The sequence below is a fragment of the Photinus pyralis genome, unplaced genomic scaffold (genome assembly GCF_008802855.1).
Source record: "Photinus pyralis isolate 1611_PpyrPB1 unplaced genomic scaffold, Ppyr1.3 Ppyr1.4_LG4, whole genome shotgun sequence".
Lineage (NCBI taxonomy): Eukaryota > Metazoa > Arthropoda > Insecta > Coleoptera > Lampyridae > Photinus > Photinus pyralis.
In genome coordinates, this window is record NW_022170511.1 from 21,925,892 (window position 1) to 21,986,269 (window position 60,378).

General features: G+C 35.7%; 1 protein-coding gene and 1 long non-coding RNA gene across 2 annotated transcripts; one reads left to right on the forward strand and one right to left on the reverse strand.

Annotated features, from left to right (window-relative positions):
- Positions 1 to 6,343: 6,343 nt before the first annotated feature.
- On the reverse strand, positions 6,344 to 6,817 carry LOC116167887. Its single transcript, XR_004144664.1, has 2 exons — positions 6,680 to 6,817; positions 6,344 to 6,624 (listed from the first exon to the last, which is right to left on the reverse strand). It is a non-coding gene; the product is annotated as an uncharacterized LOC116167887 (long non-coding RNA).
- Positions 6,818 to 13,425: 6,608 nt separating this feature from the next.
- On the forward strand, positions 13,426 to 40,443 carry LOC116169006 (paired box protein Pax-6-like; the record flags this gene model as incomplete). The annotated part of the gene is made up of 4 exons (XM_031485038.1): positions 13,426 to 13,595; positions 13,646 to 13,826; positions 39,288 to 39,525; positions 40,403 to 40,443. Coding segments are annotated over 4 exons (630 nt in total), but the record flags the coding sequence as incomplete, so codon positions are not given.
- Between the last annotated feature and the right edge of the window lie 19,935 nt (positions 40,444 to 60,378).

Sequence of the window (60,378 nt, forward strand, 5' to 3'; positions counted from 1 at the left end):
AATTTAGTAGAATCCTTCTCCGTCAGGGGGCTAGTTTTGACACTATGATCCAAAATCCTAAAAAATCAAATGGAATGATATGACTTTTTCTTTATGAAAAAGTAGCCAAATAACACCCAAAGAGGCCAGTGAAAACCGTTTTTCAAAATCTCGTTCCTAACCTCAAATATTGGGAAAATGAGATTAATTAATTAATTAATAAAAATGCTTAAATTGTATCTTATTTGACGTATTTCCGGTATTTGTCGATGGCGCAAAAGATTGTTTGGAAAAGGACCCTACACTTTTTAGGTAGGCCTTGGAAAATTAAACAAATGAAACACGATGCATTATAAAATAATAACAGTCGTAATTTGTAAATTATTCTGCTGTGTTTACATTCAGAAAGTGCAGTTTTTTGAATTTGTAATCTTTTCTAAAATGCCGATTTCTAACCAAGAAGCATAAAATTATTTTGGGATTCTCATAATTCATTCGAAATTCTAAGTCTTTTTACAAGCTATAGTTCACGTTGTGACTCGCGTTATACCTATTGATTTTTATATAATTAGGTACATGGAATTAATTCAATACTTTTAAAGTGAGTATTTATTATCGCTCGGTATGATTGTATGTTTTGCACGGGGCTAAATCTCATCCGCCACGAGACGCTATGCGGAGTGCCGATCTTTTCAAAGCGCATTTGTATGGAAATGTCGTATTAAAATCGTCGATGTTTTTTTGAAATTGACCAATATACACGTTTATAGCTCGTAATTTCGTGCATTTTTTATCATATTAAAGAAATTCAAAAAAATCTCTAGCAGTTTTTAAGATAGCGAGGTGAAGCGGCGTAGGCAAATGATAGGTACCATAAATATTTAAATACGTCATGAAAATAAATCCGTGTACTTTTTACCATTCCGAGCAAAGCTAAACAGGTCATTAAGGAACGAAGCTGTTCTCGTTTTGAGCTTAAATATTCGAATGAAGGTTACATTGAATTATATATGAATTTTTAGGACAACTGTTGTATTCTAACTATAATTCTTTGATTGTCATTTAACTACGACTGTTCCCTTCCCTTTCAAGAAACTAGAGGATCAAGAGTTAGCCACAAACCCGGTTATTTGATAATTATCTAATTAAACATTCAGATTCAACTCAAGCACGATCACACGACACTATTTCTCAATCACAACAGAACTAGAATTCTAAGCAAAATAAACCCTCGAATAAACTATAGATTCTATCACGACAAATTCACTTTACAGGTTACCTGCACGTCTGCAGCTCCTGTCATTCAGATAATCACCTGCGTAGCAGTTCGTCGATCTTAAATACCATGTGCTGGCATTTCATCCAAAACAACGGCACTTCTAAATACGCGTTAGGTACACAAAAATATATGTACATGCATAAACCCAGTAATAAATAAGTTTCGGATTGCGATATACGTAAAAGAAAGATAGGTAATGAAATTAAAACATATGTCATAACCTAAAAAGAGCCGCGGTTAACCAAATAAGGAATCCGATTATAATAATAATAATAATACTTTATTAGTGTAGTTTATCACAAGATATTTACACAAGTCAAATTACAATAATAATGGACAGTTATAAGAATTTAATTTCGAAATATTCATCAATGGAATACAGAGGATTACTTATCAGTGTTCAAGAGTAAAAATAACTATACCTCGGAAAGATCCCAACAATGCCCGACTCACATAAATACGTTTAGATATACAATCTCATCAATTTTAGCTGGATGGCTTTGGATTTTCGACTTCAGATTTCAATATTGTTCGTTGGAAAATATTTTCCAGTTCTAAAAATGACCACCAGAGGGCGTAACTGCCATCTTAAATTTTAAAATTGCATTTTCTTTAAATTCACATTCTTTTTTCACATGTTTAAAGAGAACCAGTTTTCATTTTCGTAAAAACAAAAACTCAGCTATTTCAAAAACAAAGATGGCGTGGGGCGTTCAATTGTTTTTGCAATAACCCTAAGTTCTTAACCGTTTGACCGATTGTAACAAATTTGGTATCGTTGAAAAGAGCATTCCTTGGGCAACAAGAATCAACCAAAATATAGTTAATTTAGTTGAATCCTTCTTCGCCAGAGGGCTAGTTTTGACACTATGATCCAAAATCCTAAAAACAATCAAATGGAATGATTTGACTTTTTCTTTATGAAAAAGTAGCCAAATAACACCCAAAGACGCCAGTGAAAACCGATTTTCAAAATCTCGTTCCTAACCTCAAATATTGGGAAAATGAGATTAATTAATTAATAAAAATGCTTAAATTGTATCTTATTTGACGTATTTCCGGTAATTGTCGATGGCGCGAAAGATTGTTTGGAAAAGGACCCTACACTTTTAGGTAGGCCTTGGAAAATTAAACAAATGAAACACGATGCATTATAAAATAATAACAGTCGTAATTTGTAAATTATTCTGCTGTGTTTACATTCAGAAAGTGCAGTTTTTTGAATTTGTAATCTTTTCTAAAATGCCGATTTCTAACCAAGAAGCATAAAATTATTTTGGGATTCTCATAATTCATTCGAAATTCTAAGTCTTTTTACAAGCTATAGTTCACGTTGTGACTCGCGTTATACCTATTGATTTTTATATAATTAGGTACATGGAATTAATTCAATACTTTTAAAGTGAGTATTTATTATCGCTCGGTATGATTGTATGTTTTGCACGGGGCTAAATCTCATCCGCCACGAGACGCTATGCGGAGTGCCGATCTTTTCAAAGCGCATTTGTATGGAAATGTCGTATTAAAATCGTCGATGTTTTTTTGAAATTGACCAATATACACGTTTATAGCTCGTAATTTCGTGCATTTTTTATCATATTAAAGAAATTCAAAAAAATCTCTAGCAGTTTTTAAGATAGCGAGGTGAAGCGGCGTAGGCAAATGATAGGTACCATAAATATTTAAATACGTCATGAAAATAAATCCGTGTACTTTTTACCATTCCGAGCAAAGCTAAACAGGTCATTAAGGAACGAAGCTGTTCTCGTTTTGAGCTTAAATATTCGAATGAAGGTTACATTGAATTATATATGAATTTTTAGGACAACTGTTGTATTCTAACTATAATTCTTTGATTGTCATTTAACTACGACTGTTCCCTTCCCTTTCAAGAAACTAGAGGATCAAGAGTTAGCCACAAACCCGGTTATTTGATAATTATCTAATTAAACATTCAGATTCAACTCAAGCACGATCACACGACACTATTTCTCAATCACAACAGAACTAGAATTCTAAGCAAAATAAACCCTCGAATAAACTATAGATTCTATCACGACAAATTCACTTTACAGGTTACCTGCACGTCTGCAGCTCCTGTCATTCAGATAATCACCTGCGTAGCAGTTCGTCGATCTTAAATACCATGTGCTGGCATTTCATCCAAAACAACGGCACTTCTAAATACGCGTTAGGTACACAAAAATATATGTACATGCATAAACCCAGTAATAAATAAGTTTCGGATTGCGATATACGTAAAAGAAAGATAGGTAATGAAATTAAAACATATGTCATAACCTAAAAAGAGCCGCGGTTAACCAAATAAGGAATCCGATTATAATAATAATAATAATACTTTATTAGTGTAGTTTATCACAAGATATTTACACAAGTCAAATTACAATAATAATGGACAGTTATAAGAATTTAATTTCGAAATATTCATCAATGGAATACAGAGGATTACTTATCAGTGTTCAAGAGTAAAAATAACTATACCTCGGAAAGATCCCAACAATGCCCGACTCACATAAATACGTTTAGATATACAATCTCATCAATTTTAGCTGGATGGCTTTGGATTTTCGACTTCAGATTTCAATATTGTTCGTTGGAAAATATTTTCCAGTTCTAAAAATGACCACCAGAGGGCGTAACTGCCATCTTAAATTTTAAAATTGCATTTTCTTTAAATTCACATTCTTTTTTCACATGTTTAAAGAGAACCAGTTTTCATTTTCGTAAAAACAAAAACTCAGCTATTTCAAAAACAAAGATGGCGTGGGGCGTTCAATTGTTTTTGCAATAACCCTAAGTTCTTAACCGTTTGACCGATTGTAACAAATTTGGTATCGTTGAAAAGAGCATTCCTTGGGCAACAAGAATCAACCAAAATATAGTTAATTTAGTTGAATCCTTCTTCGCCAGAGGGCTAGTTTTGACACTATGATCCAAAATCCTAAAAACAATCAAATGGAATGATTTGACTTTTTCTTTATGAAAAAGTAGCCAAATAACACCCAAAGACGCCAGTGAAAACCGATTTTCAAAATCTCGTTCCTAACCTCAAATATTGGGAAAATGAGATTAATTAATTAATAAAAATGCTTAAATTGTATCTTATTTGACGTATTTCCCTACACTTTTAGGTAGGCCTTGGAAAATTAAACAAATAAAACACGATGAATTGTAAAATAATAACAGCCGTAATTTGTAAATTATTCTGCTGTGTTCGTGAGGGGGCCCCCCTTTTAGACAGCGAAATTTGATGGCCGTCTGGCACACCTTAAAGGTATAGGCTACCTCCTGCAAAAAATTCCAGGACTCTAGGACCATTCCCCTAGAAGTAGTTCAAGTAGTTTTTTTTTAATTCTTAAAAAATGCACTAAAAATTATTGCGGGTCTGACTATAAAACGCTAGAAAGAAACCCAATAAGCATTATATGAGTGTGAAGTGAGAGACACAACAAACTAAAAGCGCTGATGCCATGCATGCACTGACCTGAATAAATAGAGGTCAGTGCATGCATTGCGTCTTTTTTTGAGTAGGCTAGTATTCTCTAGTATCGTAAGACAGAACCATTGAATTTATAACAAATTCAATGACAGAACTTAGAACTGACGTGGAACCGTTTCCGATACGTCTTATAATTTCGTCGCTACTTTTCCGCTCTGTACGGAGCAGCCATTTTTAGTAGCGCTACATGTCAACGTGGTGATCGTGACATAAGGCCACAACCAAGGTGATTTATGACGTTATCTTGACCACAACTGTTTCTGATACTCGACGCGGTAGCGTATCGCTAACTGTTGCGTCTATGAACGCGGCCAATGTCACATATTGCTACCTGCCAATGTGAACATTGGTAAAGTTATGTCTCTCTCACACTCCTATAATTCTTGTCGGGTATCTTTCTAGCTTATTATAAGTCACACCTGCAATAATTCCATACCAGTATGTACAACTCTTCAGAAATCTATGTGAATTAGTTGCCCATATAAGCTCGTATTTGGACAAATGGACACCATGTAATATCACTACTTACCAGTGGCGGATCTAGACATATTTTTCGGGGGGGGGGGGGGGGCCGGTGCTTTTGTGGATTTTCAAAATTAAAAAATAAACGCTAAGTTAATTTTTTTATTTATAGAGAGTTCATGCGCGAAAATTGTACGCCGCTTTAGGGTAAAAGGTTGTCCATGCCAAACCTCCAATCGGGGAAAATGATGTAAATTTTTTATATGGATGGGGACTGGACGGGGGGGGTCACCGGTCCCCTGTGACCCCCCCTAGATCCGCGCCTGCTACTTACTTGTTATTGTGAACACAACTTAATTCTAACAATTTCATTCTAATGGCGTAATAAATCGCATTTGGGGCCTTATTATGAGTGAGTTTGTAAAGCAATATTTAGTTTACATTCAAATGATGAATTCCATTTCCATTTGTTGTTACAGCAATTTTTTTCGATTCCAATTACCTATCTCCCTTACATTGCTATTTTCGTAATTTTGTTTCATTTTATTTTGCTTTTCATTTTTTTTGCTTAGTTGAAAGTGAAAACCGTTAAAATCCCTCGTAGGTATAGGTATAGTATCTAGAAATAAGTGGGGCACTTATAACCAATAACAAAATATGGACTTCTTTAAAAAGTAACTAACTTATATTTTCGTATTTGCTACAGAAGCTTTCGTTTAGTGTACCTACTGACTTTGCTTTTATCTCATCGCAGTTATCACTCATTCATCCAGAATGTTCGATTGTAGTGCGTAGAATGATTAACGTCGATATTGCTGCGCCCGTTTTCCCGTTACAATACGCACATAGATAGGTAATCCATAACAAAATCTGGTAAAAAAGCTTTGGCAATAGTATAAAGCTGGTCTCAAAAGCGCAAAACACTGAAAAAATCATTTGAAAATCGACATTTTATTTCCAGCGAGCATCAAGACCTTTGAAACGTAGAAAATTAATCTAGAACAGATTCGTAAACCCATATGCACTAAAAAAAATAGGCCAGGATCATCTTCAGCATCTTCAGCTCCTGTTTGGTGTACAAGTTTAGTTCACAAAAACAAAAGTTTCATAAATTGCAATTTATTGTAGAATGTTCGTCTCAAAAATCCATTCAGCAGCACTGTTAGAAAATACAATTTGGAAGCATTTAGGTAAATGAATCGTGAAATGTAAATAAAAAACTAAACATGCGTGGATTATTTGTTACAAGATGGCCAGGGTCCCGATGTCCATTACTTTCCTCCTAATCCCAACCCGCAGCAAGTCTGTCCAGATGGGCAGATTCCGGGACCGGCACCGAATACGCAAAGGTTCACACATGAATATGGTGCTTCGCAAAATTGCGCTGCAAAGTGAAATAAAATAAGATGCGACCCAAAATGTAACAAGTTAATATTTACCAGCTACTGGAGACCAGAAGACTGCAGCTAAGGCGACAATAACAAATACTACGAACTTCATTTTGATTGAGTGTAGGTTAACCTCTAAGAACAAATAGCAGCTACGCCCTTTATATTGTCCAACATATTCGGAAATTGCCTTGAAATTACCATAATATTGCTGATTATCTATAAATAATCACAGTCCTTATGATAAGAAATCATTTGTGGTTCACCAATTTTAGGCAAATTAGAATTAAACGGAAATTGGTACTTACATAATTAATTGATTTTAGAAAAAAAATCGACTGTTGTTATCGCAATTGATAAAAAATAGTTTATTAAGTTGTGCATTACTCATCCCATGCTATTGCTAATGAGAGCAAAAATGTCTTAGGGGTCTATTCTGTATAGGTATCATCGTTAACAAACGATATCGTAATGGTAACGATTTGATCTTGAATGCCAGCTTTATTCAGTATCACTGTTATATGTTGTATGTCATACGGAATAGAGAAAGTCGTTACCGAACGATAACCGCTGTGTAACGACATCGTTACGCTTTAGAGAATAGGCCCCTTAGTTGCCAGTTTATAATGTGTTAGTTACAAAGTGTTAAAAATGGATCATACAAAAGATATGTCTTTTATTACTAATTTATGTAGTGGCTCACACACAACTTACTTTGTCTTGAACTATATCTCATAATGTAAAATATTTATACTCGTGTCCGACATTTTTTAAATTGAGGAATTGATTTAAATATATCATACGTTACACTCAACACTCATGTTCTATTAGTATCTATTAATATATTAGTATAATAGAATGGAAATACATTGCGCCATCCAGATAAATTGGTAAACTAGTCCAAGCATTACAATTAAATGTCATATTTATTTTTAATGGAACAGTTAACAGACTCTATTAGTATGACGTCAGATTTGACCGGGAAATTCAAATCGCAGGACTTGACTGTTTTACTTTCGAAGATATTGACCCCTATCGCTCCATGCATTAAAGTATCACTTTTAAATAGGTCCTCTTTACGGTCTTATACCCTGGCTTATACTGACCTTATGCGAATTAAATAAGCATATCGACCCTCTTATATCGAAACACTGATTACTTAACTTTAAAACAGAGCAAAAATCGTTAGATAAAATCAATTAATTGTGTTATAATTCAAAATTAAAAATATGTCTATAAGTACCATATCGGTTGGAAGTAAGGAATGATCATAACCTATATCTTATTCCGTGTTCATTGTGTTTACATTTTCCAATGTTAACATATAATTTAAAAAACACCTAGGACTATAGAAAACTACATAAAACAAATCCAAACAATTATAAATGGTGCACAACTCTTGTGCAGATAAAGCGCATTTTTTGAAACAGAAATAGCGTTTGACTTGACATCACCAATGGATATATTTCTTGCAGACGTCTCAATCGCCCTTTGTGAGTAGCCTCTTCTGACAGTCCGTTCTTGAGGTATAAGGGAAACATACCCGACCACGATAAGAGGTCGAGGAGGAGGGCTGCGGTTGGTAGAAATTAATTCCTTTCGTTGAGACCTTTTACCTATCGGTTGTCGTATGTAAAAGTTATGCACGTTTTACTTTCAAAAACAGCATCTCAGGAAATAATTCGTGGGGGGCTCTACTTCAAAAAATTCCAGGACCATTGCTCTAGAAGTAGTTCGAAACGGCAGCAGTGGATCCGGCCGGACGGACCGACGGACGGAAAAAACCCAAACAATAGCACATTTTTTAATTCTTAAAAAATGCGCTAAAAAAGGACAGAAACTCATACCTTGCAGCTGCGTTATAACACGTTCACAATTCCGCGGCAGAAAACCAGCAAGTATATGGGAAGTTTTGCTTTGAAATAATAAATTGATATACTGAACTGTAACCCAAACCAATTCAAGAAATGCTTTTTGGAAATTGTAAAACTCCCACAATCTTAGGGTGACTTTTATTTCTTAAATAATTTGTTATTTTCATACTTAGTTTGTAGAAATATTATTATCCTCATATATTTGTCAATACTGTAACGCAATGATTAGTAATTATTTATGTTAATTTTATTAGCTTGTGTTACACCTTTTAGTTATGATTTGATTGGGAAGGGTGGTAGATCGCCTAACCTGGCGAACCCTTGTCCATTTGTAAGATTTCTTGCTTACAATAAACGTTATTATTATTATTTATTATTATTAAAGAGCCTGCATTCAGACTAGGAATTCATCAAGCACCATTTTTGAACCATAATAAAATGATCATATTGGGATCTGGGATATATAATTTTTGACCAATTTTGATGGAAACAAGAGCTTCTCCGTACTCCGTATCGTCATCCATCACCGTATGGTCATGGATGGTTATAATTTGATCCTAAGAACATATTAATATGAAAATTTTTTTACAAAAATATAGAACTGAAAAAATTAAAATTGATTCAAAAAGATTTTTAAAAAATCAAAAATTCAAAAATCTGATTTTGAGTTTTTTTTAAAAATCAATTGAACCTTTTTTTAAATTTTGTCAAGTATTTTTGTAAACTTTTTGAAATTTCTTAATCATTTTTTTAATATTATCCCTGGTTTGTTATATTTATGAAAAGATGAGAATTCAATATGCTATCTTTTTAATTTAAATGTATAGGGCGTTTTAAAAAATGAGGTTAGGTTTCATAAAAGAGCACTTTTTTGATTGAGGACTAACAATTATAGAGATACCCGATATAAGTGTCGAAAACGGGACACCCTGTATACTGCGAACTATTCCTTCGTATTTTTGTCAAAATCAGATACAGACAATTGGTATCCAAATCTTGCATTCCATACACTCTCCAGATCGAGTGGAATTGCATGGTGACTGTTATTATTGAAATTTTGATTGTGTTGAATGGGAAAAATGGTGCAGTCTTGTGTGTTGGTGTTGCATAAAATTCCGTTTCGAGAGGTAATAGTAGACACCTAAGTCTTTGACCTAAGTGGAGTTTGCTCCTTCCGCACAGAAAGAATTGCATTGCAAAGGTTTCAAATCGACGTCGGCTAATTTGAAATATCAAATATGTAGCCACGGCGGTATGGGATGAACAACTCTATAAGTGCGCCTATATATTACATATTTCCACTCCATAGCACTCAATATCTGTCAAATTACTGTTGTAGCCACTAGACACTTGACCTTTGTTTGAGAACAGCGATATTATTTCCACAAAATAAACCCCACACTATCAAAAATGTTGACAACCTTTTGTACAGATCGGGAACACCATATTCTCACAAAAATACTTTTTGGCGCATTTTCCAACGAAGTTGGGTGCTCTATTTCAGCCACTTTCTCTATCCGTCCGTCTGTCCGAGACTTATAAGGCCTTATATAGTAATAGCAAAGAGTACCCTTTGGTAATAGCATAGTATAAATACAGAGGTAATAGTTACTCCTACAGTTTTCACTACATAATATCAATTTTCTTAGTTATTGACATAAATTACGTCAAATTGCATAATTGACAATGAATTGTACCGGGTGACCCAATAAGACTGTTCCTCGGCCTCGGCCAGTTAGGGGTAAAAAAATTGTTGGGTAAATCGATTATGAAGAATCGCTGGAAAATATTTTCAAGTTCTAAAAATGACCACCAGAGGGCGTAACTGCCATCTTAAATTTTAAAATTGCAATTTCTTTCAATTTCGCATAATAAACTAAACATTTTTTTTCCATTTTTAAAGAGAACCAGTTTATCTATCTTTTTCATAAAAACAAAAACTCTCAGTTATTTCAAAAACAAAGATGGTGTGGGGCGTTCAATTGTTTTTGCAATAACCTGCTTTAACTTCTTAACCGTTTGACCGATTGTACCAAATTTGGTATCTTTGAAAAGAGCATTCCTTGGGCAATGAGAATCAACCATATAATCAACAATATAGTTAATTTAGTTGAATCCTTCTCCTCCAGGGGGCTAGTTTTGACACTATGATCGAAAATCCTAAAAAATCAAAAAAATCAAATGGAAATTATGTGACTTTTTCTTTATGAAAAAGTAGCCAAATAACATCCAAAGAGGCCAGTGAAAACCGTTTTGCAAAATCTCGTTCCTAACCTCAAATATTGGGGAAATGAGATTAATTAATAAAAATGGTTAAATTGTATCTTAAATTTACTTTTGACGTATTTCCGGTATTTGTCGATGGCGCGAAAGATTGTTTGGAAAAGCACCTTCTACGTTTAGGTAGGCCTTGGAAAATTAAATAAATGAAACACGTTGCATTATAAAATAATAACAGGCGTAATTGGTAAATTATTCTGCTGTGTTTACATTCAGAAAGTGCAGTTTTTTGAATTTGTAATCTTTTCTAAAATGCCGATTTCAAACCAAGAAGCATTTAATATGCTGGCGATATATTTTGAGTATTTTCAAAATGCGACCATCGCTGCCCGCATATTCTATTTGCGTTATCCGAATCAACCACGAACCATCGCCGCCAGCATATTAAATGCTTCTTGGTTTAAATCGGCGAAGTTTTCTGTGTAAATAAATCGGTCCGAAATTTGGCAGGTGTGTGAGGCGGCGGAGCTGACGAAACCGAGCCTATATCTCATCCAAAAACATAAGATTTCCCAATAGGAGGTGCGAATTTCGCTGGGTATTGTTATATTGACGAAAGCATGAAGAAAGGAGGTTCTTCTTTCTCACTGAAATTCGGATGACTTAGCTTTTTACGATCAAAGCGTGATTTCATGCTGACTTTGCACTTGTAACCAAATACCTGCAATTAACACAACTGAATGTGAGCTAAATTCTCGCTACCGCGTCGCTCTGTAATCCGGATTCTATAAAAAACAATACTCTCTTGAACTGAAATGCGCAGTGTGACGGCTTAAATTTTCTATTTAAATCATAAACAAAAGTTTTTTCTATGTTACATTTATAAGGGTCGAAGACCTCACTTGCATAAAATAAAATTGAACCTCTACGACACTGGGAAAAATGTTGGTATGACAATTAGATTTATTTTATCCAAAGGTAGCTCAGTAATAAAAATGCTGTTAACACCCCTCTCTTATCTCCTCTCCAAATCTGAAATTCAAAATCTAATGCTAGGGTGTGATTGAACTCATTTTCCATTTTCCTTTACACGTTCCTGCATGTAAAATATTAGTTTAATTCATAAAAAGAAATACAAAAACAAATGCGATGCCTGTCTTGTGATAACGTGGCAATATTAAATTCATCTGTACGCGCAATCAACTACTGGTACATTAAAACACCTCTGAATGCTAAACAAATCTTTAATCCAACCAAAGGAATTGTACCACTGAAATTAAACGAAAAATTCCCAATAAATGTAACAAAATAACAAAATTCCTTTGTTTGAATCGAATTCTTAACACTAAATATAAACCAAAATCGTTTCATGCAGGTAATTTAATTTGGTCGATTCTTTTAGGAATATTAAAATTACTTCTAACAAAATTTCTTGTGAAAACCGATTACTACTTTATACAAATCAAAAAATTTAAAATAACTTACAGTTATTGACGTGGGGAATATTATTCTCTTCTGGTAACTGTCTTCGTAATTAATGCAAGTGGAAGAAAGGTGCGTACTCGGGTGCGTATGAATCGTGAATCCAATCAAACCGGCTTTAATTTCGCGAAATTGATGCTCTAGTTCGTGATTATGCACAGGAATAAATAAGACAATGTGCCACTGTGTTGATATTAATTTTGCTCAATTCATTGATTAGGTGGTACTGCAGATAAAATGTGCCGATTAATTGTCTTTAAATTTCCTGCCGTATGCCGTTGTAGACAAAATTCTTATTTATCGCACAATGCGTTGTCTAATGATGTCTGTGAGGAATTTGCTTTTATCCAACCGTTACATTTGGCGATCCAATGAAAACACTTCTTTGTTTATGACGAGTTTATGTAATCCCGTTTCTATTTGAAGAGAGCTTTGGCGGGCAAGCTCTTTTTAAAGTCTAACCCCCGTCTACCGAAACACCCCCTTACAATCCGGTACCTCCCTTCGCTTATCTCGAAAATGCATACCTTTCTCTAAAATGTACGCGTTCTTATCGCTTTTTATTCCCAGACACGCGTTGGTTCATGTCCGCTATGAAGCGGTATATGTTTAAGTTTTCCTGTGCTCAATAAAAAAAAGACTTTTTTTAAATTCTAAAGCGGCAACCTGTTACACCAGCAACGACAAACTTCATTTCCAACACGGTTTGAAAAATCTTATTATGTTCCACTACACGTAAAGATCGACCCCCTAAATTTCGACAACCTGTATACGTTTTGTATGATATGCAATGCTCAAATTGCTCTACTCTACAACATTTCTAACTCCAGAACTAATTGAGAGCTACCGTTACACTGTACATGACAACGTTTGGGATGATGTGCATTATGTGTACAATTTTTTTTCTTTTTCCAGGTAAAACCAAGATAGGCCAAGAAAGAAATTCTCTTGGTGGAGGAACGTAGGCAAGTGAATCAAATGATTGTCTAAAAACGAGATCCCTTTCGGTAAACGCCGCAGAATCACTACTGACGTGTCGTGATTTAGTTTTAAATCACGCCACATTCTGTGAATAGGTTTACCGATCGTGATCCCGTTACTGGCAAAGATTGTCGGTTGACGATCAGTCTTTAGCTACCTTCACACCGTTTGATTAAGCGCAGTATATATATTGCAATTACTCTCAGAGTACCCATTTTAATTGCTGTGGTATGACTGTGCCTAGGTCATAGCGGTGTGAACCAGCTAGGGGGTGTTTTTGTCGGCGGACGTCCATTGCCAGATTCCACTCGGCAGAAGATTGTGGAGTTAGCACATTCCGGAGCTCGACCTTGTGACATCTCAAGAATTCTGCAGGTCTCCAACGGTTGCGTCTCCAAAATTCTTGGAAGGTTAGTGAGTCTCCACTAAATCTCGATGTACGAACGATGCGTTATTATAGGTATTATGAAACCGGGTCTATTCGACCACGAGCAATCGGAGGCTCGAAACCACGAGTTGCCACCGCAGAAGTGGTGGCGAAAATATCCGCTTTCAAGCGGGAATGTCCTTCCATATTTGCCTGGGAAATTAGAGATAGACTTCTTCAAGATGGTGTCTGCACAAACGACAACATTCCTAGTGTAAGTAAACAACTTTGTTGACATTATAGAAGGTGACATTCCCGCATTAATTTTAATCCGTAAACGATACTAACTCCACAAACAACGTATCCTTTCGCATAAAAATCTAAAAAGAAGTATACGACAACAGTTGTAAAGAAACTTCTTGCGCATTTTAAGGAAAAATCCATATCGTTTTTGTTTTCTAAAATAGAGACATGGCGAGGGGACGTTGCCATGGAAATTTACATGCATCCAATAAACGGTTCTGCGAAGATTCCTCTTCCCTCTAAACGGTACTCAGAGTCGGACTATGCAAATTTATTGACACATTATAATATAAGGCTGGAAACAGCACAAATCAATGAGATTCCTTTGCCGTAGACAATCGCGGAAATATTAATTGGACAAAATTCGTGCAGACTTGAAAACGACGGCGTTGGTTACAAAATCTTTCGTCTTTCCCATTATCTCATAAAGTAATTACGAGCGGAATTAGAAAAATATTTAAATTCGTCCCTGTTGAGTCCTTTCAGTTTCCATTTAAAGAGCAGCTCCTTTATTACGAAGTAGATGGGGGTCGACTAATATGCGGATGGCTGCAGGGTGGAAGTTCTATAAGAGGCTCGTCACGCAGGTTAAACTGATGATTACAAACTGATTAAAAGGGAGCTGAACTGATGTTATCGCAAGCTTATACTCACGTTAAATACTCCTCTAATGGATGATTGATAGCAAATTGCTTTAACTAAAATTGTCGGGACTTGAAAATCATTATTAGAATTTTTTAATCGTCTTTACGTTGATTCGTCCCTCTTCTCGTCCTATTGATTGATTGCGCGTTACCGATTTTTCATACCGTAAAACAGATTAAAAGATGCCAGCTACGGTAATCTAATTCCCACCCTTCTTTACTATTTACAGGATTTGACTTCTAATCTCTAATTTCTATTACAATACGCATTTTAAACACGGTCCACAAATGAGATGAGCCCAAAAGCACCGAAAAGTTTCCCACGAAGTCCACTAATGGTATATGCAACGTAGTGACCTTCCAAAAGGAAGGTAAAGTATGAAATGGAAACTAATGAAAAAGCGCGCCAAGTTTTCCTTGGAGATCACTTAGATTAAATCACAAAATCACACGCCCAAGTGCCCTAATTTGTTAAAATGGTGTTAAAGCCCTTTGGCAAACTAAAAATGTGCCTAGAGACCAATAACGGTTTGAATGTGTAAGAGCTTAGTTACATTTTATAAGGGTTGAAGACCCTATTTGCATAAAATAAAATTGAACCTCTACGACACTGGCCAAAAATCCGAATATGACAATTAATTTGAATTTGCCACGGCTAGCTCAGTAATAAGAATGTTTTTATACCCTCAACTTGCGGAAGTCTGGCCTCTTATCTCCTCTCAAAATCTGAAATTCAAAATCTACCTAATGCTCTGGTTTTATTAAATCGTTTTTCTCCACACTGTACGGTTGTAAAATATTAGTTAGGTTCATAAAAAAATTCAAAAGATGATCACGAGTTGATGCTAAACTTGATCCTTATCTAAGCAGTTAGGTATATTTATCACATAATAAATTACTGGAACATTGTTCTGCCAAAAATATGCACACACCTCTGTATCCTAAAGAAAGCTTTAATCCAAGCAAAGGAATGGTTTCGCTGAAATTAATGCAAATTTTCCAATTATCAATGAAACCAAATAACCAAAATCCTTTGTTTGGATCCGATTATTATCCACCAATACAATATCTGTTTTATGAAAAGTAATTCTCGCGGGTCGATTCCTTTAGGAATATCAAAATTAATTCATATTAAATGACATGTAAGTTCCTAAAAATAATCGACCGCTACTCTATGCAAATCAAAAAATTTACTTACAGTGATATTCTCTTCTGGTAACAATTGATCTTATCTTGGAAAATGCCCTTTTTAGAAATATGGAAATGAAAAACAAAACAAGTATAAATTGTGCACAACTCTTGTACAAATAAAGCGCATTTTTTAAACCGAAATAACGCGATGTTTGGGTTATAAGGTGCTATATTTGTCGATGTTCACTTTCTTGCTAGATGATTAACGGGGAGGAGGCTCTTTACACATAACCATTTAAAGGTCGCCTGGCATACATTCAAAATCTAGGCTATATAACGCAACCAGAATGAAAACAGAGAAATTCTCCAAAATATTACATTTTCCCTTTGTAAGTACCTTCCTCCAACATCTTCGAGATAATCTCAATTAAGCTTTTGCATCGCCAGTAGATCTGTCTCGTCTAGTCGATACTATCTTCAGACACTTCATTTTCAAGATATTTCTAGAGATATTCGCTTTGACTTCACCGATAGATATGTCTTATGCCTTTGTGAGTACTTTTCTTCGAAAAACCGTTATCGAGATATTTAATCTTAAAGGGGCGAGGAGGAGCAGGAGGGGTATGGTTGTGAAATTAATTCCTTTTGTTGAGACCTTTCATTAGAGCACCATGATAGGATAAAACCAGTTCCACCCCCAAATCCACTCTTTTGCTAAGGGGTCAGTAAGATGGGCGGTAGTTTGTAAAAAAAACAGTTCACTTTGTTGGAACTTTTAATTAGAATACCATGAAAACCAAAATTAATTCTTCCCCTACCTGAGTTACCCACAGATCTCGAAAAGGAATCGTGCAGAAAAGTTATAATTTGTAGAAACCAGTTCATTTCGATGAGACCTTTCTTTAGAATACTATGAACGCTAGAACATGTGTTCACCCTCCCCCTCCCCCTCACTTGGGACCACTGAAGGCATACGTATGCTAAATCTAAGACCAATTGGTTGTCGTATGTAAAAGTTATACACGTTTCACTTTCAAAAACAGCATCTCAGGCACACCTTCAAGGTATAGACTACTTTCAAAACATTCAAGGACTCTAGGACAATTAGAAAGGTAGATCAAAACCGCAGAAGTGGGTCTGGACAGGCGAGCGGACGAACACACCAAACGCAAATAGCACATTTTTTTACTTATTAAATTGCGTTAAAAATGTCTATCCGTATTGCGAATCTAAGCAAACCGGCTTGAATTTCGCGAAATTCATACTCAAGATCGTGATTATGCACAGAAATAATAGGCCAAAGACCACTGTGATGAATTTAATTTTTCCCAATTTATTAAATAGATTTTGTTACGAGTAAAGGCACCGATTAATTGTCTTTAAACTCCGTTGTATACAAAATTTTATTTATCGCACAAGGCGCTGTCCATTCAATGACGTCACTCAACTTTGAAGCACTGGTTTTTAACTAGCCGTTACTATTAGCAATCCGAAAAAAGGAAATTTTTTGTTTATTATTTAATCCGGTTTTTTAATAGAAAAGCGGTTCTCTGACTGGAAAATGTTCGTCCCTCAATCGGCTACAGTTCGTCTATTCGCACGTTATAAAATTGCAGATACCCCACAATTTTTCACAAATCCGAATTTGCTTAAACGTTTCTCCACGACGTACTCGATATTTAGGGACTCTCGCCACTTAATATGTTTGAAATTTTGTTGTCCATCCTGGCTCGAAATGGAGTTCCAATGATTAAATAAACGGATTATTCCTTCCCCATGAAATTTAAATAATCTTATAAAAACACGAGTAGTTTCTACGTTTCCGTTATCTTCAGGTAAAAAATAAAAGAGTCGGTTGTAATTTACAATAGATGGTAAAAAATGTCGGTAATAGAGTAATTTAAAGTTGGAAATACTTGTTGTATCCATAGAAAATAAACAGAGGTAGTAATGTCGGGACGGAGTTCTATGTTTTTAACATCGTAATTGAGACCCAATTAAGGGCAGGTTAGTTGGAACCGCACGATTAATGTAGGAACATTACTGCACACGAGGGTCCCATGGGGGGTTGTTATAAACGGAATAAAAAAATGAATTACATTTCAAAACTTAGGGAAAACGGTGAAGCCGGAATTGGAGGTATATGAGGAAAGCAAAGTTAATTTAATTAAATAGATTACATTGTTTTAATTAACTAATTGAAGAACCTTAGCACGTGGAAGACGTGAAAAGTTAGGTTAAGACCTCAAACTAACTACAACCGATCCTTTTATTTTTCAACTGAAGATGACTGAAACGTCGAAACTAGGCGTGTTTCTATAAAATTATACATAACTATTATTACATTTCGTGGGGAAGGTGTAATCCGTTTATTTAATACTTAATATGCTTTTTACTCGAAGTGAAACCGCTTATCTTTACAGCGACTCAGGATCTTTTTTGCACTTTGGCCAAAAATGCCAACCGCGAAGTAATTGTTTCACACACCAATATTCATACGTGGTCGCTCCTAAATTTAAAACAAAAACCAGACTTAATCTGTTAAAGTGAGCGGACTGGACATCTTATACCGGGCACTGTTACAGATGGAGATGATATTTGGTTCTCGGTGTAATAATCATAAATAAAATAATGCACGGTTCGGCTCCGCAAGGCAACTGGTGCAGGTTCGGCGTCTGAGGCTGCCCGCGAATTTACTTCTCACACCATTGTCACATATACAGTGAGTTTTTTTAAAATGCGAACATAGGAGTTTGCATGCAATGTAATTCCCCTATGTTCGATTTTTAAAAAAACACATCAATCTATGAGGTGTGCGCGGTTCACATTCCCAAAACGCGCAACTTGTGTGACTATGAACAGCAACTCATAGTCTTTATGATGAAGAGCACTCGGTAAGATTTTTTTAAATAAGCCATGTGAGGCCATAGCAACTTTAGGATAAATTTTTCTTAAACTTACGATAACTTGACTTCACATGGCACGCACTGACATCACAATTCATTGTGAACCAACCTTCAATTATTTGTAGGTCATGTGCACCTGGTATTCTACTAATTTAATCTATTCAATACATAAATGAAGAAAATAAGAAAATAAATAACGCAAACAATTACAATAAATGTTCGAAGTATGTCCTCGTTGACATTCTAAATAATAACCTAACCGATTTCGTAATTAAATTGGACGGCGGTATTTTTAAAAATGTGACAGCTGTCAATTGTACCTACTACTCATTTGAACTATTCAATAGATTGATGTGTTTTTTTTTAAATCGACCATAGGGAAATTACATTGCATACAAATTCCTATGTTCGCATTTTAAAAAAATTCACTGTTTATACCCTTTCTCCCAGTATGTATAGTAATGAAGTTCCGCTGATCGACTACGACGAATCGTTTATAAGGTTAGCGCAACTCTTACTTTATTTTCTTTTTGGACGAGTGTAAGTACATTGTTTACATTTCCATGAAATATACATTATTATTATTTTGGTGGGTGTTTCTTGTGAGAACTCAGGTCTAGCCTGGTTAACTAATCGCACGGATTAAAATCAAGTAACGATTAGTGTCTGTGAAGTTATGTAGGGTCCTAAAAAAATAAAATAAATAAAATAAAAATAAAAATTCACACACTCACATTGGAAATCTAGAGATAGTATGTAATTCATACTTACCAACATAGCTATTGATGGGCACAATAGCCAACGCTATCAGGAAAGAGGAAAACAAAACAAAACAAAAAAAATCATTATAATAATTCCTGTAATTTTATTAAATGGAGTTTATTGTGTAAGTGTTTCTTTGGCTTTGCGTTTGGGTTGAATACGAGTGGGTTGTGATGATGTGGTAGATTTCTGTGAAGAAGGAGTTTTGTGTTTCTTAACTTTGCTAGGACGTGTAACTTTATTGGGTGGACCTGTCTTTGTAGTGCATGTTGCGTTACTTGTATTTATTGCGTTTGTTTGTTCAGGAAGTTGTGTTTGTGTGGTTGGTTGAGTTAAGAGTGGAGATATTACAGTATGTTGTGTGTCATGTTGTGAGTCTAAAGTGCTGTTTAGGCTTTTGCGTTTGGGTTGAATACTAATGGGTGGTGGTAATGTGGTTTGCTTCAGAGGTGAATCTCTGATTGTAGTATATGTTGTATCATTTGTTGTAGGTACTTGTTTGTTCGGTAAGTTGTATTTGTGTGTTTGTTTGGGTTAGAGTTGGAGATATTACAGTATGTTGTGTACCGTGTTGTGAGCGAGTACTGTTGTTTACATGTATACGTTGTGGATCATTTGTGTATGTAGTATCTTGGGTTATGTTTAGAAATTTACGAACAATATGGCATGTGTTGATAATGACTGCTTTTTGTAAATGTTTGTATGTGTTTTTGTCTAAACCTAATAGTTGTAAATTGTGGTGTATTGTCTTTGGTATAACTCCGGTAGCACTAAGAATAATGGGAACTATAACAGTAGATTTCATTCTTCATTGCGTCTTAAGCTCGATTATTATTATTATTATTACCGGCTTTTTTAGATTCGCATGCAGTATAGTAACTGCGATCGTATAGACAGGTCTGGAAACCCTGTCGTTTCAGATGAGGCTCCTACGTGTCGTCAGACTCGTAGTTCCTCACTTAGCTACCAGGGGGCGCATGGATCGAAGTATGTTGTCAGGATTACACCGTGACTACGCAGCGGGTTCAAATCCGCGCCGCACGCGCTTGTTCTATACTTTCATTAAATTTATGCGACAACCTTTTGTTTTAAACATTTTAATTAAAAGGAACGATGATAGTTGTAATGTCACAATGGAGAAGATACTACGACAGACTGAATTTATACGAATAGATGTGCGGGTTAGTTGTAGGCGGAAATTAGAGATGGCGTTGAAGGCAAAGTCGGTTTTTTCTTTATTATATTTTTAAGAAACAACATTTTGTGATCGCATTAATCGCAAGCATTTCCGCATCTTTCGCCATTTTAAAAAGTGGAGTTTTTTGTTTAACACTTTCGTGCCCCATCTTGGATTTCGGCATAATTCACGGTTTCGTCATTTCTCTCTCAAAGCGGCGGTTTTTTTGCGTAGAATTTCAGACCTTCGGTACTCCTTAAGGCCAATTCACATTATCGGCAGATCACGGTCCGGTCAATTATTGTAGTGTCTGTAATGTTCCTAGGGGTCTATCAAGCCGACATTGAAAACGTTGGCTTACCCTATACTTACCGTTGGCAACTCTGGCAAAAAAATCTACAAGAAGAGCCACCTACGATGGACGTTTCGCGGCACTTTTGAATGGATGGCAGTCGGCTTGATATGGGTGGCACGAATGAACTCCTACGTTGTGTAATCGGTTCTTGTATGTGTTGGGATGTGAGACATAATCGGGAAGGGAATAAAATAAAAGACAGAACCTTTGTGCGTAAGAAATGACAAGAATAAATAAATATATTACGCACACAACAAGACCATGTCAAGGAAACCTTCTACGGGACAAAAACCCCGGCATAGGCCACACAAATACATGAAATAAATCACCGACAGCAATAAATTGCAAGAGAAAATACACATAAATAAAACATCTCAAATTGTTGTATAATAAAAATCAGATAATCAAATCAAATGCAATTAGACAAGTTCATATAAAAACAAAATACACAAGGCATCATGAATGCAGTGGAAAACACGATAAATCAATTCAGTACAAAAACACATCAAAATACCTGTACGGTCAATTGAGCTAACACAACTCGTAAAATAATACATTGCATGTACATAGGAAACATGTAAATGGTGTGGCTCTACTCCAGCCTTCAGTTAACATAATTTTATTTAACACGAAAAGTACATGTGAGAATGCCAATAGCAAGTATTCATGCGAAAATCGATAATCGCTGAAGCAAAACATATTTGAAATAGTGGAAATGTTAATGAGAGGGCCCCTACTCGCATTGCTAAGATGATAAGAACTACAATCCGCACGAGACGAGTAGGCAACAGATACAGCAATAGATCGAACTGTATTAGGTACCAACCTACTCCACGGAGACAGAATGAACCACTCACGCACACAAACATCGAAACATCAAATAAGAGAGCCCCCTTCGTATAGCTAACGCACAAGAACTGCAGCGCGCCACGAATCAGAAAGTAACAGATACAGCGAACAAAAACTCTATTAGGTACTTCCCTCACGGAGTAGTTACGAATCAATCGAACAGAGCAACATCGCACTGTTAATCAACTCCTCGTGAATACAGAAATAAACGCTTAATAAAACAAATTAATGGTATAATCACCTGTACAGTATAACAAACAAACATGATTCAGATAACGGTACTCAAAGCAAAGGCATGGAGTACGCCATGACTAGATATCGTAGCAAAATCAGCAAAATGTAAATAATGTCAAATTGTGGCAAGAAATTCGATTATTAATAGCTAGTACAAGAAAGGATAAAATGGTTACTACCTGTAAATACACCTTCAAAACACCACCACCAAAATAATCAAGAATCAAAAAAACCGGGAAAGCGTGATGCCTTCCGTCGACCTCGTCGCCATCTTCTTCATTCTCCCCTAGCTTCGTTACCAAAATCCCCTAGTATTCGGCATCTGCGCAAAACGGTCGATTGGTTATATACCGAGCATAACATATTTTTGTTACAGATGTAAAGGTGTGTTGCATAACCATAAGGGTGGTTTATCGCCACGTGTATTTCTATGAACATGTTCTGACCGTGACCTGACCGTCAAATGTGAATATTCCTATTGAAATAGCATGTTACAATATTTTGAGCGGAGCGTGACCTGAGCTATAGTATAAATGACCTTTATGTTTACTAGTAAGCCATAACCTTTGCCATAGAACATTCCTCAACTCATGCGCCACCCATGACAACTTTTGGTATACTACCCGACAGTCGCCGCGTAAAGCCTAGATTACACGGGCTTAGTATTTATCATTAATACTTTTACTCTATGGTATCATTAAACAGCTGTTTATAATGAGGTCCCATCGCCAACTCATGTGACAGTTTGCCTTAGACCATATAGTACATGGACTGCTAATTGTAACTAAAATATGGTCAAGGACATCGCCTGGGTATGTGAGTTTCAGGGTAAACGAGTCTGATCGAAGTTGTCCGATTAGACACGATTTGAAACTGTCAACCTATAAATTAACAAACGTCAATTGATTAATCGCCTAGATATCCCAAAAAAAAGCAAACTTATTCTTATTTGTGGACGTATAGCAAATAATGAAGAGTATTTAAAGCTTCCCGTACTACGCGGGTAATATAAAGCTGCTCTTTACGCGATTCGAGTGGTGTTCATACGGCTTTAGTTTACCCTGAGATTCACATACCCACATAGATATATAAATACCTAGATACAGCCATCCTTAACAAACGTACCTCGGTTTTTAAAAAACATATCAAAGAAATTTGTACATCTCTCCATTACTTTCTAACCAAGAAGAAACATGTTCTATCTCTTTTTATTGCATTAACCACTATGTCGTACGCGAATCGGACGCTTAAAACAAACTTAGCGCGTCCCATAAGTCATGTGACAGTTGACACATTTCACGATCGCGCGAAATCAAATCTAACTAAAAATATTCGCCCTAAACATGATGGGCGGTTTTTTCACTAAATATTATGTAATTATTGCGTTATCAATTGAATACGAATAACATTAGTGCTTGCCATAATGATAGACGCGTCCATAATTGTTATTCCTGAAATAGTTTTATTACATAGAGCTACGCCATTCAAATTTGGGACTATGTTTACCTTGTTTGGCATGATGTGCTGCAGTGAATTCATTGCTGGCTTGCAGAATATCAAAAAAACCGTAAGTAAGTAAAGTTTATGTTCAACAATTTAATTTTAATTGCATGGTTGTAGGCGTAATGGTTACGGAGATTAAGTTGCGACAGGAAGTGAATTCGTTTCCAATTATCATTTTGGCCTATATGATGTTGATGCAGTGCGTTTGTATCATGATCACAAAGAAGGATCCGTGCAATATTCTTAGGAAAACGAGATTTATAGACTGTGTGTGCGTGCAATATCAAATTTTGGTCGCTACGCGTCTTGCCTACCTTTCGGCATATGTCCAATCGGTGGGGTTTCTTTTTGAAATTATAGTGCTAATTGTAGTAAGTAAGCTACACGTGTACATTTATTTAAAATAAATACAACATCTTAACAATGATATCCAATTGGTGATAATACTCATTTAGTGAACATTCATTACGTTTCTAAAAGTTCACAATCCGAATCATCGTCAGATGAAATTGACAAATCCGAATCATCACTGTCATTATTAACACTTATTATAAAGTTCAGAAACATCAACCAATATAACTTCTCTTTTAAATTAATCACTTTCCACATGTTCACACACTTTCTTCGAGTTGTCAGCTGTAATTTTTTCAAATTCTTCATTTGCCAGCTTTCTAAGTAACATCTTCCATTTTAAATGTAACATTTCTTGCTGCTATGCGATTTAAATAAATAAAAAGGCGGTTTATTTATGTTGTAAAGTCTCAAATCTGATAATTTTCTGTGTGACTTGTGCGAACAATTTGATTGACAGTTATAATAAATAATGCGAATCTTGTCTTCCATGCTCAGGGTACCTCTATAAAGGATAGCGCTATACGTAATTAATGTGCCGAAAGTGATGGTAATAGATGGTACGTCCTTTTGAACTATGTTGGGGTATGGCTGTATCTATGTATTTATATATCTATGCATACCCACGACTACAGTGCCCTCTATCCGTGACCACCCATTTTGTATTGAAAGCATAGGGCGAATAGCAGTCCATGTACTATATGGTCTAAGCAGTTTGCCAAAAACTCAAACCTAACCTCAAACGCACGTACTCACTTGTCACTTACACTTGCTAATGCATGTTTACAGGACTCCGCAGGCGAGAAGTAGACTTGTGGTTGGGGTACCAGCTTGTCACTTAGTAAATAGGATGGCTTTTTATATTCACTTGCACTTGTCAAATTTACTGATACTTGGCACTAAGTATGTAGCTTGTTTACATGTGCAAGTGCGAGTGACAAGCACCAATGGACAATGAACAAGCCCACGTAAACTACCGATAACGGCCTCACTTCTCACATAGGAAACTCGCGGTGTATGCGACCGTGGTACTAAACACTTCCAAATGTTTAATTGGCAATTTTTAGCAATGTTTGTACTAAAGTCACTAGATATAGAAAGTACCGCAATCATCCGCCATTTTTGGGCAAATTTGCTGCAAACTTAAAAAAATTGACAAATAAAATCTGAATAGCTGTAATTTTTTATAACCTAACTTCATAGTACTGTCATGTTTTATAAAAATATATACAGATATCTCCAAACAGGTGGAACAATCCCTAACATTAAAGTTACTAGAATCTGGTAACTTCCGCCATTTTTGGGCAAAAATCATGCGTTCTCTCTCTAACACACGAGCCCAATGGATTGCGGTACTTTCTATATTTAGTGACTTTAGTTTGTACTTATGTCTGTGGCTTGACGCTAAAAGGGCCATTTGCTGTTTTGAGTAAACCCCTGCATTACGTTTATTGTCTTGCACTCTTGCATATGCTAAAACGGCCAATGTCAAATTCAACCAATAGCCGGTAAATAGAATGTATTAGTAGCCAATGTCACTATGAATTCATTCAATCATCTTCTGCTAAAGGGGCCAAAGTTTACTTTGGCCGTTTTAGTGACAACTTATGTTATTATTTTGTGAAATATACAGCAGGCCAATGTAAGCCAATGTCTACATTGGCCCTTCTAGCTCCAACTGACACAAATGTATTCTAGTGACACCAGCGACATTGGCCGTCATAATTGTATTAATCACTTTGACTAGTTTGTTGTATGTGTAATTCCAGTTTTAAAGTGAGTGTTTTGATTAAAAGTAATGAATATGAATCCAAGGACAAGCAAAATTTCTTCTTGTTATGAGGGCCAATGTGACAAAAAAAACATAAAAAAACCATAAATTTTGTGCAACAAGGGCCAAAGTCATTTTTTTTTTCAAAATGCTTGAATTTTTCAAAAAACTAAAAACACTATCATATTCTGCTGAAGCATATTAAATGCTGAGCCAAAGTTGGTAAGTGAAGCTTGGACACAACTTAAGCTGTAGTTAAAAGTATTTTAGACAAAAACTTCAACTGCAATTTTCTCAAATGTGAAGATTTTGACATTGGCCCTTTTAGCTTCAAGCCACAGATGTCTAGCTTTTGTTTGAGATCAAAATATTCGCCGATGAAACTTTAGATTGATAACTAACGTTCACCATAGCTTCTTCTTCCTTTTTCGTTATATTTCTGAAGCTTTGGCCAAACTGTGGTACGTACCTATATCTTTCCGCATTGCATTATTTTGTTTAGGTACTTAGTACGAAATGAATAACAAGTATAGGTAATGGGTTTTGACTCAAGGGTGTGCCTACTACACTTTCCAAATGCTCTTTGATATGAAATGATTAATAATAATGTTCCATTTTTTAAACAATTTTAATGTACCTACCTATTTCTGTAAGTAACGAATGTAACAAAATTATTTCGGTTACCTAATCATGCTAGCAGTCGGGCGGAGTATGGCCGACTACTGAACAAAATCAATGAACACAGCCTGTCGATTTAAATTACCCCGGTTTTTTTTTCAACGAGTGTTAATTAAGTATCCTGAAGTAACACTGCCCTAAAATACATCTACAAATAAACTAAGAGCGGCGAGGTTAGTGCCCAAGTAACTTAAGAGGTATAAAAACAGAGAACGACAAGCGTCAGAATTCAGATGTCTCAGATACGAGAGATAGCCAACATTTTAAAACCTGATTCCTTTCGCTTGACTGGCTGAATCTCCTCCAATCAATGCAACGCGCCCCCCGTTTTGCAAGCGAGACGTACCGAAAAATGTGTCTCTAATCCAGAAAAAGGTTGTATACTTTTCTTATAGAAACACAGACGTAACACAATTTAAAAAATATATGTATCTACATTCCGTGCCTAATAAATATAAGCGTCAGCGACGTTTAGACGTCCTCGATGCTAATAATGTTTAATGCATGAACTTCCTCACGTTTTCTCTTCGTTTTGCCCCATTATTTTCTGGGAAACCGCAACTGTGACACCTCGGAATAACACAGAATTTCTCTATTTATTCTGTTTTTGAATGAGAATTACGCATCTAAGTCCTGCGTAGTGTATTTTAATAATTAAGGGTTACGGAGTCGACGAGATCTTTATCTTATAATAACAGTAAGTAGGTACGCACGGTGTTAAGTTATTTTATAATATTAACGACCTTAACTTCAAAAGGGGCTTTTGCGCGTGATGCTGATGCGATATTGAAATTTAGCGAACACGACGTATGCATCATATTACATACGCCAGACAAGAAATAGTTTGATAAAGTTTCGCTATAGGAACATAGCAGGAATTATGCTGTGTAATGGGAGGGTCGCAGGCAGCAAACCGTAAACACGAGTGTGAAGGGTGCATAGATTTAGGCTATGTTTGCGAAGAAAGCTCGACTTCGTTCCCGATTCTAGACTCTTGACCTAAAGCAAATATTGACAGAAGAATCGATTTTATTGTCGCTTTTAATTATCATTCTTTCTGTCAACAAAGAAAATCTTATTATATGCTTTACCTTTATATAGATACAGTGAATGTTTTTTAAATGCGAACATAGGAGTTTGCATGCAATGTAATTTCCCTATGTTCGATTTAAAAAAAAAACACATCAATCTATGAGGTGTGCGCGGTTCACATTCCCAAATCGTGCAACTTGTGTGACTATGAACAGCAACTGATAGTCTTTATGATGAAGAGCACTCGGTAAGATTTTTTTTAAATCAGCCGTGTGAGGCCATAGCAACTTTAGGATAAATTTACGATAACTTACGATAACTTGACTTCACATGGCACGCGCTGACATCGCAATTCATTGTGAACCAACGTTCAATTATTTGTAGGCCATGTGCACCTGGTATTCTATTAATTTGATTTATTCAATACATAAATGAAGAAAATAAATAACAAAAACAATTACAACAAATGTTCGAACTGGCCTCCTTGACATTCTAAGCAATAACCTAACCGATTTCATAATTAAATTGGACGGCGGTATTTTTAAAAATGTGACAGCTGTCAATTGTATCTACTACTCATTTGAACTACTCAATAGATTGATGTGTTTTTTTTAAAATCGAACATAGGGAATAGTTATTTACCTAACAAGTTCGGTAAGTTAATTTTCCCGCACTTTGTTTGCAGCACGACCGTAGGGAGTGCTGCATTTAGTGCGAATGCGGGAAAATTCTTTCCGAAAGAGTTAGGTACAATATTTTTTGTAACGAATTACGTAAAAAAAGGTCAAAATTAATAAAGTTTTGTAAATTAGCTTTTTTTTAATCATGAGTTGGTAACACAATCATATGTTTGGTTGGTAACATAATTTTGTAACTACCCACTTTTAATAATGCACTGGTCACATTTAAAACTTCCACATCTTTGGTTAATACATATTTTGCCTTTGCAATGAGTGCTACTACTGGTCACGGCATTGCATCGTTTGCACTGAATATCTTGAGTTGCGTAAATACACTCGTTACATTTAAAATCCTTGGAAGCTTTGTGTGTGTTAATATGTGCTTTCTTAAACTGCATATGCGAATAGTTGCAGAATATCACTGGTCACATTTTAAGACGTTTTAACAATAAATTTTACTTTTTCTTGAGTTCCAATTCTGAAAAATAATTTGATTGCGTTATAAGTTCTTGTTTATATATTTACGTAAAACTTAGTGTACGTCTGTTTCCGATTAATCGCACTAAATACTCTCAACCAACGGTTTAATTGATTTTACAGCAGATGACAGTTAATCATGACATGACGTTCGTTGACTTCAATAAGTACTACCAACCGAAGAACGCGCATAACCCCTTCTCTCCAGCGGAAACTAAAAAACACCGCGATGCGGGAAAGTCGTTTTCCCGTGCATCGAGGATGCTTGGAAACATTATCTTTCCATTCAATGAGTACAAAAAATACATTGCATGCAAACTCCTATGTTCGCATTTAAAAAAAATTCACTGTATACTTAGCTACCTTCTATGCCTTATAGGAATGTTTTCGCATTATTGTCTGAAATTGATATATGTATGGAAAGTAACTTTGCTTTACCTGTCCTATAAGTACATAGCTAATCAGATTCTCATATAACAACAAAATAGTATATTAAGATACGTGTATAATCAAGTCTTTAAAGCACGCGCAACGAGTTTAATGGCACGACGTGAAGCAGAATGCCTTTAACGTTGCAAGTGCTTTAATGACCAATTATACACGTGTATCTTATAGTATTTTTTATTATACCTACAGATTTAAAAATATGAAATACCATGAAATCATATTGACGTTATACTCGAATAGGTACATGTCTAACTAAGTGGGCTGGGTGTTCGTAATTTCACGATTGCCATGGAAATGTCACTTGACATTTGCTTATAATAGTACATTATATATCAAGGTAGAGAAGTCCACTATTATTGCCTGAGCACCAAGATTACATCTCGAGGCGCTTGCGCCGAGGGGTGTAAGGTGCGAAGGCAATAATAGACTTCTCTACCGTGGTATACAGGGTGGTGACTTGCGTAACGCATCATAGGGATTTCAATGTAAAATTCATAACATGCGATTATTGGCTACCCAAATTATTTTAGAGCAAAAATGTACCTATTATAAGGTTTTTTGTAGAAAAAAATTTTTTACGTCAATCAACCGTATTAGTTTTCAATTTTTTGCATAATAAAGACGGAAAATTGGAAAAATAAAACCCGCATCTTTTCAATAATCTGTGATGCCATGGAATTTTATAATACAAAAACTACGCCAATATCCGTCATGCCATGGAATGTCTGCTATAAAACAAATCAAATTCTATCACAAAGTATTATATTTAGAACAGCGAATTCAACATAAACAAAGACCAAATTATTAAAAACGGTTTCCTAATATAACAATTAACAATAAATGTTCGAATAAGTCACCATTATCTGCAAGACAGTAACCAAGTCGATCATAAAATCCATTTCGAACTGCTGCTAATTGATAACTGGACATCTTCTTGTTTTAGAAAATTCCATGGCATCACAGATTATTGAAAAACATGCGGGTTTTATTTTCCCAATTTTCCGTCTTTATTATGCAAAAAATTGAAAAGTAATGCGGTTGATTGACGTAAAAATTTTTTTTCTACAAAAAACCTTAATACATTTTTGCTCTAAAATAGTTTGGGGAGCCAATAATCGCATGTTATGAATTTTACATTGAAATCCCTATGATGCGTTACGCAAGTCACCACCCTGTATATACTATTTTTTTCACTACTAGCACTTGAAATCCTCAAAATTAACATATTATATTGATAAGAGAGTTAACGGTTGGACAGAATTGTTTGTTTCTTAATTTAACATGTCAATCAAGTACGTGGAAGTACAAGTCAAACAGGCCGTATTTTGTTCTGTCATTGAGATTTTTCAAAGAGTAATTTCGTTCGAATTTTTTCAAAATGTGATAATTTTAGGTATGTAATTTCTCTGGAAATTGCGAATGGTGGCAATTATTCGTTTTAGAGAACTTGTCTAAACGTTCATTGAGCGAAATTTCGGGTTGTGTTTTCTAAAAGTGACAGCGTGACAGTTCCCATTATTGACTACTAGTTAATAATAAAAAATTATTAACCACTTTGAACAAATGCCGAGAAAGCCTACTTTACAAGTGGAAAAATGGTTAATAATCATGTCATCAGACGCTAGTAGTGAAAAAAAATCATTATCTTTGTGAATGAAACGATTTCCGTTGAAAGAGATAATACACCGTCCATTAAATCGCTTGTTGTAAAATCTAAACAAACGTTGGTAGGTGTAAAATCCAAATCCAGTAAAGCCTATTATAAAGAATACGAACAGTTGTTTCCATGGATGAATAGGAAGTTACTTACGAATAAAGTCTTAAAACCATCGATAATGCTGGCATATATGAAGGAAATGTCAAAGGTATTTAAATCTTCTATCATTTGGTGCATTCATTCAAAACTTCAAACAATGCTGCGATTAAAAAGTGGAACAGATTTGGAAGCATACCCTAAATCACGCGCGTTTGTGAAAGCTTCAACCAAAGGATAGGTACAAGCCAAAGAAATGTTCTGCATTTATAGAGAGCGACCAAAGAGGATTTTTTATTTCACCCAGATGACAGCTTCAAAAGTCATACTTGAAGTATCATTACTTAGCAACTTTAAAGCACGTGTGTTTTAAAGACACTTTTTTCGCACGCATTTGAGTGTTTAAAACGGAGATTGTGATTCAGGTATAATAAAAAAGTTGTTAATTTTATAGGTACATATAATTAACTATACTTTTAAGTTAGTATAGGTAGACAGGCGCGCGGCGCAGTGGTTGATATTCGGGAGGTTGTGGGTTTGAATCCCGCTCCCGACTATACTATGTCTGGGGTTTGACAAAATCTGCCGATTATCATATCAGTGGCTAGCGCACAAATACCACCTGCACACCTGCGCATGAACTTTTCAGGTTCAGCCGTTTATCCGGAAATGACGAGTTCAGGCAGACAGGCCAATAGGCGGACATAATCGAGATTTTGTTTGATTTGGGTTCAAGTACTTCAAGACGTGTATTTCCGTCAAAAAAAGGGGCGGGGGGGGGGGTTAGTAAAGTACGTGCGGGTGGTAAAAATGCACCTCCGAAAATGACCGCTCATGTTATGAATTTATTTGAAACGATTGATTAGGCCAAAGCGGACGTTGACCGATTTACATTCACGGTCCGTTCACGGTGCGGCCAATTATTATAGCGTGTATTTCTTATGAAATGTCCACATAATTATGTGGAAGCGCGGTTCAATCACGACTCGGCGTTTCTTTGGAGAAATTCGCGATTCAGATAAACAGTGAGACCTCTGGTGGCAGTACATTGTAATTAAATTGATAGGAAGAGACCGCCTTTTGGTTTACTTACAATGGCCAAATTGAACCAATATTGTAGTTTTTACGGCTGTAAAAATAAATATCTTGCAAAAATTTCATTTATGATCAGTCTAATTTCGGTACTCACGTTAAGTATAGCTTAAATCGGAAAGGTATATCCGCATTTTCTACGATTAGGTATGTGTATGCCACAAATAGTAAGAAAAATTTAAATCGCCATTTATTAAAGCACGACACATGGAAAAATACGTATTGTTTATGTTGTGGTCAGTGCAATTATCCCACGAATTGGTAAGGCTCTTTTAAAGCATAAGCGACGTAAGAGAATGTCGGCGAGTTGTTGTAGAGTTGTACGAGTGCGCTAGAAATTGAATGATAAGTTGTGATCTTTGTATGTAATTGGAAATTTAAGTTAATTGCGTATTCGAGTTAATTCAAGACAGCCTCGAATTCTTAATAAAGAGCCCTTTCAGGTAGGATAGGTCTCAAAATCGAGACCATGCCGACGTCCGCCTAGACCGATAGTGTGGACAGTTCGATTGCACAATTCGCGATTTCGATTGGGTACCTGTAAATCAGTGTGTAATCATGACCAATAAAAGCTTGCCGTCTAAAAATATGCAATTGTTCGAAAAATTTTAATTTTGCAGCAAATCTTCAACATATTCTGAAACGAATCTGCTGCACTGTTGAATGGGCCAAACGGTATCTGAACACAATCATTCGAAAAGAGTCCCCTTCCCCTATAACTCAAAACCTGAAATTCAATCCCAGTAAAATCAAAACAATTTGGAAGATAAATACCTAATAGCTATTTATATAACTAGTTGCAAAATGAACGTGTTATTTTGCACTAGATGTGTGCAAAAAACATCGATCCCATATGGTGCAGTTCATTTGAAGCTGAACTCTGGTACTAAGGGTCCCTGATTCGAATCTGGGTTCGGGCATGGATGTTTGTAAATGTATAGTGGATTGAGTTGGTAGAGCAGTCTTGGCCCCGCCCACTCAAAAATAAAGGTAAAAGCAAAAAAACACAGGGTTTTGCATCGTATTTATATAACGATCGCTCAAAAATGAGTTGCTGTCGAGTCGCCTTTGGAAATTCAAGTTAAGTACGATATACCCATGATACAGGGTGATTCCTATAGTACCTGCCACCGTTTGGGAGCGTATAGGGGGTGCCTAGGGGAGTATTTTGATATAGGACACTTGGGGTCGGAAATCTAAAATAAGGGCGCCAGAACCAAATTTATCTTCTGGAATTTCACGCCTGTATGTAGGCAACCCAACCGACCGACGTTTCGCGCGGAGCGATGCAGAGCGAGTTAGCGCGAGGAAGCGACATGGGAGGGAAGGAGGGAAAACGACAGTCAAAAGCAATAACGTTTACAAGTGTTCAACGTGGCCACCGTTGTTCTCAATGCACTTCCTACATCTAGCCAACTATTATTATACTATTGCCATAGTGTTTATTCACTTGATACGCGTCGTTGCAGACGGGATTTCGTGGGTTTAAACAAAATTCTGATCAAGTGTCAGCCACACATCGCCGCCTGAGATCGCTCCGTGTGCACCGCCGGCCGGTTGGGTTGCCTACCTACAGGCGCGAAATTCCAGAAGGTAAATTTGGCTCTGGCACCCTTATTTTAGATTTCCGACCCCAAGTGTCCTATATCAAAATACTCCCCTACGCACCACCTACACGCTCCCAAACGGTGGCAGGTACGATAGGAATCACCCTGTATAAATAAAACAAGATATGCTAGATTGCCGTTCCAAATTCGTCCAGTTCGCGCATGACGTCACGCGGTGATAAAATTTGAATTTAAAGCCGGATTTTTTCTTAATTCTACTACAAATACTAAAATTTCTTAATTATAATGGTTTAAGGGAAAAAGAGTGTTGAAATTATAAAACCTAAACGCAAAATATGCCGAAAAATATCGAGAGATCGTTAAAGACCACCTTTAAAAATGCTATAAGCTATAATTAAGCGCACCATAAAAAGAGGAAATGCAGGCGTTTTTCATAATATGGTAAGATACCTAGGTACTTATGCTAAAGTAGGTATCTAAACATTGTGGAGTAGATATTAAAAACGAAATGACTAATATAAAATATTGAATTATGTAGGTACACAAGTTATAATTTACTAGATTCAAAAACGCATTCGATAAGATAAAAATATATTGAATTATTGTTCTTTATTGCTAGATAAATTGGTAACATAGAATTTAAAAAGTAAATCGGACATCCGGAAGTGTAAAGGAGTAGGTACAAAAAAAGACATGTTTGCTATTAGAATAGTCTCAAGTTATTTACAAAATATTAACTAAACAAGCACACATAACATATTAAATTAGTAATCTCGTGAACACTGAGATATGAGCTTCAGTAACCAGTGTTATAATACTTAATCTTGCCTCAAAACTACCACTTTAAGAAACAATTTTTGAGTTTTTTCTTTTTTTCGATTTTTTCGGGGGGTATAGCCCAGTAGTTCAAACCGCAAATTCCGTTCATAAGACGACTCGTTAAAATGTTTCGAACGTACTCTGGCAGTTTTCACATTAATGTGACCTGATGGCCGGTTACAAACTAACACCCAACTCTTTTGAATATTTTGATCATTCGGGAACCGGAAATCATTAGATTGCTTGAAAACTGTTTTGATCCATTAGCTGTGGTACATCCAACCACGGAACACCTCATTTTGTTGTAAAGTAATTCACAAATTCCAAAAAAGCACCAAAATCTACACTGACAGATAATTATATTTAATTTGAAATTCCCCGCGTGACGTCATAACTCCTCCTACATGCGCAATATCATATATTTTATTGTATCATGCGATATACCATGTAAGCAAACATTCCAAAGGTGACTCGACAGCAACTCATTTTTTATCGCATAGTACAAGATTTTTGTAATTCAGACAAAGACAAGGCAAGCTGCTCAAAATTTAAAAAATGGAAATATGGAGACGAAATCTTCTTACAACCGTTTATGAAAGATAATGACAGTGACATCACTGGATATATCCAGTAGATGGATATATCCAGTGATGAGACCGATGATGATTCCACAAAAGCTCGAGTGGCGGAAAATGCTTCCGAAGCACATGATACGAAAGTAACAGTTGCCAAGGGGAAAGACCCACCAGTATCAATTGTAGTAAACTTGCCGCAAAGACGAGCACCAGCAAAAAAGAAGAAATAAATTCACCCTCCGTCTAAAATATAAGCAATAGGTGGTAAAATGGTAAATCATCAAATGTAATTTTTCCGAAAATTTTTTAGGCGTTGCTTGACTGACTGGCCGCTGGTGTGAACACGACCATATAAATTACTTGCCCGTAATGGGACTGGGAGCGTGATCTGACCGTAGCAAATGTGAATCGGCCGCTTCGGATGCGCACGACGCCGGTAATTGGACGCTCATTGGCTCATTTAATTTTATTCCGTAGCGCGCACTCAGACTGAGGCCGCATCATTTTCCGGGATCATTTTTTTATTATTAATCAGGTTAACTCAGTTCATTTTTCATCAACAGAAATTTAATTTGAAGGTTAATCTACGGGGAAACAGGATAGATTGACTGGACTAAGAGGATAGCGCATTTTTCATATGTAGCTTGCTCCCATCTATTATGCGGTAGCGCTTTTTGTTCCGTTCTCAACAAAATTGCCAAAAAATGAACCAAGACGGAAATGGCACAAAAGCGCGCTTTACCAACTTATACTAAAATGAAGAACAGAAGGACAACAGAAAATCTAATTTTATTTCTGTGCATGCAGTGTTTTGCAGTTTCCCAGACGAAATGGGTGCATAATTGAAAACTTTGCCCGAATTTGCTGTCCTATGGTGGATCTATATCTATGAAACGAGACATCAACGAGCTTTCGCGAATATGCTTCTACCCCATTCACAGGGGCGAATTTTACGTTTGCAGAAATGCCCTAAAAATATATCACACTTTCACTTGCATGGGCCTTGCCAATGGGAATCATTTAGGTATTTACCTATTGCTCAACGAATTTTGACACTTCCTTAAACGAATCGATACATAAATGACGATTTTTGCTTACCCTAGGTAAACTTTGAATTTTTGGTGTACACTTCTCTGAATTAATTTGAATTAACGTGAATTAATTTATAATTAACTACAATTAACGAGAATTCATGTGAATTAATTCGAATTAACGTGCAATAATTTGAATTAATGAGGAATAATTTGAATTAACGTGAAATAATTTGAATTCACGTGAATTAATTTGAATTAACATGAATTATATATAATTAATTTGAATTTATTTGCACTTATCTATCACTTCCAAGAAAGACTAACTTTCGTAATTATGAGCCGATTTTGACCAAACTGTACGGGCTGGTGTAAGTCATAAATATCTCGGTCCTATATGTTAAAATGCTGTAACTTTTCCTAATTGTAACCAATTATGACTAAACTTTATATCTTGGGGGGGGGGGGGCCCTATCGAATGACATGCAGTACGTATGTTTAGTTTAGGATGCGCGGAAGTCTACCTTTAAAGTAATTAAAGTAAATTAATTCGAATTAAAGTGAATTTACTTCATTTAAAGTGAATTAATTTGAATTAATGTGAATTAATTTGAATTAACGTGGACTCTTTTGAAGTAAGGAGAATTAATTTGAATGAATGTGAATTAATTTCAATTATCGTGAATTAATTTGAATTTACGTGAATTAATTTGAATGTAAATGTTAGTGTACACCAAAAATTGTACTTGTTCCCCATTATGCATTACATGTCAAAAATTTAAGAGCGTTACTGCGTTAGTAAAACCTTTTTCGATATTAGCGTAGACGAATTAAACAACACCTCGAGCAGACGAAAAATAGAAATGTTCTTAAATGTGAAAGGAATTGTTAGTTTGTATGGTTTTATAGACTAGAAACGAAGTTTTTTTCGTTCGCAGATAGACAGACATACAACGAAAAATTGCGGATATAAACGCGTGAGTCTAGTGACAAAATATCGAAGGATTTCTCAGTATTACCATCACTCTTTTAACGCGGCTATATTTATGTTAACGTTGCAAAATGCATTACAGTCAACAAAAATGCATCAAATTCATGTCTTGCGGTCATTGAGATAATGCTCTTGGTCTTTTTTCCAACGATGTTGGTGCATATAACGATATTGGCTTGTTTTGATCAAAATACATATGGCTCCAAAACTCAAAATTTAAGTGTAAAGAATAATATTGGGTAAATTTGGTCTTAACCTAGACCACAGAGTAGAGTTATATTGAATTTTTACACATCTAAGAGTCATAGGGAATAATCTAGCGACAATCCGAACTCGATACATGACCTGGAGAATGAAATATGTTGATTTTTTTTTATTGAGCTTACAGTTTTTGCTGTTTCCAATTCACTCAAAGTCCTGAACGTATACTTTTCTTCCTGTGGGAGTCAGCTTTCTGAATTAATTCCTACCTTACTGTCCATAGTACCCGTACGCCAAATTTCAACACGATCGGTCACTATTAAAGGATTTGTAGAGCACACGGACGGGCTGACGGACGGACGGACAGCAATATAAAATTATAAAGGAGATGAGGATCCTTAATAAATCGACATCGCATGAAACAAGAACTATATTTCACATTGTGATTAATATTTAAAAGCTAATATGCGATATGCGCGTATCTATACACGGTGTCCATTTTTCGAGTACCACTATGGGGATCTCGCTTATCTTAAGAGATAGAAATTTGGCACTCTTCGCAGAGAATGAAAATTGTATTTTTAGGAAAAATGTGATACTGAACCACCGCATGTGTGATATATCGTTGTAAAGAGAAAACGAGACGTAATCTCAAAATGTCAAAATTCAAAATGGCGCCCTTAAGAAAAACTAAAGGTGCAAGGCGTTCTCCGTCATCTTAAAAGTTATTAAAAACGGGATATGCCATACTCGAAACCTCCATTGAAAAGTCTGAATTATGTGTTACTTAGAAATGTTTATAGTGGGTACTATTATAGTTTATCATGATTCATGAACAAATTAAAAACGAAAATTAGAAAGTTATTCGATATTTTCAAAACTATTGATGATATTTTATCTCTTTTCAGATTGTTATTCATCACGGAAATTCGCAACTTTGCCCCCATTTAACCAAATTTCTATCTCTTAAGATAAGCGAAATGCCCATAGTGGCACTCGAAAACTGAATACCGTGTATATCAAGCTATACAACTTAAGAAAAAAGTTGAAGGATTTATGATAACACTTTTAGTCTATAGTGCAATTATTCTGCATTTATAAAAACGATCGACTTCGATATTTCATGCCATACCAACTTTGATCTAAAAGTCTGATCCCAGCGATAGAATGAATATTTATGTATCGCCGAAGAAAGTTTATTGAAACTAGCCTTCAAAAGAATTGCTCGAATCTTCACACAACCCGTTTTGTTCTGAAAAATAAAATAAATCCCAAACTGAAGGTGGCCGTCGTTCTAAAATGAATGCTCTCAGGTGTTTCCACAGGTCTCACGAAATGAAACGGGAAATGGCTATTTAGCGGAAATAAATCACTTTTCGTATATTGGGGTAGATATTACAAAATTGACGAATGGTGTGACCGATGAACCGCAACTAAAATATGCGACCGTTTCATAAAAAAGTTTAAAAGAGAAATTTAGTTGTACCGCCACCCTGAAAGGCGTTTTATTCTTTTTCACAGGAAGTAGCCCAAAGGGTGCGTTTACTATATTGCAGTATGCAATGTGTAATAATCTACCGACGCACGTGACCGTCACGTGGCCACGACCCGGCGCAATATTCGGCTCCTTTCAGCTTCATCTAAAAACCTTATTACGTTATCCTAAAACTTCGATCAGTAATAAAATATAAAGAGGGTGTGCTTCTAACTCTAATCGGTTTTAATATCGTCGCCTTCGCATAATCCACATTATAGATCATTTGTCGAAATTTTGAATTAGTAAACGATTGCGCATTTCAAATCTCCCCTGGTAAAACGTTGAGTTTGAAAAGGGCATATGCTTCAAAGTGTAGATGGATTACATCTTTAGTTTTTAGTATTAAAACTAAACAAAAGTCTTGATGGGACCTGAGTATGAGTACCAATTCATTAAAAGTCGATGTCGATGCCGTCAATGGTTGCAGGTCACATAAAGCACGGCAGGGAGCGCTCTATTGGCACTCTATTCATAACGACCCCATGATACCCATTATGACTTTTTTCTTCGATCTTTTGTATTTTCTCTAAAAAGAATGCTTGCACCGAGTCGACGACTTCGAAATGCATTTGGCAGGGCATTTCAATATAAAATCGGTTCTTATTAATCTTCCGTACGTTTATTTTCTATTTCTCTTCGACGCATTTCTAAAACGCGTACGACTATAGTGGTAAATCCGGAACGGTGTTTCCCATGTAACGTGGTCTAACCAATTTGTCAACAGTCCACTTAGAGAGATTGACAGATGAAGAAAACAATCCGCAGTCAAACAATTACGAGACTAGCACAATGTACGCAATGGTTTAACGATATAAGCATTACCCACGTTTGTTACAATTAGCACTTACGTCTCGCTCTCTTTGTTTAGGTATCGTCAATAAACAGGGTGCTACGTAACTTAGCTGCACAAAAGGAACAGTCCGCGCAACAGCAACCTCCCGTAGCGTCCACCGCGGATATCGTTTACGACAAACTTAGAATGTTGAATGGTAGCCAGGGAAGCTGGAGATCGACGCCCTGGTATCCATCGGGAAGCAATCCGTTTCCACTCCAACCGCTCAGTCCGCCATCCACAATACTCTCGGATGACCTTAACTGCAAGAAAGGTAGGTGCATTTTTCGTTTAGAAATAAACACGTTCAAATTTTTGTTGAATTATATATGAATCCACGACGCTTGAGACACGAGCCGCACTCAAGGATCCTAAATAGGGAAACAGTGAAACAAGGAAAATGCACTATTGTCATTCGCTTGAATGCAGATATATACCTCATTTTCCAAATCTGGCTTAACAATAAAGGAAAAATCAATTTGATATGAGACCATACGTTTAAATTGCACAGCCCTCTAAAAAATCAATATTAACTTCATTGAAAAATCTAATTCCAAAATTGAACTAAACTTACTACATGGCCCTTTTCTATTAATAATCTAACAATTCCCACTAAAAATTAAAAATTACGTAATATCTATTTTTTACAGTCAACTGGCAATCTTAAACTGTATATTGCTGTGTGCAACGGCAAACGGTCACTAGTTTAATTTAATAAAGTGGCTCACAAAAGCAAATAACATGAAACTGTTAAAATCTAAGATCGTAGTTTGGGCTCAAACTGTTCATTTACACATTGCTTAAATTTACTGGATAATTTCTGGAATAAAAAAATTAACACTCAGGGCCAGAGACAAATACCACGCTACAAGCGCTCAATCGAAGCAGATCAAATAAAGACCTAATTACCTTGTAATGTCAATAATCCAAATATCCAGTCTACTGAGATTTCCAACAGAAGCGTACAAAGAAAAAACACTAAACTGAAGTCGCCTCAGAAACTCCTGTTCTTAATGACAACACTTTTTATCCGAATACGTGACACAAAACTTCTCTTTAACTCGAATTCGCAATTCAATTTAACACGACGTACTTAAAATCTCTTAAGTCACTAACCAATGTTCTTCAATACACAAACTGACGCTCTTTAGTGCATCCGAAAACCGAGAAGCCGGGAGCACTGCTCCAATAAATGGGTCCGACTCCATCTAAAGGCCAAACCACGGCGGGGCCAAAATGCTATGAGCAAACAGCGAACGGCGAAAGGCAAAAAGGCCATCTACAGCACTTTCTCTTCTCTTTAACATATTTCTCTCTCTTGTCCCATCTTCGATTGCACTTTATACATTAGTTAAAATGCGCAACATTCTCGTATCTAAAGCGTACATCTGTAACAACATCTGTCTACAAAACTAAACGATAACCGCAACTCGTATCTCCCACTGGAGAAACACATGAGATAAACTTTTCTAATATTACGCAAATAATGTTCTTTATCTTATAACACGTAATTTCTTTACAATGAGATAAACAAATTACAATGCGGCTATAAAAAAATAACCATCGTGTAAACTACGTAAATTAACACAGCAATAAGTATATCTCATTGCCCGTTTGCACCGACAAATTTAAGTGGAGCTTAGCTTAAGCGTCCCTTAAAATCCATGCCAACGATTATTGAGACAATGGTTGTCATGGATTTTAAGGGACGCTTAAGCTAAGCTCCACTTAAATTTGTCGGTGGAAACGGGCATAGAGACTTGAGTAGTGAATTCCAATAGAAAAATCTTCCCTTCTTCTAAGAGGGGCATACAAGAATATTTTATACAGCGAAAAATTCATTTTCAATGTTTCGAACCGGTTAGAAACGACTAGACCGAGTCTTTATACATATAATGTTTTTATTTACTGTTTAGTGTCTATTTGGCACGGATTCGTGTAACATCCATTAAAACACCCTTTGGGCTTCGACACGAATTTTATCATAACCCTTATCTTCTCGATAGGGACTTGTCCGTGACTTAAATAATTTCTTTCACCGTGCTCTCGATACTCGATCTAACGCATACCTAATCTTTTCTTATCGCCCTAACAACGTTCTTATGACTTAATCTTGAATGCCTCTTTATGTTTATTCCCTACGATTCCCAATTTTACAACTACGCCTGAAAGATAGCTAGTAATTGCGGCCATCTTTCAGGTGGGATTAGACCAAGCAAACATTGTTGTGCAACAGTCGAAAAACACACAAGTTTACACAGTGAGTACGTGTTGCGCAACACATACTTACTGTGTAAACTTGTGTGTTTTTCGACTGTTGCACAGCAATGTTTGCTTGGTCTATTCCCACCTTTATCCGTTCTAACAATAAACTCGGCTCAAAATTATGGATGTCCAGCTTGGCTCGAAAAAAATAAGTTCAACTCGACTCGGGAGCCAAACTAAGCTCTGATTCAAAACTATGGATTTGGCCGTTGCGCCGCACTCTTATGATACAAGGCATGATTTTTGAGTAAGGGCGGTTTTGAAAATTCTCATCCGCAAAGTTACGGATGGTGTCTCGCGCATGCGTATCGCATTTCTATAGCTGTTGGTAAGTAAATAAATAAAAAATCTAGTAATATCTAGTGGCCCTAATGAAGAAGATGAAAAACGGATAAGCGAATACGAGTATAAATTGTACACAACTCTTGTGCAGATAAAGCGCCTTTTTTGAACCGAAATAACTTAGTAAATGGTTGCGCTATAAGATGGTAGCATGCTATACTTATTTATTTATTTATTTATTTATTTATTTATTTATTTATTTATTTATTTATTTATTTATTTATTTATTTATTTATTTATTTATTTATTTATTTATTTTTTTATTTATTTATTTATTTATTTATTTATTTATTTATTTATTTATTTATTTATTTATTTATTTATTTATTTATTTATTTATTTATTTATTTATTTATTTATTGATTATCCCTCTCTGGGCCCTCAACAGGCCTGCGCCCAATCTATTAACGAATATAAGATATATTCCATACTTTTGACTAACCCTGTATATAATATTTTTAATTTTATGAGTTTAATGGTTCTCTAAATATTACAAACATTACAACAACAATGTATCGATGTTAACCTTCATTGTAGATGATTAATGTGGAGGGGGCTCTTTACACATAAATATTTACAGGTTCCCTGGCATACATTCAAAATCTACGCTATATAATGCAACAAGAATCAAGCCCTTAAACCTTCCTCCAACATTTTCGAGATATTATCAATTAAGTTTTTACATCGCCGATAGATGTGTCTCGTCTAGACGTTCTTTCTGCCATTTGAGAGTCCCTCCTCCGACACTCCTTTCTGCAGATATTTGCACGGAAAGTTTTGACATCACCAATAGATATGTCTCGTTCTGACATTCCACTTGCCTTTTATGAGCACCCTCTTACGACACTTCGTTTTCAAGATATTTGCTTCGACTTCACCAATAGATATGTCTCGTCCAGACAGTTGATTTTGCATTTGTGGGTACTTTCCTCCGACAAACCGCTTTCGAAATATTCGCTCTTAAAGTTTTGACATCGCCAATAGATATATCCCTTTCAGGCATCCCAATCGCCCTTTGTGAGTACCCTCCTCCGACAATCTGTTCTTGAGATATAAGCGATCACGATAAAGGGCCGAGGAGGAGGACTATGGTTTGTAGATATTAAGTCCTCTCGCTAAGACCTTTCATTAGAGTATCATGACGGATAAAATCAGTCCCCCCTCTCAACCCCTCTTTTGATGAGATGAGAAAACAGTTTCTTTTGTTGAGACCTTTAAGTAGCATACCATGAAAGATAAAATTAAAGGGTAGAACATGTGTTAACTCCCCCCCCCCCCCCACCCATTTTCATAAATTTACTTGGCAGACGGACGGACAAAACGCCCTCTCTACACTCTCTGCTCTAATCGAAGGCTGAGATTACGGAATACTTTCCTCCGTAATGCTGGTGTAACCACTGCCATTTCGCCACGATCACGGATATTCTCCCTGAGCGGAGTAATGGTTCTCAAATTGTTACTGTACACTTTGTGCGTTAGAGGTATCTCCACAATAAAAGTCAGGAGACTCTGGGCTGCAAGAAGGTCATGGAATCTCACCTCTTTTCGAAATCAGTCTGACTCGGAACATCTGTTTCACAATAACTATGGAATCACTTGACGTGTGACTGGTAGCTCCGTCTAATTGAAGCCAAAAGACCTTCTAACAGCGCAACATAGCGTTCGGTGTTACCACTGACATTTTACCCCTGTGCATTTTCAAAGAAAAATTCATTCATCTGTGTGAGACCGCTGCCCATACCGTCACTTTAGGACTATGCATTAGTTTCTGCCGGTACAGTTTGGGATTTTCACTGTTTCAGTAGGTGCAATTTTCACGGGTTACATTACATTGATAGTATGGAAATGGGCCTAATCAAAGAAAAGGATTGCCGAAATTGAAAAAGCGATTAAGTAGGTATTCATCAGAAAATTCCGGCCTTCCTCCGAAATCACGCACTTTCAATTATTGTGTTAGTTGCAGCTTGTATGGATGCAGTTTAAGATTTGTTGCAAACTTCGTGGCGATAAATGTAGTCGTGGATCTTCTCGTACTGACTGCATAACTCTCTCAATATTGTCTGCGATCCTAGTTGTTATTGCACGACGTTTAGCTTGTGGTTTAAACGTTGAACCAGTGTCTTGAAAACGCTTTCTCAATAACTTTAATTAAATTTGCCATGGTCCACATTCAGTGCAATATAATCATGTACTAAAAATGTATAAACCAACGTTCTTGCAAAATGTGCGTACGCAGCATCCCGTCGAAGCGACTCATGAGTCATGGTGACACCGACACTTAGTTTTCGGGATATTCATTTTGACCTCACCAATAGACAAAAGACACTAAGGCTCTAAATTCTCAAAATAGTCCCTTGTTTGCTTCAACACAATATGGACAGTATGTCTTGTTGCATTTCGGATTTGTTGAAGTGAAATTCGTGCAATAAACGCCAAACGTTCGTGCCCAGCATCAAAAGTTCGTTGTCGAGTTGCCGATGGTGAGTGTACGTCATGTTTAATTGTACTGTGTAACATGGCTGGTATTATGTGATGGTGCACCATCTTGCTATAAAAAAAACATGTTGCCCAAAATGAATGGTCAATATCTGGTTATTTTGGTATCGTTTTCCCATGGAAAAATGATTTTTCCATGCAGTGTTAAAATGAATTGTCAATATCTGGTTGTTTTGGTATCGTTTTCCCATGGAAAAATGATTTTTCCATGCAGAAAGATTCAAATATTTCTACATTCATCAGGATTGATTTTCAAAGGAGTTAACCAAATATCTTTCTGAGATTTCTAAGATTCGAGTAGTAAGTGTTTTTTATAGTCAGAGCTGGGCAGTATTCGATTTTGTAAATACTTTGTAATTAAATATGGAGGCAGTATTTGTATTTGTAACTCAAATACTTTCACAAATATTTAGTATTCGAATACTTTGCAAGGTATTTGAATACTTTGCGAAGTATTCGAATACTTCGCATAGTATTTGAATACTTTTAAGTTATTCAAATATTTGAGAACTATTTAGAAATGTTTAGAGGAAGTTTCCATTATCACAAAATAAAATGTAAAAATCCGATACAACTGAATACCGAACGATCCTGGAGTGAAACTTTTTGACCCGATAGTCTACGTAACTTAAAAATAATAAGGGACCTTTGTTATGTCCTTAAGACCATGTGTACCAATTTTCAAAGCGATCGCACGTTTCTAAACAAGTTATCATGTACACCGACAGACGGACAGGCAAAAAAGGATCTGTTTCAAAATCGCTAGAATTAATTTCAGAAAGGTGTACGTGTCATGTGCTGTGCACGACGTACGATCGCTTTGAAAACTAGTACACGTATTCTTAAGGATATAACTGATATAAGAAAGGTCCTGGTACCTCCTATATAATAATATAATAATAATAATACGCTTTTACTCCCCTTAAATTTCCATATAACAATAGAAATATTTAAAAAAGTTAACCTCAGGGAAAGGGACTACATTCAGCGCACAAAACGCTGTTCTTCCATATAGCCCCCATAAAAAGTATAACTTGACATTAACACTTTTATATAGTACTATTTTAAATTTTTAATCTATTTGAGTGACAAGTATTTGAATACTTTTCAAAGTATTCGAATACTTTTTATAGTATTCGAATACATTCTAAAGTATTTGAATACTTATTTTTGAAAGTATTTGAATACTTTTCAAAGTATCTGTATTTAGTACTAGCTTGTGCTGGACGTAAAAGTATTTATTATTCAAATACTTTTGATTTGTCGAAAGTATTTACTATTTAGTATTCAAATACTTTTTGAAAGTATTCTGCTCAGCTCTGTTTATAGTAAAGATGACGCCCTCTAAAATGACCGAGTGTTTCTGTAAAATCCATTCTACTGAAACGTAAATTTAAATACATGATTTATTTATTTACAATTAATTCATCGAATTTATAACTGTCCTTAAATAGATTCATTTATAACAGATACTTATTATTTATCACTCACTTGTACTTAAATTTATAACATCTAGATTTATAACAAACGAGCGCGATATCACTACTCATCAATTCCGAGTCGATGTTGGAACTTCATTAAACACGCTGAAATTTGCTTTCACAGTGTGTCCAAGGTAAGAGTGAACAACATAGGGACATCGGAAACCATAAAAGTTGCGTATTTTAAGGCTTAGTAATATCATAATTGTAAGAATACACTATGGTAATATGATGTTTGAAAAATTCGTAAATTCCGATCACTTCTGAAGATATTCGAAAAAAACGAAATTAACCATATTCGTTTTTATTTACAATTTCAATACGGATATTTAAATACCCATAAGTTAAATAATGCCACTGTTTGGTGTCCAAGTTATTTAACGTGTATAGCAACACTTCTGACTCTATATATTCAAAGCTCTAACTCAATCTCAGCTTCGAATCCACTACTTAGTACGCAAGCGCAAATTGTCACAACCTCAATATTTATTCCAAAAACAAAATCTTTTCTTTTATGACACTAAACGACGTTTAATTTGCTTGCCATTTTACACTGATTAAGTATGGTTGTTTCAACCGCCCGCCGTTTAATGTATGCCACTGACATGTTCACATGAAAATTTAAATTTTTACACATGTGCAAACCTGCCCAAGTGTGAAATCGCCAAAATGAGGATACATGTTACAATATGTAACATCAGGAATTGTTTGATTTAAAAAAAATGTGTACAAAACACAGCCACATTTCACGCAAAACATGAATATGACTTCGCTGACATGGAAACATTACAAAGAAATATTGAATAATTGAACAAAATTTTAATTACCGCTCGCTATAATTTCATTTGTACTAGTTCCTGGTTTTGCCCGACTGGAAATTGAATCGAGTAAATTGGCGGAACGTTAAAATTTCAATTAGTAGATGTCCCGGGGGCGTATAAGCAATGTTTGCATTTTTAATCGTAGTGTCACTAACAGAGCGGTGTAATCTAAACTGATACAGAGTAACAAACGAGAGCCCTAGGGCCAGATTAGCTTCACAAAGTGGCTCTTTGAACCGCGCCCTGATTGCTCTAACCGCTCTAATTCGTTACTGAATGATTCCTTCCGTTGTATACAAGCAGCGAGAGATCGCAGTTTAGTACCTTACGCATTCATATACCTTTTGCAGTCATCGCCTATTTGAGTTAAATCGAAATAGTTAGTTAACGACTGCCTGGAAAATTTCCAAAATGTTCGTGCAAATATTGCATTGAATTAGCAAACAAACCATAGTAATAGTAACATCCCATATCTTGTAGATAACATTAACTTTTAGCTACCATCCGATTATATTATAGGTGCTTATTTTAACATTCAATAAAACAAGTTTGAAGTTGAATACGACATTTATTTCCCAGATCCGGTGCGTTACGTAGTCCAAATGGCATGCTCTTCTACCTGTTAGAACTGCTGACAAGATGAGCAGTGTTTCGACTTCCAATTGAGACCTGAAGGTGCGGAGTTAGAATGCTGGCAGTGTGCTCCAGAAATCTCGAATACTTGCCACTCCTGACAGAATCGGTTATAAGTCAACCCCGAAAATATATAAATATAACCGACGTAGCTCAAAAACTTTCTAGCCTCGAAAACTAAATACGCAAACGTGAAGTATTTTAGTGGTGAAATCAAATAAAATCTACTTAATAATTCTCTATATTTCACTTTTTTGGAGTTTCTTCTCAGATGATTGATCTATTTGTGTGAGTGCCATAAGTATGACTGCCAAAAGAATTAAGTTTTTCTGCAACAGTTAATTTTTTAGTATCGATTGTTACAGAGTGAATTTCAGTAGGTATTCTCAAACAACGCTATGCTGAACGAAATCGTAAATATGACCATTTTTTGTTTTATTTGTTTAATTGTTATTTAAACTTAAACAACAGTAGAATGGATTCACTTTACCCTCACTCCTTTTTATTCGCTGTGTAATTCGCGGGGCAATTATGGTTAATTAAATTGATTCGGGGACTTCTTTGATTATTTCTGGGAATTTTTGATAATATCGTGGAATTTGGACTGTAATTTGATCAATTACATTATTTCGTGCGTTAATTGGCTGATTAATTTTGCGGTTTATCGGAAATAATTCTCGGCGTAAACCCCAATATGATTGACCGTTTTCCTCAGATGCAAATCTGAATATTCAATCAATTTTGGATATTTTGAGGCCGAATCATAAAAGTTGGCAGGCCCGGGAACTGAACCCGACACCTTCATGTTTGTAAGTTGGTGTCCATAACCAATAATCTACCTCTTCCTCTGAATTGCATTTTTAAGGCTGGATAATACAATACAAATAAACTTTTGCATTTTACCAATTTGATAATTTTCCTATTTACAATAGTGCGAGTGCAACAAAGATAGGTTGAATTTTTTATGAGTAAAACAGAAGTTGCGCGCTAGTGTGAAATGATAAACGAAGTTTCGGACATTTCGTGAGTCTCATTTGTGCAAATAACACAATTTACCGCTTAGGTAAATAAATCGGTGTTCCCAATTTTAAATAGTGAGTGCGACAAAGATACTGTATTAATGTGTAAGAGAGATGGATAGTTTGTGACGTCACATCGGGCGACGCCATTTTGAAATACGCGCAATTGATATCTATTACATTTATTGATATCGCGTACCTCAGTTGCTTACAATTTTTAATGCATTAATCCGCGAGTCATAAAAAAACGTGAATCAAATTACGCAAATTAATCCACGTATGAGTTCCATATAAGGACGAGAATCATTTAACCACGCCCACAAATTGATTCGTGTCCCAAAATTAATTTAATCTCATGGCTAAATTAGTTAATTGGCCAAAATCAAAGTGTAATTTCGAAGATATAATTAAATTAAGTCAATTAAATCCGCGTAATTAATTGACCCGCGAATTCTCCTGTTGATTAAACACAACATCGGGATCAAAACATGATTTAATTAAAACTTTAAAAAGAAATAATTATATTAATTTAATTTAATTTAATCTGCGTATCAAAACGCGAAACCGCGAATCACAAATTAAATTAATTCCGTGAATTAGACCGCGAATAAAATCCAAGATGGTCGCCGAAGTTAACGTATTTTACTTATATAATTGCAAACTATTTTTTAGTGCACTTTCACTTAAAAAAATAAAAAGTGCAGTTTTTCGCTCTTGATGTCTGTCTGTCTGTCTGAGTCACAAAGGCTCCCGAACTACACCACTTGCAGAGTTGGTATGGGTGTCATTTGATCAGAAATTAAAAATTATTTCATGTTTTGTATTCCCGTTAAGGGATGAAATGTCCATATGGGCCATTAAAATTTGAAAATGCGCTCTTCACCTCTTGCGTATAAGCGGCTTTCAATTCTCATTAAAACTATATTTAAAAAAGTATTAATTCCTTGATAGCGGCGAAAAAATGTGGGGATGCTGTAACGGGAGCTCCTTCCGGAATTTACATCTTTTACAATCAAATAACAGGGTGATCGCGCGTTGCATTCTGGGTGCCAATTGGTCGCAACATATCGGCATTGGGTGAACCGACACATTTTTCATTGCCGTTGTGCGGTAAAACAGAGACGTAGCGCACATTGACTTTTCTTCCCGAGACGTCACTGGAGTTTCATGGCTGCTCTCGTCCCGTTTTTGCAAATTTTTCAAGAATGACAGCTACCGGAAAAAGAATTTCTACATCGCGTAACACGAAACCCTTCGTCAAGTTTTCAAGCCGAATCACGTGAGTTGCATGCGCCATTTTTTGAAGATCGCGTCAAGATTCGAACCGGAACCGGAAGCCATATGCCCGCATCATAAAAAAGAATCATTAGCCGCACAACCGGAAGATTCGTCACACCAATTTCGAGAAAGTGTTGTCGGGGAACTTACTAAATTAGTGACAATTTGACATTACAAGTAAGCTAATAATAAGCGGCTGGTTAATTCAAAAAGAGGAATTTGATTGCGTAGTGGAGTCAACCGGCCCGCTGATAAAGTAAAGGAACAATTTCGTTTCGTAGTATTATCGGATTAGCGTGATCTTATTTAGATAAATTGTTACCACGAATGGGTTGAGGTCCACGGTCCAAAACGTTTGATTGCGCTATATTTAAAACGGCTAGTTACGTTAAAAAACAGTTTATCAATCAAAATTGGCGATACAAAAGGTCCGATTGTATTGTACAAGGCGTTTCACCATCCAATTTTCCGAATTGCTACCTTTCCAAAGGAGACAATCACTGCCGATTGGATAAAGTTTTGACTCATCGATAAATGTAAGTTAATTGAATTACCCCTGTGAATGTAGGTAACTAAGCCGTTACAGGCTCCCGTTACTGCTCCACATATCTTTCCTCTGATAGTTACCCATCGAGTACAATTACATGCGTAAGTTTGTTATTATTGGAGATAATCATTTGGTTAAATGTGCTAGGTTCTGCAGCTTTGTATGTTAATAAAAACTCCATTTAAAAACTAAAAAAAAAAACCGAGCCGGAAAAACTCGCAATAAAATTATTGAATAAAGAATTAAAAGTATCTGGCTGGAAAATCCCGTAAAATTGGCAAGAATTCATTTACTTATCAGAAGCACTCTAAATAAGAAAAAATATCAGCCGACGAATATAGGTAATTTCTGTGATCGTATGCGATATTGAGCAGTAGTGAAGTGAAGTTTTTTCGACCTTCTTTGTATGATCATTGGCAAAACAGCTAATTAATTTTTTAACCGCAAAGTAATTTAAATTTAATTTTAATCTGGTGGAACCAAAAACTTCAAATGCGAATATCTCGAGAACGGAATTTTGGAAGTCGGCACTGGCAAAAGAAAAGTGATACATCCAATGGCACCACATCGATTGTACCATCTGCCGCATTAGTGAAGAGTATACTTACATTATATCTTAGTGTACTTACACTATGATTATATGTAGACGATTACACTATACTTTGAAAAATATGTTCAAAATATGCTTCGAACGTTTGATGACTGCTAGTCTATTCGAATTTTGTGATCGTTGCATATTGCTAAGTTAACTTTTCGAGATTGTGTATATCCATTAAGCACGTCGGAAAATTACTGATCATTAGTTAACGTATCAATCACAGAACCCCTTTCGAATTGTAAAAGTTAGGTTTTTAGAGCTAAATGCATATTATATGCGATAAAAATAATTGAAAATCAAAGTTGTAAGGGTCATTATATCAGAAACAATTGTAGATTAACGTTACAACTATATTCCTTTTATGTACCTATGAAAAGTATACTTAAACTTACCTAAACAATTTATAAACTCGTCAGTCAGATCAGTCAGAATTGATATGTAGGTATATTATCTAACAAGTTCCATAAAGCCAAACTTTAGTAATTAATCTGTCAGGTGCACACAGCCGTTAGCCGCATACATGTTAAGTTTTTGATATTGTATTGCATATTCAAAGGCGTATATTTTGATTACACACCATATTCAATGTTCACACCATTGTTTTACGTAATGGAAAACATTTCTGTAAACCAAATCGATACGGACTCATTAATCGTGGGTTGTAGCAGTTACATTTTTAACCACAGCTCAGTAGTTTTTCCCGTATATGTACAGAATTTAATCTGGTACAAACCATATATAATTGACTGACTTCATGACCGTTTTATGTGGGAGATATTTCGCGGGAGGAAACGTCATTTCATTTGGAACATGACATCTAATAAAATAGTGAAGTGGATATTGTGTGTTAGATGGTGTATATTGTTGTGTAAACAATTTTTACCCAAAATCGCCCTGAAACCTCATTTTCATGCCTACTTTCTGTCAGGAAATTTTAGTTTCCATGACACAGGCAGAGCAGACTACGTGTCCTGCCGGCGCTGGTCACTTTACCGGCCGCACCGTCACTTTATCGGCCGCATTTTGGACATTTCCAAATGTCTATAGTGACTCCTGTCATCACTGACAGATTGACATTAATCAAAAGTTCTATATAAAAATTGAAATTTCATAATAAAATATGATTTTGGGTAATATTTAATACAAAACTCGTCAGTAAAATCACATTACTTGACTCGGAAATTAAAGTACTCGGCCCCATAGGGGCCTCTATCTTTAATATTTCCTCGCCAATAGTATGTCATTTTCCGGACTTTTATGTAAATAACTATTGTAGATCTTATTTAGGTCTAAACACCAAAAATAGTGACGGGATGAGAATGATTTAAATTTGAAGTGTAAATCGGGGTGGTTATTTACGAATAAGCAGGCAATTAGTTTGTTGTTTTGGTCGAGTTTCTGTTTCCGCATTTGTGTTTTCTTTTAGAATTGTTTGTATAATAGCGTATTGTTTATATAGATTTGTGTGTATGATCGTAAAAACGTCAAATTCAAATGCAACCAGCGGGTCGTTTGCGATGAGATGTTTTGTTACCGGACGAGATTTAAATAACGCACTCGTTGTTATCGCTGTTGGAAAAGCTAATGGTAGGTATTCACGTTCAGTTTGCCGGCCGGCCATGGCCTGTCAGTCCACGGCCGGACGATCGCTTTTCAATACACAGTAGAGGCGGACGGCCGGCGAAATCCGGTCGCCTGTCTATAGCGGTGAAGATCGTAACGTGTGTACTGCTTGGCCGGCCGACATAGGACGGACGGATTAATTTTAGTCTGGAGTAAAATTTTGTCCTATGCTTGCCGCATTAACAGTGTCTTTTTTTGTAATACAAGGTTTAAACTAAATTCAATAAGTACTCGAAGCAATCGTCATCCATTCTCAGGTAGTTTTTTAAATCAATTTCACTTGATGTTCGGAGTTCTTGTATTATCTCCATGTGTGATAAGGTGTGACGTTTTCTGAGCAGTCTTTCACCCAAATTTTCATCCGTTCTCTCCTTTTTCTTCTTCTAAAATTACAACAATCGTCTTGTTCTAACATGTCTATTTCAAGCAACTGTCGATCATAAACTGTGAGTGTGTATTGAATTTAATACGGCGGGCCGGCAAGTATCGTATCCGACCATGGACTGAACATATTGAGCAACGATCACGGCCGGCCGGCTTGGACTGACAGTCCATGGCCGGCCGGCGAACTGAACGTGAATACCTACCTTAACAGGTTATGCAGGTATTCAAGAATGTGGGTACGCATTAATTCGGCGTAAGAGGGAACGCGTCTCGCGCCTTCATCAAAACTAATAATAATTATGATTGGTGCTTTATTTGTAAATATAGGAAGTTAAAACGAGCTTTGTAAGCTTCTCTTTATTTCAGGAATTTGAGACATTCTCCTGAATTTCTCCAAGGGCTTCCAAATTCTTCCGAAGTTTCCTCTCATGGTTTTACCAAATCCTTTCAAGTTCTCTTGATTTCTTAACTCTTAACTCTAACCAACTGAAGTTCCTCTGAAGTTCTCCTCATATATATTATTTTTACTCTTCGTAATTTCTTTTAAAGTTTTTCAAAATCTCGTTCCTAACTTCAAATATTATGGGAAATAAGATTAATTAATTAATTAATTAATTAAAATGCTTAAATTGTATCTTATTTGACGTATTTCCGGTATTTGTCGATGACGCGAAAGGTTGGAAAAGGACCCTACACTTTTAGGTAGGCCTTGGAAAATTAAACAAACGAAACACGATGCATTACAAAATAATAACAGCCGTAATTTGTAAATTATTCTGCTGTGTTTACGCATTCAGAAAGTGCAGTTTTTTGATTTTGTAATCTTTTCTAAAATGCCAATTTGTAACCAAGAAGTATTTAATATGCTGGCGGCGATGGTTCGTGGTCGATTCGGATAAACGCAAATAGAAGATGCGGGCAGCGATGGTCGCATTTTGAAAATACTCCGCCAGTATATTAAACGCTTCTTGGAATGAAATCGGCAATTTAGAAAAGATTACAAATTCAAAAAACTGCACTTTCTGAATGCGTAAACACAGCAGAATAGTTTACAAATTACGGCTGTTATTATTTATTATGACAAAAAAGGAGTCATTGACTTCTGATGACTTTGAAAGTAAATATGACACCGCAAATAAATGGGGGCATTGACCTTGAAAATGAAATAAGATATGACAAAAATGAGGTCACTGAACTAAATAGGTGACATTACAAAAATGAGTATATTGACCTTTATTGACCTTGGCAGTAAAATGTTCTTGACTTTTGGTTCCTTGGAAGAGAAATATAACAATTCACACAAAAAATTGAATCATTGACCTCCGATGACTTTGAAAGTGAACGCCTTTGATTTTTCCAATGTCACAGCCACGTACCATGCGATCTTCACTTCTTAAACTAGTTTCCAAGATCACCGCAAGGTGGTGAGACTTTGAACTGGTCCATGTTCGCCTCTGTTACGCTACTGAAAATTATGAAAAAAAAAAATGTTGCATACAAGACACAAATAAATTATAAAGAAATGCAAAGATTACTACCTATTGCATTAAATAACACTAAAATAACAACAGACTGCACTGCACTGCCAGCTCTCAAAATTGTGTGCATCGGCGCCGGCGTAGGTTAGTCAAATTAGACCAAAAAATGGGCATTCCGTGCATCAGATATGTTTTCGACATTGAAAGACCTGTGCAAGCGACACAGCATTTGAAAATATGTCATTTTTCTTACCTTTTTTTGGTTTTTGTAAGTTTTACTCCTGAAGAACCGATTTTAATGCAATGATTGTCGTATACTTTTTTGAACTTAGACAAAATTTCTGACAATTTAAGCCCTTAACGATCTCCTCAAGTCGAATAGTTTCCGAGATACGGTGCTACTATTGGTAAATTTATTAGTGTCACAAGTTTTATCAAAATTTGCGTTTTTTCTTCGCAGAAAGTAAACTTACAAAATATGCACGATGTCGTGAGTCGCAATAAACTTGTTGTTGAAGAAGTGCTAAAAATTGCGGATAATGAAAGCAAATTCAATATTTTTGTCTTTTAGTGGAAAAATATCCATGTTTATATGATGCCTTATTCATTCAAACCATAGTGTTGTGAGTAAGCTTTCTGCTACTGTCACAGATCTTTTATATTCGGTGTCCCTTTTGAATGGTCGAGCAAGGTCAGGCAAAAGGAAAAAATTCACAGATTTCGCAATCCATGCAACAGGTAGTGGATCTTGCTGAAGAAGAAAAGGACAACTTTCTTATCATGGGAGATGCTAGGAATCCAGAGGATATCAACATTCTAGCTCTTTCTGTGCGGATTTGTGGAGACTCCTCACCACAAAGTCCCCCCAAACGAACAAAATTATAAAAATGTTCATGAGGTTTTTATGCGAAAAAAAGGCAAATTTGATTAAAACTGAAGAATTTACGAATTTTTGAAACGCTGTATCTCCAAAACTATTAGACTTACAGAGTCAGTTAAGGGCTTGAATTGTCACAAATTTTGTCTAGTTTAAAAAAGTATACGACAGTAATTGCTTTAAAATCTGTCCTTCAGAACTAAAACTAACCAAAACCTAAAAATAATAGAAAAAATGGCGTATTTTCGAGTGCTACGTTGCTCGCACAGGTCTTTGGATGTCGAAAACTTGAATTTTTGACCTCCGTACTCAGCCTAACAATTAAAAAATAGAAATGACACATCTGATGCAAGGTATTATGATAATTTGACTGGACTAATATAGGTAGGTATAGGTACATTAAACTTTCTTCGAGTTGGTCGACGAAATTAAGTTTCTCACAATTTCCTCATAAGCTACACAAACTAAAGCAGTTTAGGCATTTCATATCATAGAACATTTACAGAGTGTTGAAACGTAGAGGGGCAATTTTGCAATGAATTGTGGCTAGTGGAATTTCAAGAATAAATCTGTAGGCAGGTGTAAGTGGCGGCATTGAAGATTGTCCTTTCTGTGTCTGTAGAGGATTGTTTTCATAATGGGTTCCGGAGGTCTGGTGACGTGATGCCGCAATACCTAGAGCTAAAATTGGTATCTTAATTGGTCTTATCTACTCCAAACCACTGAATACGAATGGGATTATTTCAGTATCGTGAGAAATGCAGAACTGCATATTTGCGAAGTGCGCTGTATTTGATTTATTACCTTAGCTCTGATTTTATATTATAGATGTCTAATTTTTTAATAAGTAGCCATTTTGTAACGGTTCATTAATCAGTATGAAATTAAGGGGGTATTAACCGTAGAATTCTGGGTACAAGTTCCATTTCCAAATTACCGGTGAGACCGCCATAATAGCATGTTAGTCAGGAGCTGAAGCTTTAACCTCACTGATAAAAATATAGTTTCTTTTCACGCAAGATATAACCATTTCGGTGATAGCGATAAAATTTCGTCTATATGCCAAGGGTGTTCTGTAAAGTCATATTTTAATTTGGAATTTTGCCACGCCGGGAATGCAAAATATTTAAAAGAACGGAATCCAGGTTTCGAGAAAGTCAATGATAATAGCGTGTGGAGGAGAAAAAACGATGCCTTTCCCTTTAAACCTTGTTGGTTTGGATAACTAGGGGAAGCCTGACAGCATTAAAGTGATTTTCACTACAGACAAAAAACCCACACATTCAGTAAGTATCCAAAAAAATTCCATTGCAATTTCTATCTTGGCGGGAATTCTCGAACATCCAACAGTATCCAAATTACATTCAATCTAAGAGGTATCCATTTCACAGAGGAAACCAGTTCAATTTTGTATGCAACGTAAACCACCAGCTTCAGGAAAGAGTCACTTCCATGTAGATACTGTGTTAATTCTGCATGTTTTTAGCTAACCAGGATAGCTCTATCTATTACCGTTACGGAGATAATTTTTGCCAAAACCCAGTATCTGCAGCACCATAATTCAATATACTAATCCAAAAAACAGCAAGTGAAATGTACAGACCTTAAACCACAGACAACACCGAGGACAAAACACAGTATGTGGTATTTACTGTGTATTGGCATAAAAGCAAATTTAAAAACTTAACAAAAATTCATGCACCACAACATAGTATGTGGTAGATACTGTGTTTTGAAATAAACTATCGCACGTCATGCGCTATACCAGTAAACAATTAATGTGTGATATATTAGAACTGATTAGAACATATTATATTAACATCTGTATGGGACAGAATTCCTATTTATTTTTCGTTTTATTCCTTGCATTTTTACATTAAATTAAACTTTATTTTACAGTTACAGTGTTTCACTACAAACCATTCATGAAAATTAATAATAACATTAACTATACAAAAACACAGTATCTACCTTTTTTCGAAAACTAACAAAGAAATAAAAAACCTGAACGTTTGTCTAAATTCTAAACCTACTATAGGTCCCTAATCCGTTTTCACTGAATGTGAGGGTCCTCGCATATTAGATATGCATGTGGTCAAAGTTTTCGTTAATTTACTCGAAAGTTAAAAAAAACACATACTGTGTTTTGGAATGTAGCAGCCGAATTGTTTTGTTTGGATTCGTTCAATAGTCTACATTTCATTGTGTAAAATAGTAATTAGAATTTGCGTGATTATTAAACGGAATCAATTTGTGCAGATTATATACAATATACAGTGAATTTTTTTTAAGTGCGAACATAGGAGTTTGCATGCAATGTAATTTCCCTATGCTCGATGTTTAAAAAAACACATCAATCTATTCAGTAGTTCAAATGAGTAGTAGATACAATTGACAGCTGTCACATTTTTTAAAATACCGCCGTCCAGTTTAATTACGAAATCGGTTAGGTTATTGCTTAGAATATCAAGGAGGACACTTCGAATATTTATTGTAATTGTTTTCGGTATTTATTTTCTTCATTTATGTATTGAATAGATCAAATTAGTAGAATACCAGGTGCACATGACCTACAAATAATTTAAGGTTGGTTCACAATGAGTTGTGGTGTCAGTGCGTGGTCTGTGATGTCAAGTTATCGTAAGTTTAAGAAAAATGTGTCCTAAAGTTGCTATGGCCTCACATGGCTTCTTAAAAAAAATCTTATCGAGTGCTCTTCATCATAAAGACGATAGAGTTGCTGTTCATAGTCACACAAGTTGCGCGATTTGGAAATGTGAACCGCACACACCTCATAGATTGATGTGTTTTTTTTTAAATCGAACATAGGGAAATTACATTGCATGCAAACTCCTATGTTCGCATTTTAAAAAAACTCACTGTATGTACATAAGCTTCTAATAGGGAGATTTAGGAATAGTTTTGATTTCTTCATTATTCTAAAAAATTATAAAAAAATAGGAGTAGATAAGAGAAAAACGTGGCTACGACCTAAACAAGTTTTACAAAACGTTAATCCATATAACAATAAGGAGAACATTGTAAGCGATGTGGATTGTGTATTGAGATTTGTTTTAGTTGTCTATATATTTGTGTTAATATCGCGTTCAAGTATTCATTGTCTATTAACCAGGAGATTAGAAATCAAACTAAAGAAATTTAGGATTCAAGTAAAAATAGAAAGAAGCAGAGTTTCACTAGGTGTGTCACTAGTTACTAAGAAATTATTTCATGTAGAGCTAGCCGTTGGCCACTTAATTATTTTGCTAAATAATTTTCCAGTTCACTCAAAAAGACAAAATATGATCGAAATTCAAGATTAAGTGTGTTGACTTTTAATTTGGAACAAAAATACCAGAGTAGAATTAAGCAGCTAGGAAGGCGAGTAAGTATGATAAGATCCCGATTTGAGAGAAGGATAGTTGCCAAAAGGAAAAAATAATACATTACTGAATAATGTAATTGTGCCAGTAGTACCTACACACAGAATATAGAGTATTTGCATCCATTTTCATTATTTTGTGTTTGACGCATTGTACCGTGTGTCTGAAGTGGGCAGCGACAAAGGGAATGTGGTTACTCCCGGCAAGATCTTAATGATGGGGGAGTCAAAACTTCAAATCCGAATTCCGGGTGCACTTAACTACTTCTACAGTTTTCAAGATATTTAGTTCGTTCTTTTTGCATTCGGTAGCGTATCGCTCTGGCACCTGAGTCAAGGAAAGTCTTGACGATTGAACTGCGCATAACATTAATCTAGATACCTCCAACAAAATAAAACAAATGAATGTGTACGTTTCTGATTAAACCTTGAAGACAAAATGAAATTAACAATAAAATGGTAACAAACGTACACATTCATTTGTTTTATTTTGATGTAGGATATCTAGCTAGCATTAATGTTATATTGATGTGATTATAGGTTTTTTTGAAAAATGTTCTTGTATTAGGGTAGTAACATGTTACATCATCGAAAAGAGAAAATAATCTCTATCAAATAAGCCTAATGAAAACGTCCACTGCAATTAAAAAAAATTCAATTGTTTTTCGGAACTCATTGGTTTTCTGAAATAAAAACAACTAAATGCTGACATATTATGGGAAATAAAATGTTAAACAATTTTCATATACAAAAATTTTGTATAAATTCGATATTTATCGAGATATATACTATACATACTATACATAATGGGCACCCTGTATACTATTATATATACATCGTGTCGCATTGACATAGTTTCAGCACTCAACTTTTTCGAGTTAAACTTCCTATATCCACACGTACGCTGAAAAACAGAGTTTCAAGCCGATTGACAAAAAGAAAATGTAAAAGTCAGTTCAAGTAGGTTTATCTCAAGGAGAGTGTACAGAATGTTCAAGAAATAAACCCAGAGCTACAACATTTTAGATTTTTGAAAGTGCCTTTGATGGAAACCATGTCGGTGATTGGAATTTAAGATTTCTGACACTCGTATTCAAGAATTACCGACTTTAGTCGATGTAAAACGCCTGATGCTGAATGCATTTACATCCACTCGTATTCAACAATCAATACTCAAAATTGGAGAATTAATAATTCTCACCAAAACACCCAGTGCCTTAGACGCTAGGAAAACATGTACAGAAAATTTTAAATTCAACCGATTTAAGCGCTGAGGGGTTTTTGTCGAGTTTAAAGATCTGCGGAAAACTGCAGTCCGCGAAAGTTTACCGTCAATATCAAGGGGGATGTATCAGAGAACAATAAACGAATTCTTATACTTAAAACGTGAATTAATAGTTATGCGATTAGTTACAAATAATCGCTTTAACGTCTAACAGGCAATCGCTTTATATTGTATCAATATGAGCAAATATAAAGCATTTTGGGGGACACAAAGTATAAGACAAAGAGAAATGTTTGATAGTGGTAAGTTAAGGAAGTGTGACGTCACGATTGTCTCTAGGGTATTGATTTGAACCCCACGGGTTCTTTGTCAGACACCCTCGCCTTCTAACGTCGTTTGTTTGTTGACACTTTGATTCGGGGCGTCAAAGCTTGCCGCATTCAATGATTGCTCTGATTTCAAATCTAAATAGACGATTTAAATTGTTAACGGGCGCGACAAAGAACGGGATAATCACATTACATTACACATTTATCGTTCTCGAGACAAGATGCAGGTTATACACCATTAGATTTAAATGTTGGCATTACGTTTTCGATTCAAATAGTATGCAAAGATGATCTGTGGCGAAACGCATACAAAATTATCAGCTATATTAAAGACATTTACTTAGATCTG